Source organism: Capricornis sumatraensis, chromosome X, assembly GCF_032405125.1.
Source record: "Capricornis sumatraensis isolate serow.1 chromosome X, serow.2, whole genome shotgun sequence".
Taxonomy (NCBI): domain Eukaryota; kingdom Metazoa; phylum Chordata; class Mammalia; order Artiodactyla; family Bovidae; genus Capricornis; species Capricornis sumatraensis.
In genome coordinates this window covers 13,300,460-13,372,548 of record NC_091092.1, presented here as the reverse complement: position 1 = coordinate 13,372,548, position 72,089 = coordinate 13,300,460, and the positions used below count along the sequence as shown (strand labels likewise).

General features: G+C 40.5%; 4 protein-coding genes across 7 annotated transcripts; 3 read left to right on the top strand and 1 right to left on the bottom strand.

The window, feature by feature from the left end:
- Positions 1-1,788: 1,788 nt before the first annotated feature.
- Positions 1,789-2,091, bottom strand: TCEAL7 (transcription elongation factor A like 7). Its single transcript, XM_068963356.1, is given in 1 exon segment — positions 1,789-2,091. A coding segment is annotated over 1 exon segment (303 nt).
- A 21,559-nt stretch (positions 2,092-23,650) lies between these two features.
- LOC138071324 (protein BEX2-like) lies at positions 23,651-25,222 on the top strand. The gene is made up of 3 exons (XM_068962854.1): positions 23,651-23,757; positions 24,204-24,281; positions 24,617-25,222. The coding sequence occupies exon 3, from the start codon at positions 24,622-24,624 to the stop codon at positions 25,006-25,008; it is 387 nt and encodes a 128-aa protein (XP_068818955.1). The 5' UTR covers positions 23,651-23,757; positions 24,204-24,281; positions 24,617-24,621; the 3' UTR covers positions 25,009-25,222.
- A 21,446-nt stretch (positions 25,223-46,668) lies between these two features.
- LOC138071105 (transcription elongation factor A protein-like 5) lies at positions 46,669-47,061 on the top strand. The gene has a single exon (XM_068962525.1). It carries the CDS (start codon positions 46,669-46,671, stop codon positions 47,059-47,061), a length of 393 nt encoding a protein of 130 aa, XP_068818626.1.
- Positions 47,062-56,346: 9,285 nt separating this feature from the next.
- Positions 56,347-65,075, top strand: TCEAL8 (transcription elongation factor A like 8). 4 transcript variants are annotated; one of them, XM_068962130.1, is made up of 4 exons: positions 56,347-56,364; positions 62,916-63,010; positions 63,407-63,478; positions 64,114-65,075. In XM_068962130.1, the coding sequence occupies exon 4, from the start codon at positions 64,153-64,155 to the stop codon at positions 64,504-64,506; it is 354 nt and encodes a 117-aa protein (XP_068818231.1). In that variant the 5' UTR covers positions 56,347-56,364; positions 62,916-63,010; positions 63,407-63,478; positions 64,114-64,152; the 3' UTR covers positions 64,507-65,075. The 4 variants fall into 4 exon arrangements, with proteins under 4 accessions (XP_068818231.1, XP_068818233.1, XP_068818230.1 ...); XM_068962132.1 differs by lacking the exon at positions 56,347-56,364 and having other exon boundaries at positions 62,660-63,010; positions 63,407-63,490; XM_068962129.1 differs by lacking the exon at positions 56,347-56,364 and having other exon boundaries at positions 62,666-63,010.
- The last annotated feature ends 7,014 nt before the right edge of the window (positions 65,076-72,089 follow it).

Here is a 72,089-nt window from a genome sequence, read left to right as displayed (position 1 = left end):
CCCCTTCTCCTCCTGCCTCCAATCCCTCCCAACATCAGAGTCTCTTCCAATGAGTCAACTTTTCACATGAGGTGGCCAAGGTTTTGGAGTTTCAGCCTCAGCATCAGTCCTTCCAATGAACATCCAGGACTGATCTCCTTTAGGATGGACTGGTTGGATCTCCTTGCAGTCCAAGGGACTCTCAAGAGTCTTCTCCAACACCACAGTTCAAAAGCATCAGTTCTTCGGCGCTCAGCTTTCTTCACAGTCCAACTCTCACATCCATACATGACTACTGGAAAAACCATAGCCTTGACTAGATGGACCTTTGTTGGCAAAGTAATATCTCTGCTTTTTAATATGCTATCTACGTTGGTCATAACTTTCCTTCCAAGGAGTAAATGTCTTTAAATTTCATGGCTGCAATCTATTTCTGCTTTATTGACTATGGCAAAGCCTTTGACTGTGTGGATCACAATAAACTGTGGAAAATTCTGAAAGAGATGGGAATAGCAGACCACCTGATCTGCCTCTTGAGAAACCTGTATGCAGGTCAGGAAGCAACAGTTAGAACTGGACATGGAACAAGAGACTGGTTGCAAATCGGGAAAGGAGTACATCAAGGCTGTATCTCATCACCCTGCTTATTTAACTTATAAGCAAATGGCATGCGAAATGGCAGGCTGGATGAAGCACAAGCTGCAATCTAGACTGTCAAGAGAATTATCAATAACCTCAAATATGCAGATGACACCACCCTTATGGCAGAAAGTGAAGAGGAACTAAAAAGCCTCTTGATAAAAGTGAAAGAGGAGAGTGAAAAAGTTGGCTTAAACCTCAACATTCAGAAAACGAAGATCATGGCCTCTGGTCCCATCACTTCATGGGAAATAGATGGGGAAACAGTGGAAACAGTGGCAGACTTTATTTTTAGGGCTCCAACAAAGTAGGCCAAGAACAGTATAATTCTACTTAAGTAAACATTTATTAAGTACCCACTATGCATTAGTCACAGCAGTAATCAATAGAAATATAATGAAATATAATAGCCGTTACTTGAAAATGCAAAATGCAAAATCCAGTTAAGAAATAATGCTTAAGTATACATATATATACACTGTGTGCACATGTGCTAAGTCACTTCAGTCATGTACGGACTTCTTGCCAACCAGGCTCCTCTGTCCATGGGATTCTCCAGGCAAGAATCCTGGAGTGGGTTGCCATTTCCTACTCCAAGTTCTGTTATTTGGAGTTTGTTGTTTCACTGCCCTTCAAAGGTGATTGACAATTTCTTTTATCGTGTCTGTTTATTTTAGTTTTTGGTGAAACAAGTAATCCACACATACACACACACACACACACACACACACACACACACACACATATAATTCATTTTTGGAAAATGAGAAGATGCAGATAGGTAAAAAAATAAAATAAAATACAGATAACACTGCGATTCACTGTTAACCTTTTGTTATATAATAATTCAGACTTTTTTGGTACTATGACATATATGAATGTACTTATAAGATATACATAGATAGGTATATCTATATATATCATTTTTTCAACATATTATTTTCACTTTACAATATACAATGAGCATCTTCACATGCAAACAAATGAAGCAACTCTATTAAATGAGTGAGATCAGGTCAAAAGATGAAATGATGGCAACAAGAGTCACATGTAAAACACTGAAGGATTGGAATAAAATAGTAGCAAATATTTCACAAGAAAATGCAGACAAAAGGAACCAATGCTGCAACATTAAGAACAGAAAATAGTTGAATTCAGGCGAGAAGTGCATTAAATGGGATATGGACGGTCTCGAGAATGCCTACGGTTAGAAAGCAGAGCCCTACATTTCTTTCTCAGACCCCTTATCTCTTCCAAACGCCTTTCCATCCCATCTCCCTCTCTTGTTATTTCTTCATCCTTAAAATGCCTAAAGTCTATGTCCTTTTTAAATTCCTCGAGAGACTGAAGCAGCCTTTACCTAAAATTCCCTTCTGTTTGCTGGTGTTGGAACTCTCCATAGGAGCACTCTTCCTGTCTCTTTGGCACATTCCATTTGGGTGTTCCTTCATTTTCTTTGCAAGATTTTTGCATGATGTAGTGATTTCCTGCTTAAGTCCAGGGAGAAAATGTAAGTAAGATTGCTTCACTTCTTTTGATTCAACCTTGTCAGTTTCTCTTTGAAGCTGGTTACTCGCCTGATACCCCACCCCTACCACACTGGTCCAGCCCTCCTGAAATTCGAGATGCGGCCCCTTCCTCTCCCACCCCTTCTCCACCTCCTTCAAGGCTAAATGGCCTCTCTGATGGGCGGGAGAAGGGGAGCGGACAGGGAGGTGAGCTGTGAGGCCGCAAATTTAACCCAGCTCTTGACCTTTCCAAGGCCCACCCTGAGAGACCGCTGAGTGCCTCCCTCATACTGACCAGAGATGGTTTGGGACAGTTTCCTTCTCTTTTTCTTGCCTCGAGAGATCTGTGAACACAGACCCCCAGACCTGCTGGCAGAGAGGAAGGAGGGGGGATGAGGGAGTTCTCTGTAAATCAACCAGCCTCAGAGACAACACATTATTATCTTGAATCCAGGATCCTCATCACTGTTGTTGCCCCCAAATTTCCTACCTCCTGTTTCTCCTCCTGTTCTTATCCTTTCCTACTGGATCTCCGTGCCGCCCCCACCTCGCATCCCTCACCCTCAGGCCTAGCCCTATGAGGACCACTGTCTCCTCACTCCCCACTTCACTGCATCCCTTGATCAGCAGTCAATGAGATGAACTATTTTCAAATTATCTCTAAATTTCTCTGTCTCCACCTCAGGATTTCAGCCTTTCTCCACACACCAGCCCATACCTCATTTCCTTCAATGGAGTTGGGGAAAGAAAAAAAGAAAAAAGGGAAATCTTACCAGTGTGAGGGAAGCTGATTATTTCTAAACTACCACTAAACTTCTGGGTGTCTCTCAAGGGACTTCCACCTACTCCAGCCCCACCCTCCTTCAAAAATACAATTACCTCCGCAGGGGTTGGAGAAAGCAGTCCTAGGCCTTCTCCAGTACTAGATTCAGCCACTACCACCCCAAGAGTTCCAGTGGTTCCCTCACACCAACCTGCTGGGATTTAAAGATTTTGCGTCCTCTTTCTCTTGGTCACAAGCAGGAATGCCTGCAGGGCAGTAAGGAGCTGGTAGCCAAAGGAGAAAGAATCCCAGAAATACAGGGACTTCACGCCAGCCCCTGATCACGTGAGGATTATGTCATCCTCCAACTCTGGTCTCCACTTTCCCCTCCCACCAGCTGTGCTGGAGAAGTGGAGCAGCTTACCAACCTTCCCCCACCCCCACCAGGCCCTGTCATTCATTTTTGTCACTGCTAATTCCAGAGGTCAAAAGGGGCCCCTTCTCCCTGTAGTTGGAATTTGCCTCTCTCTGATTACCATAGTCATATTAACAATTGTTACTTTTTAAATGGTTGTGTTGGAGAGAGAAGATTATTCATCCTCTTCTAAACTGCGAGAACAGAAAGGTAGCAGTCTTCCTTTCACCCGCCCTCTCCTCAGTCACTAAGAGCCATCATTTTCCTTGCACTTCAATTCTTGCAACCAAATAGGAAGGGATGGGGTAAATTAAGGAAGGAAGCAATGATTGGGATCGTGGTTTGTACTTTTGTTCTGATAATTTCCTATTCTTCCCCCCATAAACATATATCCCTTTAATAATCAGAAATACAGTAACAATACATGCATTTAGAAAAAAGATTCAGGATAAGAGGATAAAAAGACCCAGCCATCTGTTTCTGTTGCTGAATCATAAGAAATGTAGACTCTCCAACCAGATACATTTTTGGAAGTTTAAAAGGTACAGGACAACTAGAGGCTGCACCTTTGAGGCACTCCTGAGTATGTGGAGGCCTTTTCATTAGGCGAGCTTCTGATTCCATAATGCTACACACCTCGTCCTTAGATTTTCAGATCTCAAAAGTCGGTCATAAAATTTTACTACTTTGATCTCAGTACCATGCCTTCTCTTTCCCAGTTTGTACCATGCCCTTTTATCTCCCTTAATACTGTGTTTAAAAGATCCCACCTTTCCTCGGCACTCTTACTTAGAATCCAATAGATTTTCATTTCTCCCATACATCTCTATCTTATTTATGTTTCTTTAGACCTTACTCTGGAGAAAGAAATGGCAACCCACTCCAGTATTCTTGCCTGGAAAATCCCATGGACAGAAGAGCCTGACGGGCTACAGTCCATGGGACACAAAACAGTCAGACACAACTTAATGACTAAACAACAACAACAAAGACCTTACTCAGTCACGTTGGGGAATTAGAAGCACTAACAGAAACTGGCCCCATGTAGTCAATTATCACACAAAAGTTTTTGTTGCTAAGACCTTTGGTACTAATCAGTGAATCTGTTGTTGATTGGTTAGCTTGAAATATATGCAACAGAAAGAGGGATGTGTTCTTTTTTTTAATGTTTATTTACTTATTTATTTATTTTTGGCCATGCTATGCAGCTTGTGGGATTTTAGTTACCTGACCAGGGATTGAACCTGGGTCTTCCCAGGCAGTGAGAGCATGGAGTCCTAACCACTGGAACACCAGGGAATTCCCAGAGATATGTTCTTAATATTTGTTTTTGGAAAATAGTGGCTCATCATAAATGCAAAGTTGCCACCAACCACTTTGAGGTAAGTAGTTCCAAAAACTATTTAAGAGGAGAAAGAAAAGATCTTAAAAAGAGTGGGGCATTTTTGTCACAGTTATTAAGGAATGGTTAGTTGTGATAGAGGCAAAAGATCTGTTGGTGGGATGGAGAAGTCCTGAAGCCTCTATAAACAGCTTTTTCATGCAGATCATTGAATTTGTGGGGTTCTTTTTTTCCAGTTTGAAAGCAGTCACTATTTATTAGCTGAATAGATTACAAAAATGAAAATAAATACCATAGTTCAGGGCTTCCCAGGTGGCGCTAGTGGTAAAGAACCCACCTGGTGATGTAAAAGTGCAGGTTCGATCACTGGGTCAGGAAAATCCCCTGGAGGAGGGCATGGAAATCCACTCCAGTATTCTTGCCTGGAGAATCCCATGGACAGAAGAACCTGGCAGGACTTCTTCCACTGAGTCACATAGAGTCAGACATGACTGAAGTGACTTAGCACACATGGCACCATAGTTCATCCTTCTAATAAGCCTGTTTTTCTGGTATTCTCTAACGTTAGCATCTCCACCTTCTATAAAATGCATGTGTGCCAAGTCACTTCAGTTGTGTCTGACTCTTTGCGACCCAATGGCCTGTAGCCTCACCAGGCTCCTCTGTCCATGGGATTCTCCAGGCAAAAATACTGGAGTGGGTTGCCATTTCCTTCTCCAGGGGATCTTCCTGACTCAGGGGTCAAACCCACGTCTCTTATGTCCCCTGCATTGGCAGGTGGGTTCTTTACCAGTAGCGCCACCTGGGAAGCCCACAGTAAATAGTGCAGATAGAATTTTAACTAAGGTATTCAGACTCCAGGCTTCCCAGGTAGAGCTAGTGGTTGAGAACTTGCCTGCCAATGCAGGATGCATAAGAGACATGGGTTCAATCCCTGGGTCAGGAAGATCCTCTGGAGAAGGGCACAGCATCCCCTTCCAGTATTCTTGCTTGGAGAATCCCATGAACAGAGGAGCTGGCAGGCTATGGTCCATAGGGTCACAAAGAGTCCGACATGACTGAAGCGAATTAGTATGCATGCACATTCAAACTCCAGGGGTGGCATGTGATGAAAGTCAATTCTATCCCTTTTTCATGGATGGAACGAAGAGCATAGTTCTACCCTCTTTTAAACCGAGTAAAGGTGGAGGCTCTAAGAGAATTACATGCAGAAAAAGACCTGCAAGAAGAGGGTACATACAGAACTGGTGTACAGTTCTTAGTTGTTTTTGTTGTTTAGTCACTAAGTTGTGTCTGACTCTGTGACCCCATGGACTGCAGCATGCCAGGCTACCATGTCCTCCACTATCTCCTGGAGTTTGCTCAAATTCATGTCCATTGAGTTGGTGATACCATCTAACCATCTCATCCTCTGCCACCCCCTCCTTTTGCTTTCAATCTTTCCCAGCATCAGGGTATTTTCCAATGAGTCAGCTTTTCACATCACATGGCCAAAGTATTAGAACTTCAGCTTCAGCATCAGTCCTTCCAATGAGTGTTCAGAATCGATTTGCTTTAGAATTGACTAGTTTGATCTCCTTGCAGTCCAAGGGATTCTCAAGAGTCTTCTCCAGCACCACAGTTCGAAAGCATCAACTCTTTGGTGCTCAGCCTTCTTTATGGTCCAACTCTCACATCCATACATGACTACTGGAAAAAAAACATAGCTTGTTACTATTTATTCTGTTCATCTAAAAGAGATAGCAGGGTGAAGACAGAGACATAATGTACACTCACCTTTGTTATGGCAAGGATGGGTGAATATTTCTGTGTGTTAGGTAGACACCAAGCTGATTTGCTGGTTCCTTTTCCAATAAGGCTTCACACAGGGTGAGGGGACTCTGTAAGTAAATTGTCCTGCTGCTACCGCTAAGTCACTTCAGTCGTGTCTGACTCTGTGCGACCCCATAGACAGTAGCCTACCAGGCTCCCCCGTCCCTGGGATTCTCCAGGCAAGAACACTGGAGTGGGCTGCCATTTCCTTCTCCAGTGCATGAAAGTGAAAGAGAAGTCACTCAGTCGTGTCCGACTCTTCGCGACCCCATGGACTGCAGCCTACAAGGCTCCTTCGCCCATGGGATTTTCTAGGCAAGAGTACTGGAGTGGGGTGCCATTGCCTTCTCCTAGAACCGTGCAAAATATGCTAAAATAAGGGCTTCCTAGGTGGTGCTAGTGGTAAAGAACCCACCTGCCCATGCAAGAGACATAAGAGACACAGGTTTGATCTCTGGGTGGGGAAGAGCCCCTGGAGAAGGGCATTGCAACCCACTCCAGTAATCTTGCCTGGAGAATCCCATGGGCAGAGGACCCTGGCAAGCTATAGTCCATAGGTCTATGCCAGCTACAGACCCTGGAATAGCTACAGTCTACTCTTTGTGTTGCAAAGAGTCAGACACAACTGAAGCAACTTAACATGCACACACGCATGCTAAAATAAAACAAATGACAGAAATGATAGACAAACTGGAATCAGGCATATCCTCTGCCTTGAAGAACTAGATAATGAGCAAATATATCAAATAACTACAATGTTTTCAGACTATACAATTGGCAGTACAAGGTGTGGTTCCTGAGAAGAGAGAAGCAATCAAGGTAAGCTCTGATTGCTTTGGATTTTGACTAAAGGCATACTATGGATGGTGGCATAAAGAGGAGGAGTGTTTGCCTTCCTGAGTTGACAATAAAGATATTGGAGGTAGAGGTGGCTGAAGTTTGTGAGGAAGAATACCAGAGATGAGGGATTAGTACACAAAAACATTCTCCAAAAGTCTTTAAAAAGCTTCCCTCGAGTCCATTGCTATATATTAAGCTGCACATGCATAAAGTGAAACTTCACGAAGGTGGGCAAAGAATGACAAGTGAGTTACAAACCAGACATAAAAGGCCACGTATTGTATGATTATATTTATATTAAATATCCATAATATGCAAATCAATAGAGAATTGACTAGTTTGATCTCCTTGCAGTCCAAGGGAGTGCATTTGCTTTATGAAGCAAATGAATGTTTTCCAGGGGCTAAGAAAGGGAAGAATGGAGATCAGAGTGCTTAAGAGGTCTGGGATTTCCCTTTGGGATGAAGAAAATATTCTGGAGCTAGATACTGTTGATAACTATACACTTATAAGTGTACTAAAATACATTGAATTCTACAGTTAAAAATGGTTAAAGGTGTGACCAGTGGTTAGAAGTGGAGTAGTGAGACCCTGAACTCCCTCCCCTCCTCCCATAGGCACAACCAAATTACAACTGTCAACAGAGAAACTATCTATGACAAGAACCTGAAGACTAACAGAAAAGATTTTCCACAACTAAAGATATAAAGCAGAGAAGGCAATGGCGACCTGCTCAAGTACTCTTGCCTGGAAAATCCTATGGACGGAGGAGCCTGGTAGGCTGCAGTCCATGGGGTCGCGAAGAGTTGAACACGACTGGGTGACTTCACTTTCACTTTTCACTTTTATGCATTGGAGAAGGAAATGGCAACCCACTCCAGTGTTCTTGCCTGGAGAATCCCAGGGACGGAGGAGCCTGGTAGGCTGATGTCTATGGGGTCGCACAGAGTCGGACACAACTGAAGTGACTCAGCAGCAGCAGCAAAGATATAAAGCAGGAACCACAATGAGACAGGTAGGAGGGGTGGAAACACGTACACATATATAGTAAAGACCCACACTCCTGGGTAGGTAATTCACAAATGAAAAGAAAATCACAATTGCAAAGGGTCTCCCCAGTGAGTAAAGGGTCCAAGCTCCATATCAGATTCCCTAGTCCAGAGTTGCTGCACTATGAAGGCAAGTCCCTAGAATATCTTTGAAAGCCAGTGGAACTTGTGTGCAGGAGAACTAGAGGGCTGTAAGAAACAGAAACTCTGTTCTTAAAAGGTGCACACAAAATCTAACATACTCCAAGTTATACTGCAGAGGCAGTACTTTGAAAGGTGCTTGGTTTGTACCCATTTGCTGATCTTAGAGAGCCTCCCAGAGAGGCAGGAGGAAACTGGGACTCCCTCTGGGCCATAGATGCTGGTGGTAGCCATTTTGGGGAGCTCCTTCTACCACAAGGACACTGGTATTGGCAAGTGCCACTTTGGTGTCCTCTCTCTAGCCTATAGCAATAGGAGCTTACCTCCCCACCAGCAAGTTGGCACCAGTTTCAGGCCCTCCAGCTCCATAGCCTGCTGCCCCACCACCAAGCAGATTGGCAATCATGATAGAAGGCAGAGCCTGGCAACCAACTGGACTAGGGAATCCCATCTACCACTGTGCCCACAGTAGTCCTCTCCATCACAATAGAAGAGCCCATGTAGCCCACATAGTGGGCATCTCTGGAGCATATAGCTGTGGTGACCAAAAGGGAGTATGGTATTGGGGCAGATAGGACATCTCCTACATAAGGCTACTTTTCCAAGATAAGGCAATATGACCAACTGCCTAATATATAGAAATGAACATGGAGAATTAGGCAAAATGAGAAGATAAAGGGATATGTTTCAAATGAAGAAACAAGACAAAACCCCAAGAGAAGAAATTAACAAAGTGTCTAATCTATCTACCCAATAAAGAGTTCAAGGTAATGATCATAAAGATGATCACTGAATTCAGGAGAATGGATGAGCACAGTAAAAATTTCAAAGACTCAAACAGAATTGAAGACTACAATAACTGAAATAAAAAAAAATAGAGTAGAAGGAATCAACAGCTTAGATGATGCACAAGAATCGATCAGAGAACTGAAAGTCAGAGTAGTGGAAATCACCTAAGCTGAATGGAAAAAAGAAAAATATTTTTTTAGAAAATGAGGATAGTTTGAGGACAAAATCTAGCATACTAATGTCTATATATAAATACATAAAGCAAATATTAACAAGCACAAAGGGGAAAATTGACAGTAACACAGTAATATTGGGGGATTTTAATACCCTAGTTATGTCATGGCACAGATCATTCAGACAGAAAATCTATAAGGAAACACTGGCCTTAAATGTCACATTAGACCATGTAAATTTGATGGATATATGTAGAGCATTCCATCCAAAAGCAATGAAATACACATTCTTTTCAAAAGCACATGAAACATTCTCCAAGATAGATCACAGGCTAGACCAAAAAAACAAATCAATAAATTGAAAAAGATTGAAAACATATCTAACATCTTTTCAGACCACAACAATAGAAGGGTAGAAATCAAGCACAAGGAAAAAACTGCAAAAACTACAAATACATTGAGGCTAAACAACATGCTACTAAACAACCAAATAAGTAAATTTAAAAATACCTGGAGACAAGTGAAAATGGAAATACAATGATTTTAAACCTAGTGGGACACTGCAAAAGTCAATCTAAGAGCATAGTTTATAGTAGTACAAGCTTACCCCAGAAAACAAATTTAAAAAACCTCAAGGAAACACTCTAACCTTACATGTAAAGCAACTAGAAAAAGAAAAACAAAGCCCAAAGTTTCTAGAAAGAAAGAAATGAAACAGATCAGAGTAGAAATAAATGAAATAGAGACTAAAAAACCCAAGAAAAGATCAATAAAACTAAGAGCTGGGACTTTGAAAAGACAAAATTAATAAGCCTATAGCCAGATGAATCAAGAAAAAAGAAAGAAGGACTAAATAAAATAAAAAATGAAAGAGAAGTTACAACCAACATTATAGAAATACAAAGGATCATAAGAGATTGCTGTGAATAATTACATGCCAATAAAATGTATAGCCTAGAAGAAATAGATAAATTCTTAGAACTATCCAATCTCCACAGGCTGAATCAGGAAGAAATAGAAAATATGAAGGGATCAATTACCAGTAATGAAACTGAATCAGTAAAAAAACAAAACATAAAACCCCAACAAACTAAAGTGCAGGGTCGGATGACTTTATAGGTCAAGTCTAACAAATATTTAAAGGAGAGTTAAAACCTATTTTTCTCAAACTATTCAAAAAAATTAGAGGAAAGAGTACTTCTGAACTCAATCTATGAGTCCAGCATCACCATGATGCAAAAATTAGACAGAGACCATAAAATGTATATTATAGGCCAATATCACTGACAAACATAAATGGAAAAATCCTCAACAAAATATTAGCAAACTGAATTCAATAATACTTAAAAGGATAATGCACCATGATCAAGTGAGATTTATCCCAGGGATGTACAGATGGTTCACTGTCTGTAAATCAATCAAGATGATACTCCACATTAAAAATTGAAGAATAAAAATCATATATGGCAACCCACTGCAGTATTCTTGCCTGAAAAATCCTATGGACAGAGGAGCCTGGTGGCTTATAGTCCATAGGGTTGCAAAGAGTCAGACATGACTGAACAACTACACACATCAATAGATGCAGAAAAGTTTTTGACAAAATGCAACATCCATTTATAATTTTAAAAAATCTCAACAAAGTAGGGATATAGGGAACATTCTTTAACATAATAAGGACTACATATTGTTCTTGCCTAGAGAATCCCAGGGACGGGGGAGCCTGGTGGGCTGCCGTCTATGGGGTCGCACAGAGTCAGACATGACTGAAGCGACTTAGCAGCAGCAGCAGCAGCATGACTAACTTTACAGCCAACATCATTTTCAATGGTGAAAAGCTGAAAGCATTTCCTCTAAGATCAGGAACAAGACAAGGATGCCCACTCTCACCACTTTTATTTGATATAGTGTTGGAAGCCCCAGCTACAGCTATTAGACAATAAAGGAATTAACATTGGAAAGGAAGAAATAAAGCTGTCACTCTTTGCAGGTGACTTGATACCATGTGTAGAAAATATTAAAGATGCCATGAAAATTATTAGAACTATAAATAAAATCAATAAACTTGCAGGGTGCAAAATCAATATACAGAAACTGTTGTATTTCTATATACTAACAATGAACTATCAGAAAGAAAATTTTTAAAAAAAACCTGATTCTGTTTACAATTGCATCAAAAAGAATAAAATGCCTAGGACTATATCTAACTAAACAGGTTAAAGACATGTACTTAGAAAATGATAAGATGTTGATGAAAGAAATTCAAGATGACACAAATGGAAAGATATTCCATGTTCATGTATTAGAAGAATTAATATTGTTGAAATTACCATACTCCCCAAGGCAATCTACAGATTCGATGCAATCCCTATCAAAATCCCAATGGCATTTTTCACAGAACTAAAACAAATAATTCTAAAACTTGTTGGAAACAAAAAAGGCCCCAAATAGCCAAAACAATTTTGGAGGTGTCATGTGCCCATTTAAAACTATACTACAAAGCTACAATCATCAAAACAGTATGGTACTGGTACAAAACCAGACACAGATTAATTGAACAGAATAGAGAATCCAAAGATAAACCCATATTTATGTGGTCAACTAATCTAAAACAAAGGACGTAAGAATATACAATGGGGAAAAGACAACCTCTTCAATAACTGGTGTTAGGAAAACTGGACAGCTATATGCAAAAGAATCAGCTGGATTACTTTCTCACATCATATACAAAAATCAACTCAAAATGGATTAAGAACTTACATATAAGAAATGAACCCATAAAACTCCTATAAGAAAACATAGACAATGAGCAATTTGATATTGGTTTTAGGAATACTTTTTCAGATATAGTATTCTCAGGCAAGGGAAACAAAAGCAAAAATTAACAAATGGGAGTACCTCAAACTAAAAAGCTATATTCAAATTATACAAAGAATTCATACAACTCAACATCAAAAAACAAAAAAAACTCAACTCTATTAAAAATGAGCCAGGGACTTGAATAACATTTTTCCTAAAAAGACATACAGATGGCCAACAGACACATGGAAAGATGTTCAACATCACTAATCATAAGGTAAATGCAAATAAAATAGCTATTATCAAAAAGACAACAAATAACAAGTGTGGAGAGGATGTGGAGAAAGGAGAAACCTCGTGCACTGTTGGTGGGAATGTAAATTTGTACAGCCCCTACAGAAAACATCATAGAGATTTCTCACAAAATAAAAAAAAAAATTAGTGTTTGTTGTTTTAAGCCCCTAAGTATTGGGATTATTTGTTACATTGCAATACTAAACACAAACAGTTGAACAATAAAAAGGAACAAACTGACGCAGGCAATGACATGGATGAAGCCAGACACAAAATAATATGTACAATATGATTCCATTTATACAACATTCCTGAGGAGGCAAAAGCATATACATAGTAATAAAAATCAGTGTGTTTCCTGGAATAAAATTTATTGGAGTACTAACTGCAAAGGGGCATGCCTTTCTGAGGTAATGGAAATGTTCCATATCGTAAATGCAGTAGTGAATATACACTTGTTGTATGATCAGCAGTTGGAGTACACATTTAATACTCACCACTCATTCAAAATGTATTCTCCATATGTGTACAATTTAATGTATGTATATTATATCTCTAACAGTTGTTTAAGGAAAGGTATCAAAACAAAATCAACACAAGGTGAACCTAATGCCTTTGCAAATAAGGAAATCAATTTGGACTGTAAAAGACTATACAAGAGCCCCTCAATTGTTATAGTTTGTAGCAGTTTTATCCTAGATGGACATTGCCTGCAGACTGAGTGAAAAACGCAATGATATTTTCAATCAGTTCAGTTCAGTCCCTCAGTCATGTCCAACTCTTTGCGACCCCATGGATTGCAGCACACCAGGCTTTCCTGTCCATCACCAACTCCCAGAGCTTGCTCAAACTTATGTCCATCAAGTCAGTGATGCCATCTGATATTTTGAATAATTGTACAATGGCACCCCACTCCAGTACTCTTGCCTGGAAAATCCCGTGGATGGAGGAGACTGGTAGGCTGCAGTCCGTGGGATCACAAAGAGTCGGACATGACTGAGCGACTTTACTTTCACTTTTCAGTTTCACGCATTGGTGAAGGAAATGGCAACCCACTCCAGTGTTCTTGCCTGGAGAATCCCAGGGACGGGGGAGCCTGTTGGGCTGCTGTCTATGGGGTTGCACAGCGTTGGACACGGCTGAAGCGATTTACTAGCAGCATGCAATTGCAGAACAAAGAAATACAAGACTATATATAAATATATAAATGTATATAGTACAAATACAAACTGGGAAATCACTGTGTCAATTCATGTGATAGAATTAACAACCCTGATCTTGTTTATTATGAGGTCATTAGGAGACCCTGAAATCTCACCATCTCTACTCTATCATGTCTTGAATCTTGAAAAGCTGTCTTAGATCTTACTCATGCCAAAAAAAGAAAACTCGTAGGTTTTAAAGCATTTTTATTATAAGATATAGCCCAGAAACATTTAAAATGTATAGATCAGTGAAATATTATGAGGTGAACACTTCTGTAACCATAATTCAGATCAATAAATAGAACTTTTTCAGCTACCCTAGAAGCCCTTCTAGGTGCCCCACCCTATATGAAACTTCCCCTTTTTCCTCTAGAAGTGAGAGTTGCTCAGTCGTGTTCTTTGTGACCCCACGGACTGCAGTCTTCCAGGCTTCTTGTCCATGGAATACTCTAGGCCAGAATACTGAAGTGGGTGGCTGTTCCCTTCTCCAGAGGATCTTCCCAACCCAGGCATCGAACCCAGGTCTCCTGCATTGCAGGCAGGTTCTTTACCAGCTGAGCTACCAGGGAAGCCCATTCCCCCTATAAGTAACTATTATTCCTACTTTTATAGTAATCACTTTCTTTGATTTCTTTAAGGTTTTATCTTCCAAATGTATATAACTGTACACTATATTCTTGCTCTTTAAAAAATTATGTTTATTTAAAATCTCTTAATGTATGGCTTTTTCCTCAATCTCTCTCTCTTTTTTTTTCCTTACAAATTATCTGTGGAAGAACTTGGACTTTTCATTTGTAGGGTTTCTCACAGTCTGGATTTTGCTAACTACCACTCATGGTTCAACCTCATCCTCTTTCCTCTAATCCTAAAAATCAGCAGCTGTATCTAGCAAATTAAAATACCGATTCCACAATTTCTCCTTATCCAAATAATACTATTTGGTGACCACAGGTCTATGGGGGCCAACTTGACTTTTATAGTCATATATTTCATAGTCATCTTTGAGTGACAGCTTGTGCTTTTAACACTAATTAATCCAACCTATCATATTAACTTCTCCAGTCATTATTTCTTGAAATTTCAAAACCTTGTCTGAATGTTACCCCTTTGATAGCCAGTAAGCTTCCTTTATTGTGACAGCTGAATTTGTCATAATGCTGGTTTAGGCCCTTCTGACTTTGCATCTGAACTATTATGGCACACTATTCTCTGGTGTTCTTCCCTCATCCTCTCTCTTTCCCCTCTTGAGAGGTTTTAGTAAAGTGTCCAAGGTTATACAGCTGGTTAGTATTGAATCTGGGGGCCAACCCAGGTTTTAGAATGAAGACTGTCTCCATATACCCCTATGTTCTCTCCTATATTCTCCATTCAATTCCTTTACCTTGTTCACAGTTGAATCAGTTGATATTTTGGGGCCCCTTCAGATACCCAGCACTGCCCTGTGTGCTCAGAGGAGGGAACTATCCTGGTGAAAGATATACTGTCTCTGGGTAGATCAAATACCCCTTTGTGTGAGGCCATTTGGAGAAAGCTAAAGGAAAGGGTGAACTGCCAAGCCTATAGGAGCTAGAAGATAGCAATGGCCAGGTTGGCTTGAAATATACAAAGCCTCAAAGAGGAAAAGGACCATGACCTGGGCCTCAGCACATGGGCAGGACCTAGAAGCCGGGTGGGAAAGAGAGGAGAACTGTCTGACTGAAGCCAGGCCTGCTATGGTTACCACTAATTACTCTGGCCTATGTCATGCTGCCTTGTGAGTACAGGGCCCCTTAGTCCTCCTTTATAGGTGTTTAAGTCTGTGGATGGTGTCTATGGTCTTAAAGCAGGTTCAATGCAAGCTCTTTATGACATGAAGTCAGGAAGTTTGTGCTCTGCACTCCTCCAAGGACTTTCTCACTTATTTCCAGGTAATAAAACTGAATTTCTTCTTTACTTTTATGTATAAAACTCAGGCATTTGCATTTAAAATATGGGTGCCCCTTGAGCCCATAAATTTATTTCTAGGTGTCTATCCTAAGGAAATAATCAATGATGCTCACAAAAAATTAATATGACAAAATTAAAGTAAATATGGATGATCAGAATCTCTGTATACCACACTAATATTTACCCAGTTGACTTTTCTTAGACATAGAGAAAACTTTGTTTTGCTCTAAACAGAGTTGTGTGGATGTAGTATCCAAGATGATCAACTTTACCAAAATTTGGCTGATGGTTGTTAACTTTATTGTCATCCCTCCTTTTACCCAAGACTGCTAATTGTCCCTAGTGACAATTTTCTCTATCTTCCTCTAAATGACACTATTTCTTTTCCCAATGTTTTAGAACTCTTGATCACTCAACTAGAAATTACATTCCCTACACTTTCAGCCTCTCTTGTAGCTGAAAGCCTGTCTTGTAATATGAAGTACAGTATGTCTTTTTTTCAAGTTCTTCTCAATGGGATATGAGCAGATGTGGAGCATGCAACTACTGTATCACTTTTAAAAAGGGGGACTTCCATGCTGGTCCAGCAGTTAATACTTCACCTTCCAGTGCATGGGGTGTGGGTTTAATCCCTGGTCGGAAAGCTAGGCTCCCACATGCTTCATGGCTAAAACAAAACAAACAAACAAACAAAAAACAACAGAAACAATATTGTAACAAATTCAATAAAGACTTAAAAATAGTCCACATTAAAAAAAAACTCTTTAAAAAAATAAAAAGGGAATTGTTTGCCTACTATTTTGTCTTTCCTCCTTCCTGTGTCCTAGAACTCAGATGAAGAATAAAGACAACGCTCTTGGAGATGGCAGAACAACAGGATAGAAGGCACCTGACTTCATACAGCAGACAAATTCACCTGCCCAAAAGTCCCTTTCTATCTCTAGACTATTTTGTATGAGAGAAATACACTTCCTCTTTTTTGAACCATTGTATTTTGGGGGTCTCTATTACAGTGGTTTATCTTGTATCTTAAACAAACTTGTGAAGAGGGTGATAGATTTTCCATGTGGAAAGGAAGAATTTTTCCATATCACTTTTTTCTGAAGCATGAAAAAATGAGGTTAAAATGAATTAATAATATATGTTGTGTCTGTTTCCTAGTTTGTTATTTGCTATGTTTGTTTCTGGTGGTTTTATGTATAGAAATTGCTTGCTTTAATACTGATTATATAAGAATATTCAGAAATAAGGATTGATTATATTTTATTTATTACATTTTATGTTCATATGTATATGCATATAGATTAATATTACAATCCCATTGAGTATATTATTTCTAATCTACTTTTCTATTATTTAAAGTGTAAATCATGAAACACATTGTTTATCATCAAATACACTTTTACAGTGTATTTTTATTGTTTGATAGAACTCAGTTATGTAGATAGCCAATGACTTGTTTAAGCTTAATAATCTACATTTATATATTTTATTTTTTCTATTATTTTGCTTTGTTTTACAACAAAGAACATCTTTATGTGCAACTCTTTCTACACATGTTTATTTTTTTCTGTAGAATAGAATGTAAAGAATTAAGTGACTATATCAAACAATATGGACATTTCATATAATAATTACTGTCAAATAGTTCTTCAGAAAGAATTACCAAATTATAGATAAACTATAAGTTCCTATTGTATAGCACAGGGAGCTACATTCAATATCTTGTGATAAACCAAAATGGAAAAGAATGTGAAAAGAATGTATATGTAAATATATATATGTATTATAATGGAATAATTTTACTATACAGTAGAAATTAATACAACATTGCAAATCAACTGTACTTCAATAAAATAAATTTTTAGAAAGAATGTACAAAGTTACATATCCACCAATAGTGTGCAATTTTTTTTAACAGTTTACTATGAGAGTGATGTAAGTTTGTTTGGCATTTAAGGAACTTCTTAATAGAGTAAAAAATACATATGTAAAAGTGCCCAAATTATAAATATGTAGCTCAATAAAATTTTACAAACTAGAACTATTTAACAGACACTCAAAACAAAACAAAAAAGCCAGAATATTAACAACACTGTAGAAATTCCATTCCAGTCATTACCCCAAAGTGCCCAGCATCATAGATAGCTATGCCTGTGTCAAAATCCATACAAACTCATATACGTTCCTCTTTTTCACTCTGGCTTTATTTCAATATTATGTTTGTGAGATCCATTCATATTACATGTAGTTGTAATGTGCACATTTTTATTGCTGAATAATATTCCACTGTTTAATACACAGTTAAGCAATACATTTTCCTGATGAAGAACATTTGGGTACTTGCTAATTTTGGGCAATTTAAAAAGTGCTATTATGGGCTTCTTTGGTAGCTCAGACGGTAAAAAATCTGCCTGCAATGCAGGAGATCTGGGTTCGATCCCTGGGTCAGGAAGGTCCCCTGGAGAAGGGAATGGCAACCCACTCCAGTATTCTTGCCTGGAAATCCCATGGACAGAGGAACCTGGTGGGCTACAGTCCATGGGTTTGCAAAGAGTCGAACATGACTAAGTGACTAATACAGATTATGAACATGTGTGTAAATGTTGTTTGGCAAAACAATGCACACTTTTTATTCCGGGTATATGTAGAATGAGAGTGCTGGGGCATAGAGTACACATATGCTTACCTTTATATATTTTTCAAACAGTTTTCCAAAGTGGTAATACCAGCTCTAATTGTAAAACACTTGTACACTTGTTTTTTTGCCTTTATTAGCTTAGACATTCTGGGTGGCATTTAGCAGTATCACATTTTGGTTTTAATTTGCATTTCTCTGCACACTAATGAAGTTGAGCACATTTTCATAAGTGTATTAGACATTTGGATATTTTTATTTTTGAGCTGTTATTTTAAGGTGTTCACTCATTTTTCTATTGGATTGTCTTTTTCTTATTCATTTGTAAAAGTTATTTATACTCTATAGATACAAATCACTTCTTAGATATATGTTACAAAAATATTTTCCTAGTTTGGGGCTTGCTTCTTTATTCTTCTGACGATATCTTTTGAAGAATAGAAGTTTCTAATATTAAAAAATACAATTTGTAATATTTTTAAATCCTTGTTATTAGTCCTTTTTGTGTCCTTTCAAGAACACTGTCTACTCCAAAGTCACAAAGATGACTTCCTGTGTACTTTGCGTTAGAACGATATTTCTACCTTTCTCATTAGATCTGCAATCCACTGGGAGTTTATTTTTGTGTATTACTTAAGGTGGAGTTAATAAACATTTTTCACACATGGATATTCAACTGATTTGCTATGACTTAAAAAAAATCCTTATCCGCTGCACTGTCCATCTTTGCCATAAATCAAGGATAGTATGTGTAGGTAAGTTTCACGTGTGTGTGTGTGTGTGAATGAACACGAAGTGAAGTGAAGTCGCTCAGTCATGTCCGACTCTTTGTGACCCTATGGACTGCAGCAAGCCAGGCTTCCCTGTCCATCACCAACTCCTGGAACATGCACAAGCTCATGTCCATCGAGTTGGTGATGCCATCCAACCACCTCATACTCTGTCGTCTCCTTCTCCTGCCTTCAAACTTTTCCAACATCAGGGTATTTTCCAAGGACTCAGTTTTTTGCATCAGGTGGCCAAAGTATTGGAGTTTCAGCTTCAGCATCATTCCTTTCAGTGAGTATTCATGACTCATTTCCTTTAGAATAGACTGGTTAGGTCTTGCAGTCCAAGGGACTCTCAAGAATCTTCTCCAACACCACAATTCAAAAGCATCAATTCTTCGTCACTCAGCTTTCTTTACTGTCCAACTCTCACATCAATAACATGACTACTGGAAAAACCATAGCTTTGACTAGACTGACCTTTGTTGGTAAAGTAATGTCTCTGCTTTTTAATATGCTGTCTAGGTTGGTCATAGCTTTTCTTCCAAGGAGCTAGCGTCTTTTAATTTCATGGTTGCAGTCACCATCTGCAGTGATTTTGGAGCCCAAGAAAATAAAGTCTGTCATTGTTTTAATTGTTTCCCCATCTATTTCCCATGAAGTGATGGGACCAGATGCCATGATCTTTGTTTTCTGAATGTCGAGTTTTAAGCCAGATTTTTCACTCTCCTCTTTCACTTTCATCAAGAGGCTCTTTGGTTTTTCTTTGCTTGATGCCAGAAGGGTGATGTCATCTGCATATCTGAGGTTATTGCTATTTCTCCTGGCAATCCTGATTCCAGCTTATGCTTCATCCAGCCTGGCATTTCACATGATGTACTCTGCATATAAGTTAAATAAGCAGGGTGACAGGATACAGTCTTGATGTACTCCTTTCCCAATTTGGAACCAGTTCCATGTCCAGTTCTAATTGTTGCTTCTCAATCTACATACATATTGCCTTTTCTAGAACTTTATATAAATAGAATCATGCAGAATGCACTATTTTGTATCTGGTAACTTTCCCTAAAACATCTATTTCTGCTTTATTGACTATGCCAAAGCCTTTGACTGTGTGGATCACAATCAACTGTGGAAAATTCTGAAAGAGATGGGAATACCAGACCACCTGACCTGCCTCTTGGGAAACCTGTATGCAGGTCAGGAAGCAACAGTTAGAACTGGACATGGAACAACAGACTGGTTCCAAATAGGAAAAGGAGTACGTCAAGGCTGTATATTGTCACCCTGCTTATTTAACTTTTATGCAGAGTACATCATGAGAAACATTGGCCTGGAAGAAGCACAAGCTGGAATCAAGATTACCGGGAGAAATATCAATCACCTCAGATATGCAGATGACACCACCCTTATGGCAGAAAGTGAAGAGGAACTAAAAAGCCTCATGATGAGAGTGAAAGAGGAGAGTGAAAAAGTTAAAGCTCAACATTCAGAAAACTAAGATCATGGCATCTGGTCCCATCCCTTCATGGGAAATAGATGGGGAAACAGTGTCAGAATTTATTTTTGGGGGCTCCAGAATCACTGCAGATGGTGACTGCAGCCATGAAATTAAAAGACGCTTACTCCTTGGAAGGAAACTTATGACCAATCTAGATAGCATATTCAAAAACAGAGATATTACTTTGCCAACAAAGGTCCATCTAGTCAGGGCTATGGTTTTTCCAGTAGTCATGTATGGATGTGAGATTTGGACTGTGAAGAAAGCTGAGTGCCGAAGAATTGATGCTTTTGAACTGCGGTGTTGGAGAAGACTCTTGAGAGTCCCTTGGACTGCAAGGAGATCCAACCAGTCCATTCTAAAGGAGATCAGTCTTGGGTGTTCTTTGGAAGGAATGATGCTAAAGCTGAAACTCCAGTACTTTGGCCACCTCATGCGAAGAGTTGACTCATTGGAAAAGACTCTGATGCTGGGAGGGATTGGGGGCAGGAGGAGAAGGGGACGACCGAGGATGAGATGACTGGATGGCATCATTGACTCAATGGACGTGAGTGAGTCTGAGTGAACTCCAGGAGTTGGTGATGGACAGGGAGGCCTGGGGTGCTGCGATTCATGGGGTTGCAAAGAGTCGGACACGACTGAGCAACTGAACTGAACTGAACTTTCCCTACACATGATATTTTTTCAGATGCATCTCTGTCATTGCTTGTACCAGTACTTTGTCCCTTTCTATGGCTTCAAAGTATTCTAATGCATGAGTGCATCACAATTTTTTCATTCATTTCTTGATGGACTTTTAGATTTTATCCATTTAGGGGTTATCATAAATGGAATTGCTATGAGCATTCCTGTGCAAGTCTTTCTGAGGAAATATATTTTAAATTCTGTTTGGGAAAATTCCTAAGAGTGAAATTTCCAGGACAGATGGTTAAGTGTAAGTTTAACTTTTCAAGAAACTGTTAAAATCTGTCAAGGTGATTGAACTTCTTACCAGCAATGAATGAGAATTTCAGTTGTCCATATCCTCAAAAATGCTTAAGATTGTCAGACTTAAATTTTAGCTACTCTGATGAGTATGCGGTGGTATTTTATTCTGTATTTTTTTTACATTTTCCTGATGATTAATGAGATTATAATTCCATGAGCTCATTGGTAATTGGTATATGTACTTTTGTGACATTTTTGTTCATTCTGATCATCTTTTTACAAATTTTTCATATATTATTTATTTTGATCATTTTTAATTGCATTGCTACCTTCTTATTTTTAAATTTGAGTTCTTTATACATCTTCTGGATACAAACCTTTTGTTGGTTACACATATTATAAATATTTTCTCCCAGCTTCCCATTTCATTTTTTAACCGTAGCTTTCAAAGAGTAGTTTTTAATTTTTGTAAGTCCAGTGTCTGTATACTCCACTCTCTGTAAAATTACATCATAAGTCTGGAACTTAGATAATGCAATTTTCCAGATTTGTGTTTTTCTTTTCAAAATTATTTTGCCTGTTCTAGGCCCTTTGCATTTCCATATAAATTTGGGGGAAGGGTAAGTTTGTCAATTTTGGAGAAGGAAATGGCAACCCACTCAAGCATTCTTGCCTGGATAAGATCATGGACAGAGGTGCCTGGTGGGTTACAGTCCATGGGGTCGCAAAGAGTCGTGCAGGACTTAGCAACTAAACAACAACAAAGTTTGTCAATTTATATGAAGTTTCCTGCTGCAAGTATGATTTGACAGCACTAAATTTGTGGTGGTTTAGTAGCTAAGTTGTGTCCGACTTTTGCCACCCCGTGGACTGTAGCCCACCAGGCTCCTCTGTCCATGAGATTCTCCAGGTAAGAATACTGGAGTAGGTTGCCATTTCCTTCTCCAGGGGATCTTCCCCATCCAGGAATGGAAGCCAGGTCTCTTGCATTGCAGGCGGATTCTTTACCAACTGAGCTACAAGGGAAGCACTGAATTTATAGGTCAACTTAAAGAGAATTAATATCTTAACAGTACTGAATTTCTGGATCAAGGACCATGGTTTATTTTCACATTCATTTTGATTTTAGCTTTTTTTGGTGGTCTGTAGTTTTCAGTGTATAAGTTTTCTTCATGTTTTCTTAAATTTACCCCAATTCCAATTGTTCATTGCTAGCATGCAGGATCACAACTGAGTTTCTGTATATCTATAACTACAAGTCTGCTAAATTAAATTCTTAGTTCTATAGTAGGTTTATTATAGATGCCTCAAGAATTTATCAACATGCTCATGCGATTTGCAAACAGACATACTTACTGCCTTTTGAATCAGAACTTTGTAACGGAGTTTCTGTTGTTCTTTTAGTTCTGAAAAACAAACAAGGCTCTATTGCGCTACACACTTATTGGCTCACTTCATGGAAGGGCCTCATGAATCTAGGGGACCCTCACAAGAGGAACCATCAGCTGCCCTGTCCTTTTCCAAGTTCTAAAAATGTAGCTGCCTGTAGAGTCTATATTTATATAACGACTTAGCAGAAGAAACAGGTGTTTGGGTTCTTTTCCCCAAACTTTAACCCTTTTTCAAATAAAAACGATTTTAAAAAGTACAGACTCCTGTTTAAAATAAAGGGAACAAAACAGAAAGATATTAAGAATTTTTCAAAATCCAGACTCCTAGGCTCTATTCCTGACCTATTTCTTCTGCTCGTTTTAGTAGAGGAAAAGAGAGACTGGAAGTAAAGACAGCAGGTGGAAGGAGTGTCCTGGGAACAAGAGGGAAAACGCAAGTCCTCAGAAGAGAAGTGGGCATGGCCATCGGCCCCCTGGGAAAGTACTGCCCTTCCCAGGCCAGAAGAGAAAGACCCAGGAACACATGAAGAAAGGAGAGCTCTGAGGCCGGCTCCTGGACAAGTGTCACGGGGCCGGGCGGTGGGTAGGGCGGGTGGGTAAGAGTGGAGTGCAAGGGGAGATGTCCCCGCGGGCTCCGGCTCTGCGAGACCCCCGGCTCGGGGAAGGAGGGGCGGGGTGAGGGCATGGCCTTCCGCGGTGACGCATGCCCCACGTGACCGGGCGGCGCCGAGTCTCGCACGCCCAGCTCTTGCGTCAGACCCGACGGTCACCAGCTCGCTTCTTGGTACCTGCTCCGCCTGGCACTGAGGGGAGTGCGGGCCGGGGCGGCCCCCAAGAGTGGCAGGCGCGAGGGGAGCAGGTAAGAGACCCGGAGTGGGGTCCACAAAGGTGGCGTGGGCGAGCGGACGCGGCCTGCGGACCCTTCCCGGGGGTCCTGTTGCCCCTCAGTAGAGACTGCAGCTCCCACACCCCCCGCGACCCAGCATTTGGCAGACGAAAGCGGCAGGCCTTTCCGGGGGCTGGGGTCGGGGGCGGGCCGGGAGACCTTGGGGCAACAGCCCTTTGCGAACAAACACCTGCCTCTCGCACCGTAGCAAGCTTTTCCCACAGCCCCGCCCCATCCCCGATCTTCTTGGGGTAGAAAAAATGGTGGTTGGTGCGGGGTGTGGGGGCTGGGAAGGGGGCGGCCGAGCGTGGGAGCGGGGCACACTGGGTGGGGGTGGCTGGGGGTAGGGGACCTGGGCCCGGGAAGGGGCCGAGCGCCCGGCTGCAGCAGCCCCCTGCCCCCACCCCGACTCTCTGCAGGTCTGCGAGTCGAAGTGTTGCAGCGGCGCACTTGCAGCAAGAATCGGGAGGAGCAGGAGACAGCAAGGATAGGCCCAGGTCGGTGCGAGGGACAGTTGGGCGGTGGGGGGAATGTGGGGAAAACCCTAAGACTCCAAATGCTCCCTGCAACCCCGTCCTCCATTTTGGTGCCTGCAGAGACCTGGGCCTGGATCGGCAGGGAAAATGGTGGGTTGGGGCGCAGGAGGGGGCCAGTGCTCGGACTGGGGGCCCCCTAGAGGGAGTAGGCGGCCTCTCAGGTGGGAAAAGGAAAATTTGAAAAGCCTTTGACCACCAGGACTGGGAATCTTGAGAGGTGCGTAGTAGGGCCTCTGTCCTCGGTGCTGATCATTCCACCCAGAAAATAGCCCCTTGTTGCGTCTTTTGTCTCCTAGGAGCAATGGCGTCCAAAGAGGAACGAGCAGTAAAAAATCACAGCATGGAAGATGCCAACCAGGAGAATGAAAAAAAAGATGGAAAGGATCAAGATGCTAATAAAAGAGAACCTATGGCCCTCCTTTCGGGTGCTAGTGAATATTATGTACCTAGAGGAAATCGTAGGCGGTTCCGTGTTAGGCAGCCCATCCTGCATTATAGATGGGACGTGACTCAGAGGCTTGGCGAGCCACAGGCAAGGATGAGAGAAGAGAATATGGAAAGGATTGGGGAGGATGTGAGGCAGCTGATGGAAAAGCTGAGGGAAAAGCAGTTGAGTCATAGTCTTCGGGCAGTTAGCACTGACCCCCCTTACCATGAGCATCATGATGAGTTTTGCCTTATGCCTTGAATCCTGATGTTTTCCCTGAAGTTAAGAGACACTTACTTCCTCAACTTAGATGTTCTTGAGTTTCCTTTGTTGTAAACGTTTTGGTGTTAAACTTGTTTCTTCGCGTTTCCTATTACCAGATTCTAATTAAATGTTGTGTTTTTGACCCAGTCTGTAATTTTCTGTCAGCAGGAAGGTTTTAACTGTTGCATGGAGAAATGTTCGTTATATATTGTGAAGTTAATAAAGCAGTTTAAAAAAGCATTTTGTTTTTTTTCCCTTAAAATCGTATATGTTTTATATATGAACACACCATCTAAAAATATATAAAGTAAAAGTATCTCTTTATGGTAGAACTATGAATATTTTTAATTTTCTTATCTCTATTTTCTCCCTCTTTTTGTTTGTCTGCATTGGAAAATTCCCAAATGATGCTGATTGGAGTACTAGATCTTGCCTTTTCAGTATCACAGTCACAGATAATTTCTTGTGTTTTTCACAGAAATTGAAAGCCATGTTCATTGTTTATCAGATTTATCAATTTAGAACTGTCAGAGAGGACATCCTCATTTTAAAGATTAGAGGTCCTGGTGACCCACATGTTACACCCTCCATGCACTTTTTTTTTTCTTTTTGGCTGTTTTGCAGCTTGTGGGATCTTAGTTCCCTGACCATAGATTGAACTGGGGCTGCAGCAGTGAAAGTGCCAAGTCCTAACTGTTGGACTGCCAGGAAACTCCCTTCATTTTCTCAGTTTTCAAAACAATACATATTAAGGAAAGAGCTTGTTGACCACTTGATGAAAGTAATGTGAGCACTTATAAGTACTTGTGACAAAATCTTGTTTTTAGCTTACCTCAATCTCTTATTTAGAAGTATAAACCTAATAATGATGATATACCGCTTTAAAAATCATGTTTCTCAGCAAGATGAATATAATAATCAGCTCCCAAGCCTTTTGTGTGCACTTGATGAGGCAGTAAGTCTGTAAGCTTTCTTTAAGCTCTTAACTGCCCCTGGGAGATGCATGATCCAAACCTTTAGACATTACCTTCAGTTATTTGAGGGACGTTCCCAAAGCCAAATACTTCCCTAGTGGCTCAGACGGTAAAGCGTCTGCCTACAATGCAAGAGACCCAGGTTCAATCCCTGGGTTGGGAAGATCTCCTAGAGAAGGAAATGGCAACCCACTCCAGTATTCTTGCCTGGGAAATCCCACGAACAGAGAAGCCTGGTAGGCTACAGTCCATGGGGTCACAAAGAGTTGGTCACGACTGAGTGACTTCACTCACTTTCCCAAAGCCAAGTTGTCCCAGTACTCACAAACAAGTTCCTCTGCTGTTGTGCCCCATTGCCACCTTCTTCCCAGGTTGTTGATGTTCAGGAGTCCTTAAGGTGAGAAAGTCCTACTGTGTCTCTGGAATTCCGAGTGAATTGAATCCTCACTGTTCTATAAACTGTGCATAAATCCCTTCTCCCTGTTATGCTTCCTGGAAAGACCCTGTCTTTCCCAAGTGCCTTCCCAAGAATCTCCCTGTTTATGATACTATGCAAGATGTGTGAGGAAACAGCTCACTTAACAATGTGAGAAAGTCCCTCCTCACATCACCCTCGTGAAACCTATGAAAGTAAAAAATTACCCTATATTGAGTCCACGGGGTCGCAAAGAGTCGGACATGACTAAGTGAACAACAATATTGAGTTAGATGCCAGGAGATCATGTCAGTGAATTCAGTAGATACCCAAACGTGGAGATCTTTATGAGAAGATTGATTGGAGGACTATTGGGTTAGTGTCCCAAAAGAAAACGAAGTTGCCATGCAGTGTGCTAAGTAGGTGAAATACATATTATGTATGAAGAGAGTCTTCTGTGGAAATAAACTTAGAAGTTAGGATTCTAGAACAGAAGTCGGCAAACCACAGCCCATGAGCCAAATTTAGCCTCCTGCTTATTTTTTGGGGCCAATGAGCTTAGAATAAATTTTACATTTTATAGTGGTTGAAAAAATATTTTGTGACATGTAAAAAATCATATGAAATTCAAATGTTGATATCCATAAAGCTGTATTGGAATACAGACATTTATTAATTTATATATTATCTATGGTTGGTTTTGGCTTACAGTGGCAGAAGTGAGTAGTTGTGAAGAGAGGGTATGGCCCACTTGTAAAGCCTGCATACTTATTTGGCCCTAACAGAGAAAGTTTGGTTGGTTGTTGCCTGAGCTTCTTACGTGGAGCCTAACTACTCACATACTACACCATTAGATGCCCTTTCAGATCCAAACACTCTGTTAAGAGCCAAGGGAAGGTGGTTAACAGCATTCTGTCCAGAGACTAGAATCCTAAACTCATCTTTCTCTGAGGCTGACAGGGCACCTTGGATCTATCTATACACAAAGAGATGTACACCTATGCACCTATACCCCTCTGCTCTAGAATATAGCATCACAATAGAACTTACAAATCCAAAGGGGAAAGTGGCTAGGCAGGTCAAAATGGCATGTAACACAGCAAACCCCAGACATCATGAATCAGATGCCTAATCAATTTCAAAGCCCTTCCTCCTCCAGGTGCTTGAGACACAAGGTATATTCATACGAGACAGAAATTTATAAAAAGAAAGGCTAAAGTTGAAAAGACAGGAAAGCAAATGAACAGAGAGGCTTATGCCCATCAGACTTCTCACTCTTTTTCTTCTTTTTTTAAACTGTATTTTTTTGGCCACACCATGCCACATTCAGGGTCTTAGTTCCCCAACCAGGAATTGAACCAACACCTCCTGTGGTGGAAGCACAGAGTATTAACCACTGAACTGTCAGGGAAGTCTCTTAGACTTATCAGTCTTGATTGCCAATGTTTGCATCAACTTCTATGGAAAATAGAAGCATTATGGCTTTCTTGGCCTAAGGATATTCAGCATTTCCTTCATGAAGAGAAATTGGAAGCTCACATGTGAGTGAATTTATAGTATATTTTTATAGAAGTTTAGACATGCATATACCCCCAAAACTGTACGTCTCTTTGTATATAGGTAGATCCAAGGTGCTCTGTCAACCTCAGAGAAGGATGAGTTTAGGATTGTAGCCTCCGGACAGAATGCTTTCTGTTAACCACCTTCCCTTAGCTCTTAACAGTGTTTGGATCTGAAAGGGCATCTAATGGTGTAGTATGTGAGTGGTCAGGCTCCATGTAAGATGCTCAGGCAACAAACAACCAGCAGAAAGTGACCAAAAGACCATAAGGAAACTGGGCATGAAGTTCCCTTGAAGGGAACAGCCATATCTAAAACCTGGCTGTATTTGCCTGTTGACATCATTTCTATGTGGCGAGCTTCCTTTTCTCCCTCAGTGGCCATTCTTCACAAAAGGGATAGACAAATTCTTCCCATAAATACCTAAAAAATCTAGCAAAGAGAAGACAGTGAGATTAGAGAGTGTGCCCTTTGTTATCAGAGAAAAGGGTGTTCAAGAAAGTTTTGAGATGTAGATATGGATTAATCATTGAAATTTTAGTATATCATGTATATCTAGTAGAAAAAAACTAAGAGTAGATTTAGTGTTTGTCAGCAAATGACCAACAAGGATACATGTTTGAATCCTTATGTATTGCAATAAAATTTAAATAATAATGTAGATAATATAACATTTAAATACAAACATTGCTGGATTTTTTTCTTAAAAAAATAAAATAAAATCTATTGAAGGAAATTCAGAAAATGTATGGCAAAACCAATACAGTATTGTAAAGTAAAATAAAGTAAAAATAAAAATTAAAAAAAAATGAAATGCAAACGCCAAACAAAAAAAATAAAAATAAAAAAAATAAACTTAAGGGCCACCTGGTGACCAAAGAAAGCTATGCAGTTTGAATTTTCTAGCCAGAGGCAGAGCAAGAATAGTGCACAGACACTGAACTCTTTCAGCAAGTCCAGATACATATGAAATGCACTTCGGTTAGAAGTGAAACAAGTCCTGAAAAATTAACCATCATTTGAAACATCAAGCCACATTTATGCTTCAAATGAAAATAGAGTAACAGGGACTGGATTTAATTCCCTATAACTGAAAAAATGAAAATGTGGACAAAATATATAAAACAACAATTTTCAGTTACTGAACATTAGACAGTGGAGGGAAAAGTTCTCTGAGAGACGGGTAACAATGTAAGCCTTCAAACTGCCCCCAACTTACTATGTATTATAGGATTTACAACACATGTAGGAGTAAAATGTATGTCAATAGTAATACAAAGGCCAGGAAGTAGGGAATAGGCGTACACAATTTTAAAGTTCTTATTCTATACCTTAATATCACTTGAAGGTAGATTCTGAAATGTTAAAAATATATATTACCAAAATAGATAAAATGGAATCTTCAGAATACACAAGAAAATGCTGGAGGGAAAAGAGAAAAGCAAGATCAGATGGGACAAATGGAAACAATGGCAAGATACTTGATTAAAATTCAAACATGTCAATACCAATAATCACTTTAATGTAAATGGTCTAAAGACCTCAATTATAAAGCAGATATTATCAAACTGTATAGAAAAGGAAGACATAAATATATGCTGCCTATAAGGCCCTTATTTTAAATTTAAAGGTACGAATTGATTATAAGAAAAAGAATGGAAAAAGAGAACAAGCTTAACACCAGTCAGAACGGTCTTGAGTGGCTATATTGATATCAGTTATGATAAATTTCAGAGAAAAGAATAATACCCTGACCGGCTACAGTCCATGGGGCCAGAGAGTTGGACACGACTGAGTGATTAACACTAACACATCATGGTCATAGAATGTCATTACATAATTTTAAGTGGTGAGTTTGTCAAGAGGACATAAAATCATAAATATTCACATACTACAGTGCTTCATGTAAATTGATAAAATGATAAAATTTTATCATTTTAAATTGATAAAAATGCAGGATAAAAAGACAAATCCCAATTACAATCATAAATTTCAACACCTTCTCTAAAATACTGATAGAACAAGTAGACAGAAAATCAGCATGTACATATAACTTGAACAACAATGTGAATCAATTTCTAGTTGACAATTGTAGAACTTGCCACCAACAACAGTACATTTGTTTCACATGCATGTGGAATATTGACCAAGATAATCCATATACAGGACCATAAAATATACCTCAATAATGTTAACAGGATTCAAATAATAAAATATATACTGAACACAATAGAATTAAACAAGAAACTAATGACAGATCTCTGAAAATTCCCCTAATATTTAAATTAATGTGAAACAATACAGATCTACATAACTCAAAGAAGAAGTCAAAAGGGAAATTATAAGATACTTTGAATTGAGTGAAAATGAAAACTAAGCATATAATAATTTGTGATATGACAAAAGTAGTACTTGGGAAATTTTATAGTATAAACACTTATATTGGAATAAAAGAAAGCCCTACAGTTGTTTAATAAATGGAAATTTAATTTAAAACACTTCCTCTGAAGGAGACTATAGGTCAAGATGGCTTTAGTGGTAATTCTACCTATCATTTAAAGATGCATGCATGCATGGTCAGTAGCTTCAATCATGTCTGACTCTTTGCGACCCTATGGACAGTAGCCCACCAGGCTCCTCTGTCCATGGGATTCTCCTCACAAGAATACTGGAGTGGGTTGCCATGCCCTTCTTCAGAGGATCTTCCTGACTCAGGGATCAAACCCTCATCTCCTGCGTCTCCTGCATTGCAGGCAGATTCTTTACCATTGAGCTCCCTAGGAGGCCCCATTTAAAGATGACATAACACCAGTTCAGTTCAGTTCAGTTCAGTTCAGTTCAGTTCAGTTCAGTCGCTCAGTCGTGTCCAACTTTGCAACCCCATGAATTGCAGCACGCCAGGCCTCCCTGTCCATCACCAACTCCCGGAGTTCACTCAGACTCATGTCCATCCAGCCATCTCATCAGTGATGCCATCAAGCCATCTCATCCCCTGTCGTCCCCTTTTCCTCCTGCCCCCAATCCCCCCAAATCTATGCCAAATCCTTAGAAAACTGAAGCAGAGAGAATACTTGCAACTCATCCTACAAGGTTAGAATTATCCAGATAACTAACCAGACAATTATATTACAAGAAAAGATAACTAAAACCAATATCCTTCATGGACACATATGTAAAAATTCTTAACAAAATTTTAGTAAAATCTAGTTCAATTATTGGATTTGGAAGAAAAGCTATGACCAACCTAGACAGCATATTAAAAAGCACAGACATTAGTTTACCAACAAAGGTCCGTCTAGTCAAAGCTATGCTTTTTCCATTTATCATGTATGGATGTGAGAGTTGGACTATAAAGAAAGCTGAGCGCTGAGAATTGGTGCTTTTGAACTGTGGTGTTGGAGAAGACTCTTGAGAGTCCCTTGCACTGCAAGGAGATCCAACCAGCCAATCCTAAAAGAAATCAGTCCTGAATATTCATTGGAAGGACTGATGCTAAAGCTGAAGCTCCAATACTTTGGCCACCTGATGTGAACCAGGTACTGGAAAATACCCTGATGCTGGGAAAGACTGAAGGCGGGAGGAGAGGGGGATGACAGAGGATGAGATGGTTGGATGGCATCACTGACGTGACGGACAGGAGTTTGAGCAGGCTCCGGGGGTTGGTGATGGACAGGGAAGCCTGGCGTGCTGCAGTCCATGGGATCGCAGAGTCGGACACGACTGAGCGACTGAACTGAACTGAACTGAGTTTAATTATATATAAAAATTATAATACAACATCACCAAGTAAGGTTTATCCCAAGGATTAAAAGCAGGGTTAGTATTTGAAAATCATAATTCACCATATTGATATAAAAAAGAAAAAATAAACATATGATGATCTCAAGTGAGAATGAAAAAAAAAAACTGCTAAAATTTAGAAACTGATTACTGATTAATACATTAAGGACCAGAGATACATTAATATGTCTTTTGTTACCTGAATGTTATTGACTGGGGATGTTTCAATATTCACTTACATAACAAATTGCTGACCACAGGCGTTAACTTTTGTAAAAATCCCCCCATCAATAATGTGTTAAAATACTCAGCAATGAGGTACAGAAGAGACCTTCCTCAACCTGATACATCTATGAAAAACTTACAAAATGATATGTGCCTATGTTTTCCCCCTAAGATAAGAAACAAGGCAAAAATGGACATTTTTACTAATTAGAATCAACACTGTACTAGAAGTTCTAGCCAGTACAATAAGAAAAAGAAATAAAAGTAATACAAATTGCAGAAGAAAAAAATAGATACATCTTTATTCATAGAAAACAAAATTGTCCCTGTAGAAAATGCTATGTAATATACTAGAAACTACTAGAGCTAATAAGTGAGTTTAGAAAAGTTTCAGAATACATGATCAATATACAAATATATTTCTAGTTTTCTGAGACTGCTGTGACAAATTACCATAAACTTGGTGACTTAAAAAAACTGAGATTTATTCTCTCACAGTTCAGTATGCCAGAGTCCATATCAAAATGTCACTAGTACTAAGTTCTCTCTGAAGGTTCTAGGGAACAAAATCCTTCCTTACCTCTTCTAGTTCCAGTGGCCCTAATTCTTTGGCTTGTGGCAGCAACTACAATTTCTGCTTCTACTCTGTGTATCCTTTCTGTCTCTTCTGAGGATATGTTATTTGGATTTAGGGCCCATCATGATTCAGTAAGATATCACTCAATTCTTAATTATATCTGCAGAGACCCTATTTTCAAATAAGATCACATTCTGAAGTGCTGAGTGAACATAAATTTTAAGGAAAAATATTCAGCTCTCTACAAGTAATGAGTAGCCAGAATAAAATTTAAAACAATGTAATTTCCAGTAACATTACAAATATGAATTATTTAGGTTTAAATTTGACAAAAGATTTTCAGGATCTGCACATTGAAAACTATAAAACATTCATGACAAATTAAACCACAGCAATTTTTAATACAGATTGACAATCTTATTCTAAAATTTATATTAAAAAATCCAAAGAACTGAGAATAGTTTAGATGACCTTGAGAAAAGAAACATTTTTGAGAACTTAGACTACCTTCTTACAAGACTATTATAAAGGTACTATAATAGAACAGTGTTGTATCAGCATAAATATAGACAAATTGGTCAATAAAACAGTCAAGAAATAGACTTATATATATGCTTTTGACAAAGCTTCCAAGGCAATTTGATGGTAGAATAGGCACTCTTTTCCATAACTAGTATTGGGACTAGTTTCAACTGAAATTTTATTAACAATCATGATCACGATCACTACCACATCGTCATCATTAGAAAAACTTTATCTCACATCATATAAAAAGTTGAGTCAAACTTGTCAAAGACTGAAATATAAGGTAAAACATAAAATTTACAGAAGAAAACACAGGAGAAACTCTAACACTTTCAGTATGTAAATAAATTTAAATTAGAATTTAAAAAAACCTCTAATAGAAAACAAATCAATATATTGGACTTCATCAAAATGAAACCTTTCTCATCAAAAGCCATTTTGATTCTCAGAGATGGATAGAGACAAACTGTTAGAAATCCTAAGATTTCTCTCTATAACAATAAATAAGGACACATTCTAAGACAGTACAAGTGTCTTGCCATAGATCTGAGAAGCTGCAGGACCATAACTAAACATGAGCTGGATTTCAGTTTTATTGACAGCAAAACCTGACCTGCAGACTTCTAGTTCTGGATAAGATGGAGCTGTCCCATCGCTTCCACACTTTTAATCTTACAACTAAAAAACCATAGACAGTCAGTTAGTTCAGTCGCTCATTCGTGTCCAACTCTCCATGACCCCATGGACTGCAGCATGCCAGGTTTCCCTGTCCTTCACCATCTCCAGGAGTGTGCTCAAATTTATGTCCATTGAGTCAGTGATTCCATCCAATCATCTTATCCTCTGTTGTCCCCTTCTCCTCCTGCCCTCAATCTTTCTTAGCATCAGGGTCTTTTCCAATGAGTCATCTCTTTGCATCAGGTGGCCAAAGTATTTGAGCCTCAGCTTCAGCATCAGTCCTTCCAAATAACATTCAGGACTGATTTGCTTTAGGATTGACTGGTTTGACCTCCTTGCAGTCCAAGGGACTCTCAAGAGTCTTCTCCAACACCACAGTTCAGAAGCATCAATTCTTCAGCGCTCAGTTTTCTTTATGGTACAACTCTCTCATCCATACACGACTACTGGAAAAAACAATAGCTTTGACTATAAGGACCTTTGCTGGCAAAATAATGTCTCTGTTTTTTAATATGCTGTCTAGGTTGGTCATAGCTTTTCTTCCAAGGATCAAGTGCCTTTTAATTTCATGGCTGCAATAATCACCTGCAGTGATTTTGGAGCCCAAGAAAATAAAGTCTGTCATGGTTTCCGTGGTTTCTCCATCTACTTGCCATGAAGTGATGGGACCAGATGCCATGATCTTCATTTTTTGAATGTTGAGTTTTAAGCCAGCTTTTTCACTTTCCTCTTTTACTTTCATCAAGAGGCTCTTTAGTTTTTCTTCGCTTTCTACCATAAGGGTGGTGTCATCTGCATATCTGAGGTTATTGATATTTCTCCCAGCAATGTTGATTCCAGCTTGTGCTTCATCCAGCCTGGGGTTTTGCATGATATACTCTGTATATAAGTTAAATAAGCAGAGTGAAAATATATAGCCTTGCTGTTCTCCTTTCCCAATTTGAAACCAGACTGTTCCATGTCCAGTTCTAACTGTTGCTTCTTGACCTGCATACAGATTTCTCTGGAGGCAGGTAAGGTGGTCCCTTGCTTTTAGAATTCTCCACAGTTTGCTGTGATCCACACAGTCAAAGGCTTTAGCGTAGTTACTGAAGAAGAGGTAGATGATTTTCTGGAATTCTCTTGCTTTTCCTATGATTCAACAGATGTTGGCAATTTGATCTCTGGTTCCTCTGACTTTTCTAAATCCAGCTTGAACATCTGGAAGTTCTTGGGTCATTTACTGTTGAAGCCTGGCTTGGAGAATTTTGAGCATTACCTTGCTAGGGTGTGACATGAATGCAATTGTGCAGTAGTTTGAACATTCTTTGGCATTGCCTTTCTTTGGGATTGCAATGCAAACTGATCTTTTCCCATCCTGCAGCCACAGCCGAGTTTTCCAAATTTGCTGGCATATTGAGTGCAGCTCTTCACAGCATCATCTTCTAGGATTTAAAATAGCTCAGTTGGAATTCCATCACCTCCACTAGCTTTGCTCGTAGTGATGCTTCCCGAGGCCCACTTGTCCTCAGACTCCAGGATGTCTGACCCTAGGTGAGTGATCACTCCACTGTGGTTATCTGGGTCATGAAGATCTTTTTCGTATAGTTGTTTTGTGTATTCTTGCCACCTCTTCTTAACACCTTCTGCTTCTGTTAGGTCCATACCATTTCTGTCCTTTATTCTGCCCATCTTTAAATGAAATGTTCTCTTGGTATCTCTAATTTTCTCTAATTTTTTTACAAAACATGGTCCACTGGACAAACCACTTCAGCATTCTTGCCCTGAGAACTCCATGAATAGTATGAAATGGCAAAATTATATGACAGTGAAAGATGAACTTCCCAAGGCAGAAGGTCCCCAATATGCTACTGGAGAGGAGTGGAGAAATAGCTTCAGAAAGAATGAAGAGGCTGAGCCAAAGTAAAAACAATGCCCAGTTGTAGATGTGACTTGTGATGGAAGTAGTCTGATGTTGTGAAGAACAATATTGCATAGGAACTTGGACTGCTAGGTCCATGAATCAAGGTAAATTGGAAGTGGTCAAACAGTAGATGGCAAGAGTGAATATCGACATTTTAGGAATCAGTGAACTAAAGTGGACTGGAATGGGTGAATTTAATTCATATGACCATTACATTTACTACTGTGGGCAAGAATACCTTAGAAGAAATGGAGTAGCCCTCATAGTTAACAAAAGAGTCCAAAATGCAGTATTGGGTGCAATCTCAAAAATGAGAGAATGATCTCAATGTGTTTCCAAGGCAAACCATTCAGTATCCCAGTAATCCAGGTCTATGCCCTAACCACTCATGCCGAAGAAGCTGAAGGCGAACAGTTCTCTGAAGACCTACAAGACCTTCCAGAACTAACACCCAAAAAAGATGTCCTTTTCATCATAGGAGACTGGGATGTAAAAGTAGAAGTTAAGAGATACCTGGAGTAATAGGCAAGTACTCCTCTTGGACTACAAAATGAAGCAGGGCAAAGGCTAACAGAGTTTTGCCAAGAGAATGCACTGGTCATAGCAAACACCCTCTTCCAACAACACAAGAGATGACTCTACACATGGACATCACCAGATGGTCAACACCAAAATCAGACTGGTTATATTCTTTGCAGCCGAAGGTGGATAAGCTCTATACAGTCAACAAAAACAAGACTCGGAGCCGACTGTGACTCAGTTCATGAACTCCTTATTGCAAAATTCAGGATTAAATTGAAGAAAGTAGGGAAAACCACTAGACCATTCAGGTATGACCTAAATTAAGACTCTTATGATTATACAGTGAAGGTGACAAATAGATTCAAGGGATTAGATCTAACAGACAGAGTGCCTAAAGAACTATGGATGGAGGTTCATAACATTGTACAGGAGGCTGTGATCAAAACAATCCATAAGAAAATGAAATGCAAAAGGGCAAAATGGTTGTCTGAGGAGGCCTTACAAATAGCTGAGAAAAGAAGAGAAATGAAAGGCAAAGGAGAAAAGGAAAAATATATCCATCTGAATGCAGCATTCCAAAGAATAGCAAGTAGAGATAAGAAAGCCTTCTTCAGTCACAAAGAAATAGAGAAAAACAAAAGAATGGGAAAGTTAGAGATCTCTTCATAAAAAACTATAGACATATCGTAACAAAAAGCACATGATAACACTGGAAGATAGAGATACAAAGGTGGACTGACTGGAGATCTTGGGTTCTCAAGGAATTCAAGAAAAGTATATTAAACCTTGACTAATGAGTCAAGGAAGAAACCACAAGAGAATTTAGAAAATACAAGATAAATGAAAATGAAGACACAGTATACCACAATTTATGGGAGGCAGTGAATATAGAGTTTAGAGGGCAACTTACAGCTATAAACACTTACATTAAAAAAGAAAAAAAGATCTCACATGAAAAGCTGATTTCATACATCAAGTATAAAAAGAAGAGCAAATTAAACCCAAAGTTATTAAAAGGAATGAAATAATAAAGATTAAAGACAAATAGAGAATAGAAAAGCAATAGAGGAAAAATAAAAGTTAGTTATTCAAAGAATCAATAAAAAAAGAAAAAAAAATATCACCAAAATTTAAAAATCTCTAGCTAGGTTGAGTAGAGAAAAAGAGAATATCTATAGGCCTAAAATTAAATTACAGAAATTATGACTAAGTTTACAGATATAAAAAGGATTATAAGAGAAGACTATGAACAACTGTATGTCAACAAATTGAATAACCTGGGTGAAATAGACAAATTCGTAGAACACATAACCTACCAGGACTGAATACTGAAGAAATATAAAATATGCACAGAATGATAATGAGTAAGGAGACTGAATCAATAATCAAAAAGCTCTCAACAAAGAAAAGAGCAGGATAGGATGGTATCTCTGGTAAATTACACCAAATATTTAAAAAAAAAACTTTTTGAAATGCTTCCAGAAAATTGAAGAGCAGGAAACCCTTTATAACTCATTCTACCAGTCCAGCTATATCTTAATACTAAAGCCAGAAAAAGATACTGCAAGAAATGAAAACTATAGACCAATAATTCATATGAATATTTATTCAAAAGTACTAGCAAATGGAATTCAGCAGTACATTAGGATTATACACCATGACCAAGTGGACTTTATTCCTGGATATAAGTACTGTTCAAAATAGTGAAAGTCACTCAGTTGTGTCTGACTGTTTGTGACCCCAAGGACTGTCCATAGGGATTCTCCAGGCAAGAACACTGGAGTGAGTTGCCATGCCCTCCTCCAGGGGATCTTCCCAACCCAGGGATAGAACCCAGATCTCCTGCACTGCAGGCAGATTCTTTACTAGCTGAGCCACCAGAAAAGCCCTATTCAACATATAAAAATACATTAATGTAATAAACCACATTAAGAGAGGGAAGGGAAAAAAGCATTATCTCAATGGATTCAGGAAAGACATTTAACGAAATTCAACACTCTGCCCTTTCATGATAAAAACACTCAGCAAACTAAGAATAGAAGGAAACTACCGCAACATAATAGATACCTTCTATGAAAAGCTCACAACTAATATCATACCCAGTTGGTGAAAGATTGAAAACTTTTGCTCTAAGATCAGAAATGAGAAAAGGATGTCAGCTTCATCACTTCCACTCAACACTGTAATGGAAGGCATAGTCCAAGCACCATCAGGTGAGAAAGAATCCATACTGGAAAGAAAGAAGCAAATATCTCTGTACTCAGATGACACGATCTTATAGATTGAAACCCTAAAGAGTCCTCAATAAAACTAATAAATAAATTTAGCAAAGCTGCAGGTACAAAATCAATGCATAAAAATGGGTTATGTCTCTATACACCAATTGTGAACAATCTGAAAAACAAATTAATACTTTTTTGATAGCATTAAAAGAATAAAATATTTTGGTATAAAATTAAGCAAGGGTGAAAAATACTTTTACACTGAAAAAAGTATAAAACAGGAGTAAATTTTACGTTCATGGAATGGAAGACAATATTGTTAAGATGTCAGTACTAGCCAAAATAATTTATAGATTCAGTACAACCCTTATCAAAATTTCAATGTTTTACTCAGGTACAGAAAAACCTATCTTAAAATTCATATGGAATCTCAAGTGACCCTAAATAGCCAAAACAACCTTGAAACTGAAGAACAAATTTGGAGGACTCACTGTAAAGTTATATAATCAAGCAGTGTCATTCTGTTATAAAGACAGATCAATGGAATAGAATACCCCAAATAATTCTCATATGTAAGTCAAATGAATTTTGACAAGAGTGTCAAGATCATTCAATGGGGAAAGAGTTCCTACCAGCCACTAAGACCAGAGTCCCAGCAATGCCTGTGTGCTACCTTCCTTAAGATTTTGACAAATTGGACACAATGTATTTATTACTTTTCTTCCTTTGATTTTAGTGATCTTATTATGTCTTGAGTTCATCATTTATTTAGTACATGACCCTGGTATATGTTTTGCTCGCTGCCAAAACTTATACACATCTCTACTCCTATGCCTGAAGGGAAATCTTATAGAGGTTATTACTATTAATGCCACTATAAAAGTTAATGGAGATTATTGCTTTCCTCAGGAAGCAACTACCTCCTAGAACACTCCTCAACTACCTAGAAAGAGGACCTCCCACTTCTTAGCACCTTATCCTACTCTTCAACTCCAACTTTCTATCACTATCTCCTGTTCTATGTCTCCGACCATGGACACAACTACCTCTTCTCCTTGGCTATAAATACTAGTAACTTTTCCCATATATTTTACTAAACTATCAGTTTATACCCTCCAACAATATAACTACTGGACTTGTCACCAAGATACTTTTGTCATAAAAATATATAATTATACTTATAACACTTTTCAAGTCTACCAAAAATATTGTTAGAGACCTTGAAAACTTCATATCTGATTTCTTGGCTAATGCCATATAAATAAGGAATTTGGTTATGGTTGGTCTACAAAGACTCTTTATTCTTCTATTTGTTTTCCTTCTTTTAATTCTCACAATAAAATGTTTTCTATGCTATTTAGGGCAACTTATTTCCTGCTCTCTGCAAATATCCTCTACTATTTGGGCTGCTCAAATATCCCAAATAATCAAGCTTAAAACAGAAGTCAAGACATCAAAGAGTAAATTGCAATTTTTCTTGTAAAAATGCCTTTTGATCCATTCAAGTGACAGTGTATAATGCCCTGCCATCAAAAGAATCTTTGAATCTTATACATTCATCCCCAGTGGCTCAGAGGTTAAAGCGTCTGCCTGCAATGCAGGAGACCCGGGTTCAATCCCTGGGTCAGGAAGATCCCCTGGAGAAGGAAATGGCAACCCACTCCAGTATTCTTGCCTGGAGAATCCCATGGGCAGAGGAGCCTGGTGGGCTACAGTCCACGGGGTTGCAAAGAGTTGGACACAACTGAGCGACTTCACTTTCATAAAAAATTAACTCAAAATGAACCAAAGACCTAAATAATGAGCCAAAACTTTAAAACTCTTAGAAGAAAACAATGTGATAAATCTTCATGTCCTTGGATTTGGCAATAGATTCTTAGATATGACATTAAAAGCATGAACAACAAAAGAAAAACATAAATTGGACTTCATAAAAATTTAACACTTTAGTGAATCAAAGGACACCATCAAAAAGTGAAGACAATCCAGAATATATGAAAAATTCCTGCAATTCAACAACAAAAAGACAACCCAATTAAAAATAAGCAAAAAACTTAAATAGATATTTCTCTAAAGAAGGTATGTAAATATCCAATGAGCACATGAAAGGATGCTCAATTTCATCAGTCATTAGGAAAATGCAAATCAAAGCTACTTCTCACCAACTAGGATCATAAAAATAAAAAATGGAAATTAACAATTGTTTTGGAGAATGTGGATACATTTCATACATTGCTGGTAGGAGTGCAGAATATTGCAGCCACTATGGAAAACAGTTTGGCAGTTCCTCAAATAGTTAGACAGAGAAACATAGAATTACCATATGACCTAGCAACTCCATTCCTAGGCATATACTCAAAAGAAATAAAAACATACATCCACATAAAAAACATACTTAAATGTTTAAGGCAGCACTAGTCACAATTGTCAAAAGGTGGAAACAACCCAGATATCCATCAATGTTTGAATGGATAAACAAAATATGATATAGACATAAAACGAAGCATTTTCAGCCATAAAAAGAAATGAAATACTGTACAGGCTGCAATGTGGATGAACCTTGAAAACATTATTATAAGTGAAAGAAGTCAGACATAAGAGGTCACACATTGCATCATTCCATTTATATAAATTATTCCATAGAAGCAAGAGGTAGATTAGTTGTCGCTAGGGACTAGGGAAAAGGGAGAATTGGGAGTGACTGTTTAATGTGTATGGAATTGATGACAATGTTTTGGAACTAGATAGAGGTGATAGATTCACAACATCATGAAAGTATGCTATGCCACTGAGCTGTACACATTAAAATGGTTAACCATTAATGTTAATTTCTTCTAAGAAATAATCCTATTTGAAAAAAATGTGAAAATATATTTTTTTTTACTTTATTTTACTTCATTTTTTACATAACCCCATTTGAGCATTTGAAGAAAGTAATAGATACTATCCTAGTCAAATGTACACACCCAGTAATATCCTACCCACCCCCACACACATGTAGACGCACATCATTTTGAACATTATTCCAGGGATTTCTTTAGTTAAGAATGCCTGAACCCAAGGAGTAAGTGCTCTCCTTTAACATAGATCTGCTGCTATTTGTCTCTTCTGGTCTCATTCCCAAGTAGCTGCTTCTCCTCTGCCTTTTCTTGACCTCATAGCTCCTGCTTCTTCATGATGTCAACCAGCTCATGTCTCAGGACTTCTGAGGTTCCTAGGATACAGATCTTCTTTTCATAAGTCTACATACTTTCAGTTCAGTTCAGTTCAGTTCAGTTCAGTCGCTCAGTCGTGTCCGACCCCATGAATTGCAGCACGCCAGGCCTCCCTGTCCATCACCAACTCCTGGAGTTCACTCAAACTCACAGCCATCTCATCGGTGATGCCATCCAGCCATCTCATCCACTGTTGTCCCCTTCTCCTCCTGCCCCCAATCCCTCCCAGCATCAGAGTCTTTCCAATGAGTCAACTCTTCGCATGAGGTGGCCAAAGTACTGGAGTTTCAGCTTCAGCATCATTCCTTCCAATGAACACCCAGGACTGATCTCCTTCAGAATGGACTGGTTGGATCTCCTTGCAATCCAAGGGGCTCTCAAGAGTCTTCTCCAACACCATAGTTCAAAGCATCAATTCTTCGGTGCTCAGCTTTCTTCACAGTCCAACTCTCACATCCATACATGACTACTGGAAAAACCATAGCCTTGACTAGATGGACCTTTGTTGGCAAAGTAATATCTCTGCTTTTGAATATGCTATCTAGGTTGGTCATAACTTTTCTTCCAAGGAGTAAGCGTCTTTTAATTTCATGGCTGCAATCACCATCTGCAGTGATTTTGGAGCCCCAAAAAATAAAGTCTGACACTGTTGCCACTGTTTCCCCATCTATTTCCCATGAAGTGATGGGACCAGATGCCATGATCTTCATTTTCTGAATGTTGAGCTTTAAGCCAACTTTTTTGCTCTCCTCTTTCACTTTCATCAAGAGGCTTTTTAGTTCCTCTTCACTTTCTGCCATAAGGGTGGTGTCATCTGCATATCTGAGGTTATTGCTATTTCTCCCGGCAATCTTCATTCCAGCTTGTGTTTCTTCCAGCCCAGCGTTTCTCATGATGTACTCTGCATATAAGTTAAATTGTACTACCTTTTAAACATATGCAACCTTGCCTATTATTTAAGGTGGTTCACAGACTCCCTCAGTTGAAAACACCTGGTCCAGTCAATCAGCATGGTTGGCTTGTCAGAATTCCTTCTGGTCTAAATGTGGCTGAAAGCATGCCAGGGCAGTTGTGGACTAGCAGGCAGCAGCTCTGCTGGTTGGCTAGGCTCCTCCAAGATGCCCTGGAGGTAAAGATAATAGAGTTGAAAGGCCCAGCAGGCTGTATCTCCCTAGCTAGGTGGTAGGCAGCAGATAGACAGAATCAAGGAAATTTTCACTTGGGCACTGGGAATAATGGCAGACAACAAGCAGGTATGGAGGCTTTCCCCACAACAATCACTTCTATAGGCCTTATGGAAACCCTCTGCTGCTCTATAGGCCTTATGGAAACCCTCTGCTGCAGCGGTCTAGAAGGGATCTGTTTTGGTCTCCAATTGTCAGAACAGCATTCCCGCCTCTGCTGGAATTGAGTAATCTCTGCGGGAATTTGGGGGAGGGAGGGGAGGAGCCAAAAGCATGTATTGAAGTCACCATCTTGGTCACCTCTCCATGTATATTTTTGGAGTAAGCAACAGTCAGGTAGGGCAGGGAAGATCAGATCATGTTCGGCACCCCTCAAATGCTCAGCTGCCTTCATGCATGGTTAAACCTCTGAATGAAATAGCCTTAGGCCAGATTTTCAAGACTGATCTTGTGTTAGGCATCACATACCAGCAAGTGCACTTAGCACTCAGCTATTGTTTGGGAACATTAAATACATGGACTTTTCAGCAGAACATGACATTTATGAAAACTAAAAAAAAAAAATTTTATATGTAGCCAATCGAATCCACTTTCTATATAGTAAAAATTAATATTAGAAACTTAACTTGCTCTCAGAATTTGGGGATCTTGGTTTTTTCCTCTATGTTGAACATGTTCTTTTTCCCAAATGAAAAGAGCTTTATTTAACTTATAAGAATAACTCATGCTGTGAGGAATACATTAAATAAAACTGAAAGAAAATTATTTAGAAGAAAAGAAAATCGCTGTTTCAACTACCTGCTTCCCTACCTGCCAATCCACCCTGTACTTATTATGTGAAGACAGAAAGAGTAACAATCAGGGTCAGAGTAGAGAAGTAGGAGAGGACAGGCGCTTTGAGATCAAAGGAGAGAAAGAAATTCCTCAGAAATGTACCAGTGGGGCCAGGAGCCCTGGGAGAAGATATGTCGGCTGATAAGGCAGCACAAATACATACCACGGGAGCAGGGGCCCCATTTGACCTCTGGGATTAGTCACGACCAAAATGAGGGACAGGGCCTCAGGCAGTGAGGGAAAGGGACTGAAGGAGGGTGAGCTGGGAGGGGGCAAGTGAAGGGAGGAAGTGGGCTGACTTCTGACACGCTTATTGCAGGAGAGAGGAGAGCTAGGGATCCGAGCCCACTGGTGACACTCCTTCCTGTGATCCAGCGCTGACGCCTGCAGAAGTCCCTCTCCTCCAGGTATCAATTCCCTATTTCTGTGGAGGAAGACAGATTTCAGATTGAAGGTTAGAGGGGACAACTGCCCAAGAGCCCCACAGGTCACAAGTTGGTACCAGCCAGAGCAGGGGAGGGGGAGACTTGAGGTAGGGATAGTAACGGAAAGAGAGGCTACACAGGATCCAGTCTGCTTTCCAGATGCTCCCCTATTCATTCTCCCACCCCTTTTCATTGTGGCGCAGAAAACTGTGTGAGTGTTGTGGGAGAGGTCCAGGTATCACTTATTCCCTAGTGAAGTACTGGCTTATGGCAACAAGGCTTCCCTGGTAGCTCAGCTGGTAAAGAATCTGCCTGCAATGCAGGAGGCCCCGGTTCAATTCCTGGGTCAGGAAGCTCCTCTGGAGAAGGGACAGGCTACCCACTCCAGTATTCTTAGGGTTCCCTGGTGGTTCAGACGGTAAAGATTCTGCCTGTAATGCAGGAGACATGGGTTGAGAAGATCCCCTGGAGAAGGGAATGGCTACCCACTCCAATATTCTTGCCTGGAGAAGCCCATAGAGAGGAGACTCGTGGGTGACTGAGTGACTTTCACTTTATGGGAGCAAGAAATTTGAGAAGGAAGCATGTCCCTGGAATGATCACAAAATCACTGCTGCTTGTGGACCCCTAGGGTGGGGGGGTGCAAAAGGCAAAGACCAGAGCAGGTTCAGGACTGGATTCTCTCTGCCCCTTCCCTGATGTTTATCTATTTGGTGCAAGAGACAGAGGACTCGGTGGGAGGAGAGAGAGAAGGGCCAGAAGATGAGAATGGGTACCGGTTGGGATCTCCTAGGAGGCAGTTTATCAGGGACATTTGAGGAGGGAGAAGGCCAGGGGAGGGGGATGGAGAGGAAATGGTGTGATCCTTCCAGGATGGAGGGAAGAGGACAAAACCTGGGAACCCAGAATGGGGAGGCAAACCCCTTTGCCAAGGATCCGAGCCTGTTCTTCTTCATATTTGATCCATTTTGGAAGGGAGGGAGAGGGGAATAAGGGTAAGGAGAGGGGGAGAAGTGCTAAAGAGGAGGGGGACAGAGGTTCAGTCTGGAAAGCAGCTCCCTATAGGGCAGGAGAGGCTTCTGAACTAGAAAGAGTCACGAGGAGGTAACATGGACCAAAATTTTAACTGAGTTTGGAAATAATTTATCTCTTGAATTGCAGGAAAATGTGGTTTTCTGTGTCTGCAGAGAGGGAGGGCGTGGCAGTAATGCTCTGCACATTTCTTCCCAGCTCCATGACTCTACCATCACCATTTTTCAGAATGACTGATGGGTTCATTGTATCTGGGTGTCCAGGCGTGGGGGTTTGGAGGGCAGAGACCTGAGCACAGCTCGCTCTGTCTTCTGAACATTAATGCCCTGAACCCCACAGAAAAAGTGAGATAGAAACTTGGAAGGAAGATTGGGAAACATAGAAATACTTTGGAAAAAATCTTTCTCTGCCATTTCTCATGGCAAAAAGAAAAACGGAGGCTGTTAGGGAGGGACTGTAGAGGGGGAACAGTGAAGCAGGGGAAAGGGCAAGGGGATGGTGGGAGCTGGGAAAGTTTTGACAAGCAGTGGGAAAAGAATCAGTTTCCCCAGTGGCTCAGTGGTAAAGAATCTACCTGCAATGCTTGGTTGGGAAGATCCCCTGGAGGAGGACATGATAATCCACTCCAGTACTCTTGTCTGAGAAATCCCATGGACAGAAGAGCCTGGTGGGCTACAGTCCATAGGGTCACAAAGAGTCAGACATGACTGAAGCAACTGAGCACGCATGCAAGGGAAAAGAATCAGTATCCCCTTGCCAGTCATTCACTTCTCAATCCCTCATTCATCATCTGTCTCCTGTCTCTATAGATCTTCAGGTCTGTGGCTGTAGGCACCAACCCAGACAAGGAAAGGAAAGACCTGAAGTATCAGTGCGGGTCAGTGGGAGAGGGCAACTGCCCCAGAAGCCCTGGAAGTACGAGTCACTAAAGCTTGAGAGAAGTTGGGGAGGCCACTATCTGCCACCCCTCCTCCAAGACTCCCTATTCCAGCCTCAGAATACATGGCCTTTGTCAGGACCCTAAGGGAGCATGGTGTTTTATTGTTGGTGAGGACAGAGGGGAGAACAAGGAAGTGAGAGTTGGTAGGCATGGTATCCATGAAGCCCTTGAAGATATCAGAGTATCTCTGAAATCTGAGAACTGGCCATTGTTCAGTTGTATCTGCAGTTCTAGAAGTCTTACAACTGTAGACAAGAGGAAAAAAAAAACTGGACAGAATTCTTGCAGGTCAGTCTAAGTTGGGACCACCAGGTTAAAACTGTTACGGGCATAGTCAAGACCAGAGCAAAGTTTAGGGACAAATCTGCTCTTATGGACTTTGTCAGCATAGCACACTTAAATAGGAGAAGTACTTACAGAAGTGTCTGCAAGGCGGGCTCATATAAACGTGTGTGCCAACCTTGCAGACACAGGGAAAGAAAGGAGAAAATATATGGGCGGGAGTGCACCTGAAAGTTGGGATAGGCTGATAAAGATCCTAAATCATAGAGGCAACTATTTATCAGGACCTGTATTTCACCACCTGAATCCTGTCTACTTTGTCTCCATTTTGTCTCCTAACAGGCAAAGGAGGGCAAACCTCAACATGGAGAAGGTCTACAGAGAAAATGAAGGAAAGCTGGAAAATAAAGGAAATTTAGACAATGAGGGAAAGCCAGAAGATGAAGTACAGTCTGAAAATGAAGGACAGTCAAATGAGAAAGAAAAGCTGGAAGTGGAGAGGAAGTCAGAACAGGAACCAGAGGTCCAGAATGAGAGGAAACCAGACAATGAGCGACAACCAGCAGGTGAGGGGAAGCAAGAAAAGCAGGGCAAGTCTGAAGCTGAGAGAAATCCACTCAGGAAGGGCAAGCGGGAATCCCAGGCAAAGCCAGAGAGCCAGTCTCACGCTGCCGAAAAGCGCCCTGCTGAAGATTATGTGCCCCGGAAGGCAAAAAGAAAAACGGACAGGACGATAGAGGATTCCCCCACAGACTGAAGATTCTCCGGGTTGTGGCAGTAGAGGAGATGATCTTTTCATCTGTACTTTCCCCACTAAAGAACACAGATTACTTTTTGTCATAAAATAATAAAAGATTTTAAAAATAGGAAAGTGCATACAAAGCAATCAAAATAACTGTTTAGTGAGTTTATGAAAGTAGGGGATACACTTAAAATTCCTGTTGTCAGGATGTGAAATGATGTGTGAAACACATTATCTCTGGGACTTGAAGCTGGAAGAATCAACTTGGCAGTTATTACAGATTCACTGCTGTAGAAAACAGTCTTGTGATCTGTGAATTGGGGATAAAACTTGCCTTCCAGGGCTATGGAAAAGATCAGATGATACACTGACTGTGTAAGCTGTGTTGGGCTGGCTCCTATGCTCTCCCCTGCACTAGCAAGGCCAGAACTCCATCAGATGTTTGGGAGAGGGCTGCGTGAGGTCTCAAGTGTGTCCATAAACAAATTCAGACAGCTGAGAGGTGGGTGCCACTCTGCCCTGGATAATGCTGTTCCTGAAGCACACTCTACCTCTTCTCATGGGTCCTGTATTCTCTTAAGTGCCCCACTGCTGCTGGAGCAGTGAACTCCTCAAGGTAACACAGCTCCTTTGATTTCTCTAGAGTCTCTAGTGAGTTACACCCCACTATGTTCCCTACTGGCTTCCCAGATGGTGCTAGTGGTAAATAATCCACCTGCCAGTGCAGAAGACATACGAGACATGGGTTTGATCCCTGGGTTGGGAAGATCCCCTGGATAAGGGCATGACAACCCACTCCAGTATTCTCGCCTAAATAATTCACATGGACAAAGGAGCCTGGTGGGCTAAAGTCCATAGGGTTGCAATGAGTCAGACACAACTGAAGCAACTAAGCATGTACACACACTCATGTTCCCTACTGAACTAAGGAGAAAGTCCCTCTTCTCACATTCAGTTCAGTTCATTCGCTCAGTCATGTCTGACTTTGCAACCCCATGGACTGAAGCACACCAGGCTTCCCTGTCCAGCACCAACTCCCAGAGCTTGCTCAAACTCATGTCTATCGAGTCGGTGATACCATACAACCATTTCATCCTCTCTCATCCCCTTCTCCTAATGTCCTCAATCTTTCCTAGCATCAGGATCATGAGTCAGTTCTTCACCTCAGGTGGCCAAAATATCAGAGCTTCAGCTTCAGCATCAGTACTTCCAATGAATATTTAGGACTGATTTGCTTTAGGATTGACTGGTTTGATCTCCCTGCAGTCCAAGGGACTCTCAAGAGTCTTTTCCAACAACATAGTTCAAAACTGAAGAAGCATCAGTTCTTCAGCACTCAGCCTTCTTTATGGTCCAGCTCTCATATCCACACATGACTACCAGAAAAACCATAGCTTTGACTATAAGGATCTTTGCTGGGAAAGTAATGTCTCTGCTTTTAAATATGCTGTCTAGGTTGGTCATAGCTTTTCTTCCAAGGATCAAGTGCCTTTTAATTTCATGGCTGCAGTCATCACCTGCAGTGATTTTGGAGCCCAAGAAAATAAAGTCTGACACAGTTTCCATTGCTTCCCCATCTATTTGACATGAAGTGATGGGACCGGTTGCCATGATGTTCATTTTCTGAATGTTGAGCTTTAAGCCAACTTTTTCACTCTCCACTTTCACTTTCATCAAGAGGCTCTTTAGTTCCTCTTTGCTTTCTGCCATAAGGGTGGTGTCATCTGCATATCTGAGGTTATGGATATTTCTCCCAGCAACTTGAATCCAGCTTGTGCTTCATCCAGCCTGGCATTTCTCATGATGTACTCTGCATATAAGTTAAATAAGCAGGGTGACAATATATAGCCTTGACTTACTCCTTCCTCAATTTGGAACCAGTCCATTGTTCCATGTCCGGTTCTAACTGTTGCTTCCTGACCTGCATACAGATTTCTCAAGAGGCAGGTCAGGTGGTCTGGTATTCCCATCTCTTGAAGAGTTTTCCATAGTTTGTTGTGATCCACACAGTCAAAGGCTTTAGCATAGTCAATGGGGCAGAAATAGATGTTTTTCTGGAATTCTCTTGCTTTTTCTATGATCCAACAGATATTGGCAATTTGATGTCTGGTTCTTCTGCCTTTTCCAAATCCCGCTTGAACATCTTCAAATTCTCACTTAGCTGGTAAAGAATCCACCTGCAGTGCAGGGGACCCCAGTTTGATTCCTGTGTCAGGAAGATCCGCTGGAGAAGAGATAGGCTACCCACTCCAGTATTCTTGGCCTTCCCTGGTGGCTCAGTCGGTAAAGAACCCTCTTACAATACAGGAGACCTGGGTTTGATCCCTGGGTTGGGAAGATCCCCTGGAGAAAGGAATGGTACCCACTCCCGTATGATAGCCTGGGGAATTCCATGGCCTGCATAGTCCTCGGGGTCATAAAGAGTTGGATGCAACTTCTCACATTATAGTTTTATAAATGCTGACATGAAATGTGAAAAAATGCTTTGCAAAATCTTTCTTTTTGAATTTATTTATTTTTTACTATACGGGGTCTTTGTTGCTGCACACAGACTTTCTCTAGTTGCAGAGAGTGGGGGCTTCTCTCTAGTGTGGTGCATGAGCTTCTCATTATGGTGGCTTCTCTTGTTGCAGGGCACAGGCTCTAGGCGCACAGGCTCAGTAGTTGTGGCTCACAGGCTTAGTTGCTCTGTGGTATCTGGGATCTTCCCGGACCAGGGATTGAACCTGTGTCTCCTTCATTGGCAAGCAGATTCTTTACCACTGGACCACCAGGGAAGTCCCTGCAAAATCTTAATTAATGCATTTTTCAGGCACTATAATTAGCCTACTAGACTTGCTCTTTTCAAAATAAAGATTTTATCTTACTCATTTGGGTACCTATAACACATAATAAAAGCTTTAAAAATCAATACATTAATTACTGAGTCAGAACACCTCAATTCTTGACCCAGTTCTGTCCCTGATTGAATACAATGCCTTGAGCATGTAATTTCATTCTTTAGCAACTGAAACTTGCCAATCCAAAAGGAACATAGTGAGAGGGGTTATACCATAATCCATTGCTAAATAATTCTAACGTTGGATGTATAGTGTTTCTCAAAGTTTTCTAGCTACTAGCAGACAAATCACCTACCTTGATGTGTATCACCTACCTTGATCTGCTTGCTTTCCAAATAAAGTCATTATTCCTTGCCTAAACACCTTGTCTCCCCAAATTATTGGTCTGTCATGAGGCGGTGAGCAGAGCGAGCTTGGACTTGGGAACAAGGGCGGCTGAGCCAGCCAGGAGCTTTGCTGCTTGAGGCTAGCTGGCCCTGATCAGGGAATATTGGGGCAAGACCCTAGCAGCTGCTGGGACCATTTGTCCTGAGGATCTTCCCTTCAAAATTCCCTGAAGTGGCACTGGGCAGTTGAAGCAAGGAACCGACAAACTTCTGAGAGTTGACCAACTTGATTTTGTAGAATAAGTTGCTCCAGTGTGCACACTGGGAACATATTCCCCCTTCAATTTGGTCTTTTCCTTTATGGGACAAGTCAGTTTGTTTGATTGGGGTACCTTGTGGGAGAGGGAAATTATTGTTGGACTCTATCTGATTTAGAACCAGTTCGTTGGGAACTAGTTCATTGGTTTTTAGTTTTGTGTGCATTGATGCTAGAATTTGTTTGGCACTTTTGTATTGGAATTTGCATTTTTGTGTGTTTTGGTATTATCAAACTTATAAAAATGGGAAATATTTCATCTATCCCAAAAATATGGGACATATATGAGGTATGTTAAGATCAAGAGTGATGGTCCCTGAATGGGTCACCCAAGTATTATATGATCTTGCAATTAGAATTGTTTTGCAAACGAGCAGGCAAAGGAGATGAGAATCTACAGGTAAACATTTTTATGCTATTTCATCAGGAGAAGAAATCAGAGGGTTGCCCCCTTATGGTATATCAATCTGAAAGGAAACCCAAGGGAGAACCTGTTCTACAAGGAGAAGCGAGAGGAAATGAGAGTGAAGACATATTATTTCAAAACTTAAAACCCCCTCTAGCCTATCCAGCTTTCCCACTGGCTGAACAGGCTGCACTGGCAGTTTTTCCAACTGCCCCTCGCCGTGCCACCAACATATTCATTCCTTTCACCACCTCCTGTTTCCCCTACCCATGAGAATCAAACAGAAGTTTCTATGTTCATCCCCAAAGCATAGGGCCCTGGCTTAGCATCACCATCTAAGGCCTTGGATGGACTTGAGGTGTCCAATTCTAATTTCCCCACAGGTGTCCTGGGTAACTGACAGTGGGGAACAAGTTGATTGATTTTCTAATAGATATCACTCCCAAAATCTTCCCTATTTATTTGAAGAGACTTGTAAGTATTAAACATAGAGGAAACAAAGTTATTCTAGGAGAAACTTCCCTAAATCATGGAGATGCAAATGTCCTATCTGATCTTCTCAGGAACCCTCATCTTTGCCATACTTTTAAAATGCAAAATTTGAAAAGATGGTAAAGTAATTTAGAAACTGATTTGTTAAGGGTAAACGAAATTCCAACTGTGTTTCTGTAAATATTTGGCCATCCAGACAAGTGAGCTTGATTTGTTCCATCTTCCAGAAACCTAACTTTAATCCAACCACTTTTGTAAACTGATGGGTTTTACATTTCTGTACCTGACTCAGGGCTGAAATTGTGAAATGAGAACTATGAGGTCTCTCTGTTTGCTTCTGTGTTTGCATGTGTCTCTGTCTTTGGATAACACTGTTAAGGTTGACTTGTGGATGAGCTCTGTTCAGCTGGCTTAAAGAAAAGTAAGTGCTTACAAACCAAACAATTCTAAGTATAAGAAAAATTAAGCTAAATGAGTTTGTTTCACTTGAACTGGGAAATGTTCAATATTAAACTATACCTGGCATTTACATTTAAATTTGTTGTTCCAATTAATATAGATCTGTCTTCAAAGTCACCAACATTAAGTATAATACTTTAACTGCATTTAGATTTAATATTAATTAAATGAAATCTTGTTCTCTGTTACAAATTTGCAGCAAGAAAAATAACTTGATATGTTGAAACTTTAAAGTAAATATAAACAAAATAAGAGCTTTTAGGTAAACTCTGTAAGAATAATTATGTTTTAAAAATCATCTAAAATAGTCTCTCTGGATTTTAATAACTATTACTTGCCTCTTGGTTTTCACTAGAAATCAAGGTTTTCAAGAGTCAGGGATTCTAAATTAAATATATAATTAGAGCTACTGAAAATAATATTTCAGTATGTGTTTTTGGTTAGGAAGGTATAAGGAATAGAACTACATTTTACTGAGAAAGTTTTATGCATGGTCAGGATTAATGAAATTTAGATTGAAGTTAACTAAGTAAATGGATTTTTATAAGTAAGTTAACACAAGACTAGAATTTGATCTCTCTGTTAGAAGTGCTCCTTTTTGATAACAGATTATATGAGCTTCTGTGCCCTCAGGTGACCCATATTTGTTTTCTTTTAATCATTTTGTGACTTTAGTTAAATAAGTATTGTTTCACAGTGACCTATGATCCTGTTGTATTTAAAAGCTTTTTGGTATTTTTTGACAAAAGTTCCCAAGTCAAATTATAAGGAAATTCCTTTGACCTTTAGCTAACTTTGGGATGCTTCAAAGGGCCCCCTGAAACACCCCAGAGAGAGATACTAAATTAGCTAATTTCACTTGGTATGTTAGATTACATGTGAAGTGTTGTCAAAAGAGTAGTAAGTCTTCTTATGTTATATTGTATGGCAAATGCTACAGGTATTCTAGAGATTATATGGAGCTCCTAAAACTCTGATACATCCTGGTAAAATTATCAATCATACTTCTAGCTATTATCTGAAAGTGTTATATGTCCCAGCAGTAACCAAGTTATTTTGTCAATTGCATTATAATCAGATTTAAATGTGCCTCCTTAAGTCTTTTGTCATTATAGAGTTACAGTTTCACTATGATGCCATTGCAAAAATGCTTCCTCTGCAAGATTTATAAAAAGGACTTCTGGGATAAATACAAGTCTCTGATATTCAGACCATAATCCTGAACTGAATAAGAAACTGAAGAATGGGAAATCTAATGGCTTTATAACCTGTCAACAGAAGGGATTAGTTACATAGGACTGTGTGAACTGGTGAATATGCTTATAATATTTATGGTTTCTGTCTGAAAAATTACTGACTTAATTCTGTGTCTTTCCAAGGGTAAGGAAAACCTTTCCCTTACACTAATTATGACTTACAGTAATTTGGTAAATTATTACCACTGTAAACAGAATTGAAACATTTATCTTTTTCTGTTTACCTGGCTGATCCTGCCAGTAGCATATGCTTGTCTCAAAGATTAAGCCATGCATGTCTAAGTACACAGGGCTGGTACTGTGGATGGCTCATTAAATCAGTTATGGTTCCTTTGGTCACTTATATCAACTGAATTACAGCTAGTTACACTAATCATTGTTTTTAATTTGCTCTTTGTTTCCAAATTTTTCTGCTTTGTGTCTCCATGGTGTACTATGTCCTTGTCAATGTTACTAGCTGAATTACTTATATCCTTTCTATTTTATCAGATTGTTGTTTCTCTCAATATCCAGTGTGTAACCAGGACTCCAACAAAACTTCTATGGCTGACAAAAAGAACTATACAGAAATGCTATGTTCTGGTAGGGAAATTTGTTTCTCACAGGGGTACATGATAGAAATTCTGAAACTAATTTAATCACATACTGCTGCTGCTGCTGCTGCTGCTAAGTCGCTTCAGTCGTGTCCGACTCTGTGCAGCCCCATAGACGGCAGCCCACCAGGTTCCCCGTCCCTGGGATTCTCCAGGCAAGAACACTGGAGTGGGTTGCCATTTCCTTCTCCAATGCATGAAAGTGAAAAGTGAAAGTGAAGTCGCTCAGTCGTGTCCGACTCTTAGCGACCCCATGGACTGCAGCCTACCAGGCTCCTCCATCCATGGGATCTTCCAGGCAAGGGTACTGGAGTAGGGTGCCATTGCCTTCTCCGAACTATATACTAGAGTTAATTAAATAAGTAAATAAATTATGCATAAAGGAGAACCAGGTTTCTCACTGTCAGAGATAGAAATTAAAAATAAAAAATAAGAGGAGAGAAAGCTAAATGGATATGTGTGGTACTGGATTACAGTCACATGTATTAGTATGAACTTGTGTGTGTCTTTATATCATTTGTATCTATAGAGATACAAATAGCTATAGATATACATGATAAATAAATGTAGAGATTGTATATATACAGTTTGATATGCATCTCCTTGCTCTATCAGCTGAGAAATTTGAGAAGCAATGACACCCAAGTAGCAACCAGAATACCCTGCACTCAGATCTTAATTACTAAATATGATTATCCAATAAAATTAACCAAGACTCCTGAGAGAGATGGCTGATTATTGGGCTGGGAAAAGGATAAAACCAGATGAATCTGGAAGATTTCATAGTACCAGAAAGCAAGGAAGCAGAAAAAGGATAAAGCTATGCCAACCTGAAAGAGCTCCCAATTGCCAAGGCTAGAAAATTTGGGGAAAAAAACCCCAAATGATTGTATTGTGTCATAACCCTGAAGACTTAAAAATCCATGTGTCACACTGATAGGAACGAATAATTGTATGACTAAATAAATGGGGGGTATCTTTCTTACATAATAATTTCAAATATTAAATATAGAAGGAAATGAGGGATATGAAAAGTTACCCTCAGAACATCACAGTAATAATTTTTACAAATCCACAGAATGTTTGCAGTCTCAAGTTATCTGACCCCATATATTTATCAATTACTGTGGTTGTTTTCAGACATATCCACAAATTCTTTGATGTTCCTCCCTCCAGGAGGTAGAGTTTAATTCCCTTCCTCTCTAATATGGGCTAGACTTAGTAACTTGCTTCTAAACAAACAGAATACGAAAAGAGAAAAACAGTAATTTTACAAGTGGAGAAACCCAGCAGTCATCTTAATCAAACGATCAAAGTTAACCTCACCAGTGATCAGTCATGCTGATGTCATGTAACCCTGACATTGTGATAAAAAAGGACACTTTCCCCAGATTAATAACAGCCACTGTAATTACAAGAAAACATAAGACAAATCCAAATTGAGGACCATTTTACAGAATACCTCACTCTTTAGAAGCGTCAAGGTTATGATAAACAAGGAAAGACTGAGAAACTCTCATAGAATAAAGAGACATATTAACCAAATGCAACATTGTGTCCAGGATTGAATCCTGGGACAAGAAAAGGATAGTAGTGAAAAACCTGGAGAAATCGGAATAATTCTGTAATTTAGTTAATAGTAGTACACAAATGTTCATTTGTTTTTTTATAAATGTACAACAATTATTAGGCAAAGCAGGATGAAGTGTTTACAGAAATGCTTTGTACTACCTTTCAAATACTTCTTTAGAACTAAAATTATTTCAACACAAAAAGTTTAAAAAATAAACCAGACTGAGTTTCAAGAACCCAAAACAAAACTCTCTTAATGAATGAAAGTGATTGAATAGTTGAGAAAACAAACTGAAACATAATTGAACAAATTCACTATTCAGTGAGAAAGGGAAGATTTGACAGACCACAGCTGACAGCAATTACTGGAAAAAATAAAATTATTCCATGATTATACCAGAAAATTAGAACTACTTAATAAATTCATTGCATGCATATATATATATATATGCACTATGTGTTTGTGTGTGGAAGAGTACTCTCTAAATACTGTTCTGCCACTTTATACACTCAAAAATATGACTTCAATATCATCTGCTGTTACTGCATGTGCAATATTTCATTACTTTTAATTTCTACACAACTTCCACAGTATGGATAATTTATTTAACCATTCTCTTCTGAGTGAAAGTTTAAATCATTTCTGTCACCTTGAACTTTCATCACTGGAATGGTTACAAAGTTGAACCAGATAAGGTTTTTTGTTCTAATGGACTTACAGATAAATAAGGGATTCAAAGTAGAAAGTCAAAAAACCAGGGGGAAAGCCTTAGGATAGGTAAATAGAATGCCTCAAGGATAAGGTAGCACAGGCAACTAAGGCAGAATCAAGAGGTCAGCAAAAAGACTTTCTTTCCACTATAAACTTAATTTTTAAAAGCACCCGGAGAGCAGCAATAGCACTGTCTCCCCAACAACTCTGTTTTTTGCCACAGGAAAAAGTTGCCTGGTCTAAGCTGTAGTACAGCTGACATGTGCCTCCCTGCAACCCAGCAACATGCTCCACGTAGACATGAACCTCACAGCTTACGCAAAGCAATCTCAAGAATCCAGCTGAGGTGAGTCTTGAGCATTCTGTCACGTAGTAGGAAAGTCTAAGCAGACCAACTCAAGGATTCCTAGGACTGTGGCCAACACAGAGACCATGGGGACATATGAAATGGCAGTGGCTATGGTACAGCATTTCAGGTTCACAGTAACTCATCAACATTATGCCCTTGATAACTAGAAACTCTGGACTACACTAAGCTACAATGTGTGCAGCATTTAGCTGAGAGTTCAGAAAAGAGGGCAGAATTATCTGGAAGAGATGAAAGTTGCACTTCAAATTATGTTCATTTGCTTGGATGTAGCAAATGTCTATTTTGGAGAGTTTTTGGACCTTGTGAAACTTATGCATGCCAAATTCCCAAAAGTGAAGAACACAGTGACAGGAGGGATGGTAGATGACTTTACTTTCTGGGTTTTTGTTGTTGTTGTTGTTTTGAGTTTACTTTCTGAAGCAGGGCTTCCCTCATGGCTCAGAGGTTAAAGCGTCTGCCTGCAATGTGGGAGACCTGGGTTCAATCCCTGGGTTGGGAAAATCCCCTGGAGAAGGAAAAGGCAATCCACTCCAGTATTCTTGCCTGGAGAATCTCATGGACAGAGGAGCCTGATAGGCTGCAGTCCATGGGGTCGCAAAGAGTCGGACACGACTGAGTGACTTCACTTTCACTCACTTCTGAAGCAGAGACATACAATCTAAGTAGAAGTCTGCTTGAGCACTGTGTGCACCACTCACATCAGAACATGAGTGGATTCATGCTCAGCTGAGCAAAGTGGTGAAATGTGCTAGGTCTACTTCCATTCCAGAGGGTTTATCATCTCAGATGGCAGCTGCTTCAGTCCATGCTCTGAAGCCAAACCTTTGGATCTGCAGCAGATTCAGCCATGTCGGGAGGGATGTTTTCAAGCCACAGACAGCGTACCAGAGAAACGAGGGAGAGAAACAGCCATCTCAAGCTCTTCTGTGGGATAAGCTTCGAAAGAACAATAAGAAATATGCAGGAGTTGTTGAATTCAGAGCTTCAGAAAATAACTTCTAAAGGGAGCATAGAAAACAATATTCTAGATGTCATAGGCCTGTTTAAGAGCTTCTTTCTCCTCCCCTCACACCACTTGAAAGGCTGTGGACTTTGGAGCTATCCCTAGGGCTCTCTTGGTGCACAAAAACAAAATATTGATTGGGTCAGAGGGGCAGGGTGTCTACTCTCCAGAAGTCACGTCTTCATTATTTAAATCAATGTGTACCTCCTCTTCTTTCCTTTTTAAAAATAGTTCTTAATTGACTATAATGCTCTTGTTTCCAAAAATCTTACATTGAAAAGCTACTGTGATTAACTTAATTTAAAAGTAGCTGAAGCAAAAATATACAATAGAGAAAAGACAATCTCTTTAACAAGTGATGCTGGGGAAACTGGTCAACCACCTGTAAAAGAATGAAACTAGAACACTTTCTAACACCATACACAAAAATAAACTCAAAATGGATTAAAGACCAGAAACTATAAAACTCCTAGAGGAGAACATAGGCAAAACACTCTCCGACATAAATTACAGCAGGATCTGCTATGACCCACCTCTCAGAGTAATGGAAATAAAAGCAAAAATAAACAAATGGGACCTAATTAAACTAAAAACTTTTGCACAATGAAGGAGCCTATAAGCAAGGTGAAAAGGCAGCCTTCACAATGGGAGAAAATAATAGCAAATGAAGCAACTGACAAAGAATTATCTCCAAAATATGCAAGCAGCTCATGCAGCTCAATTCCAGAAAAATAAATGACCCAATCAAAAAATGAGCCAAAGAACTAAACAGACATTTCTCCAAAGAAGACATACAGATGGCTAACAAACACATGAAAAGATGCTCAATATCACTCATTATCAGAGAAATTAAAATCAAAACCACAAGCAGGTACCATCTCACGCTGGTCAGAATGGCTGCTATCAAAAAGTCTACAAACAACAAATGCTGGAGAGGGTACGGAGAACAGGGAACCCTCTTACACTGTTGTTGGGCTGCAAAGTAGTACAGCCACTATGGAGAACAGTGTGCAGATTCCTTAAAAAACTGGAAATAGAACTGTCATATGACCCAGCAATTGCACTGCTGGGCATACACACTGAGGAAACCAGAATTGAAAGAGACACGTATACCCCATGTTTATCACAGCACTGTTTACAATAGCTAGGAAATGGAAGCAACCTGGATATCTATTGGCAGACGAACGGGTAAGAAAGTTGTGGTAATATACACAATGGAATATTACTCAGCTATAAAAAAGAACACATTTGAGTCAGTTCTAATGAGGTGGATGAATCTGGACCCTATTATACACAGTGAAGTAAGTCAGAAAGAAAAACACCAATACAGTATATTAATGCATCTATAGGTCAGGAAGCAACAGTTAGAACTGGACATGGAAGAACAGACTGGTTCCAAATAGGAAAAGGAGTACGTCAAGGCTGTATATTGTCACCCTGCTTATTTAACTTATATGCAGAGTACATCATGAGAAACGCTGGGCTGGAAGAAACACAAGGTGGAATCAAGATTGCCGGGAGAAATAGCAATAACCTCAGATATGCAGATGACACCACCCTTATGGCAGAAGGCGAAGAGGAACTAAAAAGCCTCTTGATGAAAGTGAAAGAGGAGAGCAAAAAAGTTGGCTTAAAGCTCAACATTCAGAAAATGAAGATCATGGCATCTGGTCCCATCACTTCATGGGAAATAGATGGGGAAACAGTGGCAACAGTGTCAGACTTTATTTTGGGGGCTCCAAAAGCACGGCAGATGGTGATTGCAGCCATGAAATTAAAAGACGCTTACTCCTTGGAAGGAAGGTTATGACCAACCTAGATAGCATATTCAAAAGCAGAGACATTACTTTGCCAACAAAGGTCCATCTAGTCAAGGCTATGGTTTTTCCAGTAGTCATGTATGGATGTGAGAGTTGGACTGTGAAGAAAGCTGAGCGCCAAAGAATTGATGCTTTTGAACTGTGGTGTTGGAGAAGATTCTTGCGAGTCCCTTGGACTGCAAGGAGATCCAACCAGTCCATTCTGAAGGAGATCAGCCCTGGGATTTCTTTGGAAGGAATGATGCTAAAGCTGAGACTCCAGTACTTTGGCCACCTCATGTGAAGAGCTGACTCACTGGAAAAGACTCTGATGCTGGGAGGGATTGGGGGCAGGAGGAGAAGGGGATGCCAGAGGATGAGATGGCTGGATGGCATCACCGACTCAACGGATGTGAGTTTGAGTGAACTCCGAGAGTTGGTGATAGACAGTGAGGCCTGGCGTACTGCGATTCATGGGGTCACACAGAGTCGGACACGACTGAGCGACTGAACTGATGGAATTTAGGAAGATGGTAACGACGACCCTATATGCCAAGACAGCAAAAGAGACACAGATGTAAAGAATAGATTTTTGGACGCAGGGCACTCAAAGCTGGTGCAGTGGGACAACCCAGAGGGATGGGATGGGGAGGGAGGTGGGAGGGGGGTTCAGGACAGGGGGGGGGGCGGGACACATGTACACCTGTGGCTGATTCGTGTCAAAGTATGGCAAAACCCACCACAATATTGTAATTACCTTCCAATTAAAATAAATTAATAAAAAAAAATAAAAGTAGCTGAGTGCTCTACTGATGTACTGAAATTGCTCAGGGACAAAGACAAAGGTGTAGGCATGTACCATCTGGCTCTTGGTCAGGTGTGCACCAGTGAGCTGACTGATCTCTCTTATGACTATTTAGGAAAACAGGGCAATATCCTCTGTCAGTAGCTCCATAAAAATGGCGTTAGTGTTGTTCTGACTACCCATAAGCAGAATAAACAGAGGAGGAGACAGTGAAATTTCTGCTCCAGTTTTGGGCAAGCAGGGAAGGTTCGTCTGTGAGCCAATTGGCATACAGCTCCTTCTGAATCTCTGAAATTTCTGGGAGATGCACTGTTTAAAATCCCAATAGCCACTCAAGCAGCTTGAGAGCTGGAGCCTGCCCCTACTCCCCATTAGCAACCCACATCTGAATATTTGCCTGGTTCGATAACCCCACCCAACATACACACTAATACACAGGAAAGGGGAAAGGTATAAGGCAACCTTTGCTGAGGGTAATATGAGGGGTTCAGACCCTATGTGCAGCATTGACAGGGGAGTGAGAGCTCACTTAGAGCTGGGGAAGCTTTTTAGAGGCTCGGTGATGGAGCTAGGTCCCTAAGAATGAGCAGGACCAGGATCTAGGAGGAAGAGGAGTGCAATCAGGAGGAAGAAAATGGGGTGCAAGGACAAAGAGAGAGAAGAAAGCACACTTGGGCACAGTGAATGAGAGTTCCTTTTGGATGGGGCAGAAAAGTAGATGACAAGTGTGGCTCAATTCTGATAACAGTGAAGGTCAGGATGAGAAAAGCAGGATATACTTCACAGATGGGTTGCCATCCAGAGCCTTTGAGCAGGAGAATGACACGTTGAAAATAAGGAAGAGTGAATTTAATTTGACAGAAATGTGCAAAGTAAATTGAGAGGGGATAAGGAGGTATGAAGGTAGACAGGTCAGAGAAAAGGTTACCCTAACAGTCTGGTTTGAAGCAATCACGGCCTAACCCTGTACACAAATGTTTACAGCAGCTCTTTTCATTATTACTCAAAACTGGGAAGAACAAAAATGTCCTACTGAGGGTAAATGGACAAATAAACTGGAACATATTTATACAAAATACTACTCAGTAAAAAGAAAAAATGGGTTATAGTACATGAAACAGCTTAAATGATGAATCTCTAGGGCATTATGCTGAGTGAATGAAGCCTGTCTCTAAATGTGACGTATTATAGATTTCATTTATATAACATTCTGAAAAAGAGAAAATGATAGATGAGAGGTTGCCAAAGTTCATGGAAGCGGGTAAAGTATAACTGCACTAGGTTTTTTTTCGGGGGTGAATGAACTGTATCCTGACTATGGTGGTACTTCCACAAATATATACATTTCTTAAATTTCATAGAACTATACACCCTAAACAATGTTAATTTCACTATAGGATAATTTTTTAAAATATAAATTTCCCCCATTAAATATAAGGGAAATATTTTGTGGTAATGGTTACCTCTTTATAATTCAATAGCTATATTTATATTAAATACTCTCCCTTGAATACTAGGAAATGTATCCCTCAACTGTGGAATAAATAATCAAGCTTAAATATATAAATTGTGAAACATAAAAACAACAAAAATACTTCTTCCAACCCTGCTTTCTCTGTGGTGGGCTCTGTCTTTGGCTACCACATCCCACCATGACCACCCTAGATAAGAGACCCCTCTTTGCCTCTTTCCCTGACCCTCCAGCAGGCTCCACTGGCCAGACTGCCATTCCTGGTACCAACATACCTCCAAGTACCAGTGGACGCTGGGTTGCAAGAATATCAGTTTCCTCTTTTAACCAATATTTTTACAGCAATGATGTTCTCTCTGCTTTCCATGGAACAAACTGATACCAGAATACCTCAAGAGCAGCCTGCATCAATGAAAATTCCACAAAGCCTCACACCAAACTGTCAGAACTCACCAGGAACTCTCTCCTTTCTGTACTCCAAGAGTGTGTGAGAGTTATTTTCCAACACATTTTTTTTTGAGTTTCAAATTAAAGTAGACTCCATGGAAAGGAGGGTTTTCTATAGATTAATCTGATTAGCAAAACACTGGATTCTACAGAGGCCATAAGAAGAGGAAGCCTGAAGCCTCCACTTAAAACAACCAGAAGCCATGCAACAGTCCTCACAAACGGTCAGACATCTAACACTTTACAACATGAGTTTAACCAGAAAGAGAAAAACTAGTGGATTACTTACATAAAGCTGCTAACAAGAGAAAACTGGGCCTCTTCCCACCGGTTAATTTGGCGTCAGTTTTAAAAGGCGCTGTTTTAATAAGATTTAAAAAAACATTTTCTAACACATCAATATGTTGTGAAAACTGTCATTTCATTTGCAGCTATCAGAAAACTTTTCCAAAGTCTTAAAAATTGATGTAACTAATTTGTCTTCCATATTGTGTCAAATATTGCTTATGTGGCATTTCTTTTTTAAACATCATTTTTAAAGAGTAAGCTTATTGTTTAAAACATTAAAGCAGAAAACTATTTAAGAGAACTAGTAAAAAAAACCCCACACTCTCACTGCCAGATTCTTTTCTAGCCGCCCTCTTGCCCCGATCTACCACCTTCGCCCATTTTAATGCTAGACAGGACTCCAAGGGAAATGGTGGACTGTAGGATATTGGGGGGAAGAGAGGAGGTGAAATTGGAAGCAGGAGAAAGAGATGATTCCCCAAAGAAGGAGAAATTGTCTATTCACCCCGAGAGGCTGATTCTCCCTGGTAACCCGAGAAAGACGAATACAAACTGCAGGAAGAAGATACCAGTTTTATTGTCTCTGATTGGCAAATATGAAAGAAAAGATTGACAGTATCAAATGGAGGGAACGCAGGGGGCGGGCTGCAGTGTTAAATGGGAGGAGTAACCGAGGACTCGAGCTCATTGATGACGCGGCCCTCACGTGACCAGGAGTCGACGTGTGCAGAAGTCCTTATAGTCCAGGGCCTGTTTCCCAGGAGCAGCTCCCTATAGCTGGAGAAGAAAAGTGCCCGGGATCCTTTCAGGTCAGTATAAAGCCGGGCGCTGCCTTCGGGACGCTGGGGTCTAGAAGTCAGATAGCAGAAACCGTGCGTAGCCAGTACTACTTTCCTAACACCACGGTTCCGCTAAACTTCCATTTTTGTGCGGGGAATTTTGGGCAGTTTGGGGGTGGAGAAGGAGAAGGGTAGCTAATTGAGGATCCCAAGAGAGACACAGAAACAATTTAGGAACAACTTGAGTCGCTCACTCTCTGCCTGAAGGGAACCGGTGGGCACCGGGGAGGGAGGGCGGGGTTGCCTTAAAAGGATCGCGAGGATGAGGACGTGGGGAAACTTTCAGACGAACAAGGCCTAGAATCGTTAAAGGGACCCGTGATTCAGGTACTGACCTCCTCACCGAGCAGTCTTGTCGGTCTGCAGGACTCTTGGTCTTTGGGGAGCGACCCAAATCGACTGAGGGAAGAGGGAGGAAAATTCCCTGGATCCCTGCAGGTCAGTGCAAAGGTGCAGTTGCCTCCTGTTCCTGGGGGTGGGGGTGGGGGTGGGGGTGGGGGTGGGGGGTGAGTGCGGATGACACCGAAGCCCATCCCGGGGTCACTGCAGCCTCTCCCCATCCGGATGAAGCGCCAGAGGCCTGTGCAGAGCCTGCAGCGGAAATGGGGCGGGGGAAGGGGGAGACTGGAGAGACGTGGAAGGCGGAGGGGAGGCCAGAGACTGGACCAGCCGGTCTCAGGTGAGAGGTAGGAGGTTGGAATGGCTTGGGAAAGCCTAAAAGGGCGGGAGTGTTGGAGATCGGAGGCGAGGGAGGGGTTAATTGCTTCCGCGCTTCTCGCTGCTCCCTGCTCCTGTTTCGGTGCTAGGAGAGGCCTGTAGCAGGGCCTGCTGGGAAATGGTGGGCTGGAGCGCGAGGAGAGAAGATGGAGCTGGAGCGGGAGGGGGAGGGTGAGGAGGGGGAGAGAGGGGCGGAGCCAGGGGAGTTCGGAGCCTGAGGATCTAGCCTTTTCTAGTTGGAAAACTTTGACAGTTAAGAGACCTAAATGAGAAGAAGCCAGTCTCTATGGAAACCCATACTCTAGCTGCTGGTTCATTTGCCTGGCATCTAGTTGTTCTGTTCCCTTGTTTTCCAGGGTTAATTTATTCAAAAAGGAAATCGAAAAATACTCAACATGCAAAAGTCTTGTGGAGAAAATGAAAGAAAACCACAGAACATGCCAAAGGCTGAGGAAGACCGCCCTTTGGAAGCTGTACCACAGGAGGCAGAAGGAAATCCTCAACCTTCTGAAGAAGGTGTAAGCCAGGAAGCAGAAGGAAACCTTAGAGGAGGGCTGACTCAGCCTGGTCAGGGATATAAAGAGGACACTCCCGTTAGGCATTTGGACCCTGAAGAAATGATAAGAGGAGCAGATGAGTTGGAAAGGCTTAGGGAAGAGATAAGAAGAGTAAGGAACAAGTTTGTGATGATGCATTGGAAGCAAAGACATTCACGCAGCCGTCCTTATCCCGTGTGCTTTAGGCCTTGAATTCTTTTTTTTTTTTCTGATATTAAAATCTTGCCCCAGCTTTCTGTTAGCATTTCCTGATGTATCTGTGACTTTTGCTTTATTTTTAATCATCTGGTGGAGTTTTGTTTTAGGTATAGTTTCCTTGTTTTCAGCATCTGCATTTTGTATTTTGACACATTCTCTAGGTCTATTTTTCGATTGGGAAATTTCGCACATATGCATGAAAATATGTTCATTTCATATTGTAAAGTAAAACATAACAGGTTACAAAGCAGCATATTTAGTACCAGCTCACATATGTAGGAGAAAGTCTCAAATTGTGTGTGTGCGCGCGTGTGTATACATACATGCATATATCAGAAATCTAACTGTGCTTGTTTCTGTGTGCTGTTTTTTTTTTTTTGCTTATATGTATTTTTTAATGAACACATCACACACACAAAGAGAATTAAAGTTTTTTTATTAATTAAGAGTCAATCAAATAATTTGCAACCAGCTTATAAGGGCAATGGGGGCACTTAAACTCTTGATAAAAGAACTATTAAAAAAATGTAAACCTCGAAATACCTCTGGATCTCTTAGCCAGAGGAATAAAACTGGCAATTATTACAGATACACTTGCTTAAGACTTGATCTTTTCATGGGAAAACACTTATCTCACAGGGCTGCTGTGGGGAAGAAATGAGGTGACTGAGCTGTACTTGGTGGGCTCTTGTTCCCACCTAGGCATATAGAACCCCAACCCACTGTAGAACATCAGTTTTGAGGGAGGGTCCTAGTGTGACTCAACCTGTGCTCAGGAACAAGTCCAATAGGCAGGGAGGTGGGGTCTTCCATGCCAGGCCTCTGCTGTTGAGCTCCATCCCTGGTTTCCCTGGGTCCTGCCATGCCTGCTGGGCACTGGAGTCCTCCAGTGCCAAAACCCCACTGAGTTTCCTGGTGTCCCCAGTGGGTTGAATCCCTACTCTTGTCTTCTAAATCTCTCTCTGCTTTATAACGATGCTTAACACAGTGGGAGGACTTCCCAGGTGGCCTGAGTGGTAAAGAATCCGCCTCCAATGCAGGAGACACAGGTTCGATCCCTGGGTCAGGAAGATCCCCTGGAGAAGGAAATGGCAACCCACTCTAGTATTCTTGCCTGAAAAATCCTATGGACAGAGGAGCCTGGGGGGTTATAGCCCAGGGGGTCGCAAAGAATCAGACATGACTTAGCAACTAAAAAACAACAACCACTGGGGGGCTGTTCCAGGATTGCATGGGCCACAGTGTGATGCAGAATTCTTAGCAATAGTCCCATCCAATTTCAACCACAGGATACCTCATCCCTAGGAGTCAGACATCATGAGTCCGTTTTGGGAATTGGACTAGAGTTCAAATTTGAGTAAAAGATGCCACTCTGCAGTCAGAGTTTCTGCTTTAAGTCTAAAAAACTGAAGTTTTGTCTTTTGTGGGATGATCTCTCCCTGAAGGCTCCTGGCAGGCCTGTCCTACTGGTTCAGAAGACTCAGAATATGTGTAAATTGCAAAAAGTAATACAGGAAACAGATCTAAGGGAACAGTTCCCTTCATCCCATCCCCAATCGATAATGTGGGGGAAAAAAAAACTTGAAAGGTAAAAACTTTATAAATACACTTAAAGTAGAATGGCTACTATATAAATATTAGAAATTATATTTTCCCTACAGAATAAAGACTTATCTTTTCCTTCTGATATCCACACATACTTGTGATACATCATGTTTCAATATTTAATTGATCTTTTATTTAATTGATTTTCTGATTGATTTTTGCTAAGGAGCCAGTTGTTGTTTAGTCACTAAATTGTGTCCAGCTGTTTTGCAACCCCATGGACTGTAGCCCACCAGGCTCCTCTGTCCATGCAATTTTTTCAGGCAAGAATATTGGAGTGGATTGCCATTTCCTTCAGGGGATCTTCCCAACCCAGGGATTGAACCAGCATCTCCTGCATTGCAGGTGGATTATTTACTGCTGAGCCACTAGGTTTGTGCAAATTCTGTCATTGACTCAATAATCTTCCCCAAGTTCTTTTATCGTTCTAGTATTATGATAAGCAATTCCAGGAAGAAACAGTTCATGGAATGGATTGCACTTCAAATGTTTTATCAAAGCCTTGCATAATTACCTGGATCAGAATCACCTGGGGAGCATCTTTAAAATACTGATTTCTGGGCCCCACCTAAGACTCACTATCTGGAGGTGGGCTGTGGAAGTTTCAGTTAACAACTTGTTGGTCAAGCTGGATTCTGGCAGGAACTCACTTGCCAGCATTATAAGACTGGTTGAATCCAGCCCCCTGGCACTGAGGAGTGGCACTGGGGCAGGATGTAGAAGGGCTCCAGCAAGGAGGCACACCCCTCTTCAGGATGGTCTGACATTGGCTTCTCTGCTCCAGCCTGCAGCAGGTACCAAACTCTTCTAGACTGATGGCCCGGCTGTCCTGGACATGTGTACCTGAAGGATCACTGTCCCCATTGCAGGTCAGAGCACTAGACTTCCTTTCTTCCCTTTTTCCTTCACAAGGAGGCTTGATGGGAGCTTTTTTTTTTAACTGTTCGAAAAACTATTTTTTTACAGAAAAGCATTTTATTTTAAATATAGCTGTGTGTACATGTCAATCCCAAATTCCTAATCTATCCCTTCCCCCAACTCTTTTCTCTGATAAAAAGTCTGTTCTCTAAGTCTGTGAATCTGTTTTTTGTATGTAAATTAGTTCATTTGTATCATTTTTTTTGACTCCACATATAAGCCATATCATATATTTGCCTTTCTCTGTCTGACTTACTTCATTTAGTATGATAATCTCCAAGTCCATTCATGTTGCTGCAAATGGCATGGCATTATTTCATTCTTTTTAATGGAGTAATATTCCATTGTATATATGTACATACCTCAGCATAATAAAGGCTGTATACAACAAACCTACATCATACTCAATGGTGAAAAGCTGAAAGCATTTTCTCTAAGATCAGGAACAAGACAAGAATGTCTACTCTCTCCACTTTTATTCAACATAGTTTTGGAAGTCCTAGCCATGGCAGTCAGACAAGGAAAAGAAATAAAAATAATCCAAATTGGAAAAGAAGAAGTAAAACTGTCACTGTTTGCAGATGACACACACACACATAGAAAGTCCTAAAGATGTTACGAGGCAATACTAGAGCTCATCAATGAGTCTGGTAAAGTTGCAGGATACATAATTAATAACAGAAATCTCTTGAATTCCCATACATTAACAACAAAAGATCAGAAAGAGATTAAGGAATCAATCCCATTTACCATCACAGCAAAAAGAATAAGATACATAGGTATATTCCTACTTAAGGATGGGAACTTTTAAAGGGAAAAAGACTTCAAAATTCAGTAACTGAAAACATTGGCTTTGATCATCTTTGGCCAAGGGGGATAGGTCTTAAACAAGATCTGCCTCATGCCTCTCCCACCCACCTTGCTCAGACTTCCAGAAGGGCCTCTGTTGTGTCCGCCTGTTTGGGGCTTCCCTGGTGGCTCAGTGGTAAAGAATCTGCCTGAAATGCAGGAGACCTGGGTTCAGTCCTTGGGTCGGGAAGATCCCTTGGAGAAGGGAATGGCAACCCACTCCAGTGTTCCATGGACAGAGGAGCCTGGCGAGCTACAGTCCGTGGGTCGCAAAGAGTCAGACGTGGCTGAGCACATGCAGCTCTGAGCTGTAGTGCCTTCAGTTCTGTGTGTGGCTGATGCAGTGCTTCTGATGTCTCCATGGGTCCAGATCCAGAGACAGAGGAGAGCCCAGGTGGAGGAAGCTTGCAAAGGCACGTGGCCCTACTGCTCAGGAGAAAAGGATTGTTGCCTCCTGTTTAAACAACCCCGTGCACTATAGTCCTAGCCCACAACTTGGGGACCAGGATAGTCAAGTTATGAACTGGCATGAAGATGCTTTTGCAGGCATTGATGGTGGAGGAAGCAATGCCATTGTGACTGCTGTTCTTTAGGTCTGTCATCTGAGAAGTCAATACTGCTTTTTCTGGTTGGGCAATAAGGTAAAGATGAACTTGGCTTTAGGAATGCAAAATGGTTAAGTACATGACCTTGCTGTACTATGCTCTGCTAAGTTGCTTCAGTCATGTCTGACTCTTTGCAACCCTATGGACTGTAGCCCGCCAGGCTCCTCTATCCATGGGATTACCTAGGCAAGAATACTGGAGTGGGTTGCCATGCCCTGCTCCGGGGGATCTTCCCGACCCAGGGATCCAACTCTTGTCTCTTCTGTCTCCTGCATTGGTAGGTGGATTCTTTACCACTAGCACCACCTCAGGTTCCAATCTGGACTCTTCTTACAGTACGTGACCTTGCATAAATCTTTTGTTGGAGATCCGTGGGGTCCCCAGACATAAAACTCTTGGATCAAAGATAAAGTTTCCTCTCCATTACCATCATTGCTTTTATTACAATTATCATCATCATCACCATCATGATCAAGGGATAGTACTGAGTGAATACCCAGTGGATTCCTGTTGGACACATATCTCATACTGTGAAGGCTTGTAACAATCAGTGGCCAAGCCTTGGAAATCTACTCTCTGAATGGGTGGACACAGTATAGTCAAAAACTACTGGCTAGTTTTGAATCCTCTAATAATAAGAAGCATGAGGACAGATTGGTTCATTCATCTGTAGAATGAGTATAACCCACAAGATTGTCATGGGAAGTAAATCCAGAAAACGATGAAATTCCTGGCATATAATAGGCTTTCAGACAATGTTAGACCTTTGATCATCATTATCATGTGTTGTCATTATCATTGTCATCATCATTATCATCAGTTCAGTTCAGTTCAGTTGCTCAGTTGTGTCCGACTCTTTGCAACCCCATGAACCGCAGCACGCCAGGCCTCCCTGTCCATCACCAACTCTCGGAGTTTACCCAAATTCATGTCCATTGAGTCAGTGATGCCATCCAACCACCTCATCCTCTGTCGTCTCCTTCTCCTCCTGCCCTCAATCTTTCCCAGCATCAGGGTCTTTTCAAATGAGTCAGCTCTTCGCATGAGGTGGCCAAAGTATTGGAGTTTCAGCTTTAGCATCAGTCCTTCCAATGAACACCCAGGACTGATCTCCTTTAGGATGGACTGGTTGGATCTCCTTGCAGTGCAAGGGACTCTCAAGAGTCTTCTCCAACACCACAGTTCAAAAGCATCAATTCTTCAGCACTCAGCTTTCTTTACAGTCCAACTCTCAAATCCTTACATGACTACTGGAAAAACCATAGCCTTTACTAAACGGACCTTTGTTGACAAAGTAATGTCTCTGCTTTTTAATATGCTGTCTAGGTTGGTCATAACTTTTCTTCCAAGGAGCTAGCGTCTTTTAATTTCGTGGCTGCAATCACCATCTGCTGTGATTTTGGAGCCCAGAAAAATAAAGTCAGCCACTGTCTCCCCACCTATTTGCCATGAAGTGATGGGACTGGATGCCATGATCTTCGTTTTCTGAATGTTGAGCTTTAGGCCAACTTTTTCGCTCTCCTCTTTCACTTTCATCAAGAGGCTCTTTAGTTCTTCCTCACTTTCTGCCATAAGGGTGGTGTCATCTGCATATCTGAGGTTATTGATATTTCTCCCGGCAATCTTGATTCCAGCTTGTGCTTCCTCCAGCCCAGCGTTTCTCATGGTGTACTCTGCATAGAAGTTAAATAAGCAGGGTGACAATATACAGCCTTGACGTACTTCTTTTCCTTTTTGGAACCTGTCTGTTGTTCCATGTCCAGTTCTAACTGTTGCTTCCTGGCCTGCATGCAGATTTCTCAAGAGGCAGGTCAGGTGGTCTGCTATTCCCATCTCCTTCAGAATTTTCCACAGTTATTGTGATCCACACAGTCAAAGGCTTTGGCATAGTCAATAAAGCAGAAATAGATGTTTTTCTGGAACTCTCTTGCTTTTTCGATGATCCAATGGATGTTGGCAATTTGATCTCTGGTTCCTCTGCCTTTTCTAAAACCATCTGGAAGTCCACAGTTCACGTATTACTGAACCCTGGTTTGGAGAATTTTGAGCATTACTTTACTAGCGTGTGAGATAAGTGCAACTGTGGGGTAGTGAGTATTCTTTGGCATTGCCTTTCTTTGGTTTGGAATGAAAACTGACATTTTCCAGTCCTGTGGCCACTGGTGAGTTTTCCAAATTTGCTGGCATATTGAGTGCAGCACTTTCACAGCATCATCTTTTAGGATTTGAAATAGCTCAACTGGAATTCCATCACCTCCACTAGGTTTGTTCATAGTGATGCTTTCTAAGGCCCACTTGACTTCACATTCCAGGATGTCTGGCTCTAGGTGAGTGATCACAGGTGATGCTGCTGCTGCTGCTGCTAAGTTGCTTCAGTCATGTCCAACTCTGTGAGACTCCATAGATGGCAGACCACCAGGCTCCCCTGTCCCAGTGATTCTCCAGGCAAGAACACTGGAGTGGATTACCATTTCCTTCTCCAATGCATGAAAGTGAAAAGTGAAAGTGAAGTCGCCCAGTCGTGTCCAACTCTCCGTGACCGCACGGACTGCAGCCTACCCAGCTCATTTGTCCATGGGATTTTCCAGGCAAGAGTACTGGAGTGGGTTGCCATTGCCTTCTCTGCAGGTGATGTTGAGCAATACTCAAATTGGAACCCAAAACGTCTGTGCTTCCTTGACTCCACAACGTGTTTCTAAAGCAAAAGTCTGTGCTTGTCCCTCTCATCCAACCTTCTCCCTTGCCTAAAGAAACAAATAGTACATAAACTAAATGCAGTAAGTGCCATTTATTTGGAGTTATAAAAGAAATAAATCATTTATAGACTCTGGTGCCATTTCTCTATTGTACGATGAGAAAAAATTCCCTCCACATTTCCATATTTAGTTATGTGCCAGAACATGTGAAATCATCAGGAAAGTCTTATTGTCGTGAATTACAAAATATAATCTAGAAATGCCTCTTTGGCATGAAAAGCTGTTCCTTACATATTGTTTTATTTTAACTTTTTCAATGAGCATGTGCAGTTTTTATAATTAGAAAAAAAAGTTCGTGAAGGTGAAAATAGTAAAATTATTTTTCTCCTTTCTTTTTAGTTGAGATAGGGGCTATTGGATCTTGAAATTCCTCATTTGCTTTCTGTTCCCTCTTACTTCTGAGAAGTACCTGGTATAAGTGTCAGAACTCCGTGGATCCTGGCTGAGAAGCTTTCCCTCTCTATGCTACCTCCTTGCCACTGTATCTTGTTAGGAAAATTTATGCTGTATTTCTATCTTTGGTCACAGGTGGCATTTCATAATTATTGATGCTTTTTAAATATTCTCCCATGAAAATGATCTTAATTTTTCAAAAACGGCAATAAACAAAACTTTCAAAGAACATTATTAAATGAATTCCTCATTCTGCTTTTAAAATGTGCAGGTATAAAAAAATATAGGAAGGATATACCCTCAGTTGAATTTGCTGCTGCTGCTGCTAAGTCGCTTCAGTCGTATCCGACTCTGTGCAACCCCAGAGATGGCAGCCCACCAGGCTCCCCCGTCCCTGGGATTCTCCAGGCAAGAACACTGGAGTGGGTTGCCATTTCCTTCTCCAATGCAG

Coding starts and splice junctions, on each gene's coding strand:
- LOC138071324 (XM_068962854.1), top strand. CDS start 24,622: ATGGCGTCCAAAGAGGAACGAGCAGTAAAAAATCACAGCATGGAAGAT.
- LOC138071105 (XM_068962525.1), top strand. CDS start 46,669: ATGGAGAAGGTCTACAGAGAAAATGAAGGAAAGCTGGAAAATAAAGGA.
- TCEAL8 (XM_068962130.1), top strand. CDS start 64,153: ATGCAAAAGTCTTGTGGAGAAAATGAAAGAAAACCACAGAACATGCCA.